The sequence below is a fragment of the Nicotiana tabacum genome, chromosome 18 (genome assembly GCF_000715075.1).
Source record: "Nicotiana tabacum cultivar K326 chromosome 18, ASM71507v2, whole genome shotgun sequence".
In the NCBI taxonomy this organism is placed as follows: Eukaryota; Viridiplantae; Streptophyta; class Magnoliopsida; order Solanales; family Solanaceae; genus Nicotiana; species Nicotiana tabacum.
In genome coordinates this window covers 141,759,061-141,831,149 of record NC_134097.1, presented here as the reverse complement: position 1 = coordinate 141,831,149, position 72,089 = coordinate 141,759,061, and the positions used below count along the sequence as shown (strand labels likewise).

General features: G+C 37.0%; 1 protein-coding gene and 1 long non-coding RNA gene across 2 annotated transcripts; one reads left to right on the top strand and one right to left on the bottom strand.

Moving 5' to 3' along the window:
- Positions 1 to 30,821: 30,821 nt before the first annotated feature.
- Positions 30,822 to 39,728, top strand: LOC107826841 (L-ascorbate oxidase). Its single transcript, NM_001326172.1, is given in 5 exon segments — positions 30,822 to 31,187; positions 32,172 to 32,264; positions 33,815 to 34,027; positions 37,375 to 37,569; positions 38,530 to 39,728. Coding segments are annotated over 5 exon segments (1,737 nt in total). The 5' UTR covers positions 30,822 to 30,908; the 3' UTR covers positions 39,487 to 39,728.
- Positions 39,729 to 46,595: 6,867 nt separating this feature from the next.
- On the bottom strand, positions 46,596 to 53,357 carry LOC107826855 (uncharacterized). The gene is made up of 4 exons (XR_001657371.2): positions 53,288 to 53,357; positions 52,878 to 52,944; positions 52,298 to 52,507; positions 46,596 to 47,558 (listed from the first exon to the last, which is right to left on the bottom strand). It is a non-coding gene; the product is annotated as an uncharacterized LOC107826855 (long non-coding RNA).
- Positions 53,358 to 72,089: the final 18,732 nt, after the last annotated feature.

Sequence of the window (72,089 nt, the reverse complement as noted above, 5' to 3'; positions counted from 1 at the left end):
TTTTCCGTGACATGTGTTGTTAGTCATTTGTGGGTCTGTCCATTTTTTATTTAATCATTATCAAGCAAAATACAAAAAAAAGAGGTATGCATTTCTAGGTTGTAATTTAACCATTCAAAAAGTTTTATATATATGTGTGTGAACAATTGTGTTAAATATTGATTAATGGGTATTTTAAATTCATTTTTTAATTTAGTTGTATTTCAAAAAAATTAAAAAACAAAATAAACCCCAAGAAATCGGATTGGGCCTATGACATTTCAAAATTTTGAAGGCCCAAAACCCAGTCCAAATCAGGCTGCCCCAACAGGAACCCAAACGACATCGTATCAATACCCCTGTTAGAACCGTTGATCTGACTCAAACGAACGGTCCTGATCAGGCCACTCATTCGACCCCAAACGACGTCGTCTTAGGAAATTGATCCGAGCCGTCCAACCCCTTGATCCAACGGACCTAGGCCATTCCCCTTAAACCCGTCAAACCTTGACCCGATCCAGCATCACCCGGTCTCACCCACTGTCAAACCCAAAACGACACCGTCTTCCCTAAGTGAATAGATCCTGGCCATAGATCTCATTTGATCCAACGGCCAGGATCTAAACCCTAGATCGTATATAAGCTTTCTATCGTACCCCACGCCCCCTATTCGAACCCCCCTCCACTCATCGTCTTCACCAAACACTGAAACCCCCCCCGAACCCTAGCAGCCGCCCTAGTCTCCCTCGCCATTAAAGCCGGCGGCATGAACGCCGGTGACCACCTCCTGAACACCCTAAGACCCCCTCACTCTCCTGAACATGGATCTGTCACCCCATAGTCTCGAATCACCTTCCTTCGTCTCGAATCTTCATTTGAAGATTCGAGTCGAACCCGGACCTATACCAAACTACCCCATCTTCATACCAGACACTCCCCTGACCCTCCTCGTGACCAAACCAAGCTTGGTTTGGTCCGAATCTACACACAACTTCTAAAAAACCAGATCTGAAAATCCAGACCTCAGAACACATGTACCTGGGGAATCCGGCCGATCTTGACAGGGGTTTGAGGTCTAATGGACCTTAACCAAGGTGTTCTCGTGTGAGAACACCCTGATTAAAGTTTGTTCGGCCTCAAATGGTCGAAGCTAAGTTGAATTTGGTTCAGTTTAGTTTAAACTTTCTCAGTAAGTTTTCCCTTTTCTTTGTTTTAGTTTTTGATTGAGTTGTTAGCATGCTTTGTGGTGACTGTGTGTTATTGTATGATGTTTTTCTTAATTTCTTCCGTCTCTGTCAAAGACCTTTTATTTGGTCGTTTGATTTTCTATGTGTGTTCTGAATGTACTCTGTGATATACATGCTCGTCAATTAGATTAATCGTCAAATAAGTTAACTCATATAGGTTCCCAGTAATTGAACAAAGATATTTGAAGTCATTCGGGACCCTGTATGTGTAGTTTATATGAGCGATTGATTATTACCTATTATAATTAGTATAGTCGACTTGATAAATGTCGTCGATTAACTCCCTACGACTGAATGTTCAAATATTCTAATATGTACAACCTCACTTGACCGAATGGACCTGTATTGTGATTTGAATGTTGGACATTACCTATAAATGCTAGTTTGTAACTGCATTGTAAACAATTAAAAGGACCGGGCTAGGGCAGTTCTGAAATGGAACTTTTAGAAGTTCAAAATGTCCTGAGGCTGCAGTGATGCAGGACAGTAATAATCAAGGGCTAACAGGGGTAGTCTGGGGTTTGAAAAGAACAAAAATGATTAGTTTAAATGAGCTGACAAGTAGGGTACTAATTAAGATTAAACTAATACCAATGGGGAACAAGACACAAGAGTATGGGGTTAAAATGAATACTTAAATGAGCCCATAACTCTTGATTAAAGAATGAGCCAGGCGTGGGGAACAAAGGGCTGGCATCAAAAAGATGCTTAGGCATGGGATTTAAAGGGTATGGGCAGTCTGCAAATGGCAGAATCCAGGCAGCTTGACTGCACTGGTCGTTTGGCTTATAAATAGGCCATTTCAGAACTTAAAAGGGGCTGGAAAATTTTTAGTCTGAGGAGAGGTCTTGTGAGTTTAAAGAAAAAGACTGAAAACATAAGTTAATTTCCAGTAAACACTGTAACCAAACACTGTCTGAAAAGTTGTATAAGAGTTCATATTGGTCAAGCTGTCTCGGCCAAGTTCTGTGGTTTGCATTGACTGAGCTGCTTGTGATTGTTGAACTGTTGGTGTTGCTGCATTGAATACTCTGGTATTGCTGTTGTTTCATCACTCTTTCCTGGGATTGCTCATTTGGTGCTCGACTATTTGCTGGTTTTCTTTGTTCTGGGAAATATTGCTGGTTGTCTGTGGGCTGTGGAAAACATTTGTGGTTGTTGGATTGTTGCTGTGTTATTGCTGTTTATCTGCTGTTGCTGTATTTGCCGCATACCCCTCAGCTGACAATTCTCCTTCTTCTTCTGCTTTGCTATACCAGGTACACGATTAATAGTGCCAATGTAACTTGAGAGTTTAAGCATGAATATAAAAGAGAAGAGCTAAGTTGTTTATTTCGTACATAGACTGTTATATTGAACCTCATTTAATGTATAATAGTTTACATTCTTGTTTAGATACTGAAGGTAGCCTGTGTGCCCAGTAGATATAAATATATGGTGATTGAATGTTAGTTTGTATATGTAGGCTGATAGATAAAAGGGTCCCCAATGCAGTAGGTCGTATCTTAGGTTTTATAAGGTTAGCATGTCCTTAAATACATAGAACTATCCATGTTAGTTAATTTTGTGTCCTTTTGATAAATTGTCCCCCTATAATTGGCAAACCATTGCCTTAAAATAAATGGCGCAAGCCTGCACTTCTCAACCTCACGAAGGTCGATCCCGGATCAAACGAACCCAGCAGGCTTTCATCAGAAAGGCATCGGCCCAGGTCCAGCCGATACTGTGTGGGCTGGGTTTGGGCCCACAATGCTCGATTAGCTGCCCATGTGCATGGCCATGTTTTCTTACTCTGCAAAGGCACTCGGAATTCCGTTATAATAACCTGCAAGCATGTAATTGAGTAGGGTCATTTTTTATTCTCAACTAATGGAGACAAATGCGACAAGAAACGTAGTTGCTATAGGATATCCTTTTAAAATAAAAACGAGATGAGCCTCGACAAATAAAAACGCACAAGCTACGGGGCCCTCGCTAAATGTATATTATCGAAGCATTCAGTTTTCCAGGACGGGTCGTTTAGCAAACCTCACGGCCCTCCCAGAATAATAACGCGATAGCCTCTTTAAGCGCGTATTTAATAATTTTACCTTCTTAAAATCGGGTGCGCATTTATGTGACCCAAATCCAAATCTCGACGGATTCGAAATGTATTTCTAATCACGGGTACATTGATTGTGACGTGGTTCGAGATGCATGTCCATGACGTCGCAAATTCCTTTTAAAAGTAGAATGAGACGAGCCTCGTCAAACAAAAATGTACACAGCTGCGGGGCCCTCTAACTGTATATATATTAAAACACTTAGAATTCGGGACAGGCCGTTTAGCGAATTTTTCGGCCTTCCCCAAAACAACAATACGCTAGTTGCTTTAGGCGCGTCTTAATAATTTATTCTCCTTAATTCGGGTGCACATTTATGTGACCCAAATCCAAATCTCAACCGAGTCGAGATATGTCAACAACCACGGGTGTATTGATGTAACATGGTTCGAGATATGTTTTCACGACGTTGCAAGTCTTATAAAATAACAGTAAATGATAAAAGCGGTTAAAAGTTAAATTTTGCACATAAGTTCACACTTGTATAAAATCAGACAATCAAGCCGAATGTAACAGTTGAGCGACCGTGCTAGAACCACGGAACTCGGGAATGCCTAACACCTTCTCCCGGGTTAACAGAATTCCTTATCCGGATTTCTGGTACGCGGACTGTAATATAGAGTCATTGTTTTCCTCGATTCGGGATTAAAATTGGTGACTTGGGACACCCTAAATCTCCCAAGTGGCGACTCTGAAATAATTAAACCAATCCCGTTTCGATTGTCCTTTAATTGGAAAAAACTCCCCTGCACCCCCGCGGGTGCGGAAAAAGGAGGTGTGACAGCTAGCTTCCTCTAACTGTTCATAAAAATATTTTGCATCATCATTAGGAGTTTGTTCAACATTTTCATTGGGCTCACCCCCTAAGTGCATCCCAAAAGCATCCGCAACCATATCATGAATTCTAGAATCACGATTTGTATTCTCTACCGACCTACTACTTTCACCCACAACCATGTTATGAAATATCCCATGGCTACCATCGATCTCTCCATGATTAGTCCACACAAAGCAATTTTCTATAAACCCCTTCCTATAAAGATGATGCTTAACTTCCGCCGGTTTTCCAAACTTCATACAGTCACACCTAACACAAGGGCACCTAATTACTCCTTCACTTAGGTATGGTGGAAGTGACATTGCATGTCTAATAAAGTCATCCACCCCTTCTACAAAATCCTCCAGCAATCCCTGCCGATTAGGATAATTCCTATTGTACATCCAAGTACGATGTTCCATCTATACAAATAAAACAAGAACAAATTAATTTAGTTAATTCATATCCTAATCTTTTTATAGTTAATTAATTTCATATCCTGAAATTTCAATTCATATCCTAAACTTTCAATTTACAAACTAAAAGTTCAATTTATAAACTAAAAGTTCAATTCATAAACTAAAAGTTCAATTCATATCCAAAAAGTTCAATTCATACACTAAAATTTCAATTCATATCCAAAAGGTTCAATTCATAAACTAAAAGTCCAATTCATATCTTAAAATACTAATTCATATCTTAAAATACTCAATTTATAAACTAAAAGTTTAATTCATATCCTAAAAGTTCAATTCATAAACTAAAAGTTCAATTCATATCCAAAAAGTTCAATTCATAAATTAAAAATTCAAATCATATCCTAAAATTACAATGTATAAACTACAAGTCCAATTCATAAATTAAAATTCCAATACATAAACTAAAAGTCAAATTCATATCCTAAAAGTTCAATTCATATCCTAAAATTTCAATTTGTAAACTAAAAGTTCAATTCATATCCAAAAAGTTCAAATCATGTCCTAAAATTACAATTTATAAACTAAAAGTCCAATTCATAAACTAAAAGTCCAATTCATATCCTAAACCCTAGATTCTAACTAAACTATCAAGACAATACAAAGTATAATCCAAATCTAACTAAACTAAATTCAACACTAATTAAACTAATTAGTTAATAAAATTAATTAACAAAACTAATTAAAACAAGACCTAAACCCTAATCCTCAATAAAATACAATGTTCAAAGAATTGAAACACTAATTGAAACAATAAACTACAATACATCAAATATTGTAACACACACACTAGAAATAACAAAGATTGAATGTTATAATTATAATTCTAATCTCGATTTTTTTTAGGTGGAGAAGGAGAGAGAGAGGAGCGGCAGTGGTGGTGGTCAGCGAGCAGCGGACGGCGAGGCGGCGGCGAGCAAGGGGGCAGTGGTGGCGCGGGGTGGGGGATGAGATTTGGGTGAGTGAAATAGAGAAGGGAGGGAAAGAGAGAGTTGGGGAAATATTGGGGAAAGAAATAAGAGAAATGGAGGAGAAACCCGTTTTTGTCTCTAGAATTAGGAAAAGCGACCAACTTTGGTCACTATTTTTGGTTTGTAAATAAGTTTTGACCGTTTGACCAAAAATAGCGACAAACATTGGTCTCTATTTAAAAAAACAATTAAATTGAAAATAGCGACCAAATATTATAAGCTATAAAAAAATTATTTTTAGCTATAAATATTTATTTTATTTAACTACAATTATTATAAATAATTATTAACTATGTAATTACTTTTAATAGATTATAATAGCATCTATGTAAAGTAATTTTTTAAGTTATATTTAAGTATATGAGTAATTTCATACACACGCATAAACTATATTGTAATTGATGATCAATCTTATACATTACTACGTACGAATAATTAATGAATTAATAAACCAATATAATATTATTCTATTAATTGATATAATAGTATTCATTATTTGTATTATATCAGAGTTAATGAATTACATTCATTCATCACTAGGTTATAAGTCGATGAATCAATTATAACATATTAATTGATATAAGTCGAGACGTTTTGTTTTTAATATTCAATGATACATCTGAGTAGGTTGTAAGTCGATGAATCAATTTACAAGTGTCGCACCTCCTTTTTCCGCCCCCGCGAGGGTGCAAGGGAGTTTTCTCCAATTAAAGGACAGTCGAAACGGGATTTGTTTGTTTGTTTCAGAGTCGCCACCTGGGAATTTTAAGGCGTCCCAAGTCACCGGTTTTAATCCCTGAATCGAGGAGAATATGACTCTGTCTATTTAACAGTCTGCGCACCAGAAATCCGGATAAGGAATTCTGTTAACCCGGGAGAAGGTGTTAGGCATTCCCGAGTTCCGTGGTTCTAGCACGGTCGCTCAACTGTTATATTCGGCTTGATTATTTTGATTTGTAAAATACATTTTTATTGCATGATTTTATTGTTACCGCTTCTATTTATATTTAAAGACCCTTCTTTGAATCGAATCACGCGTACGTATATTCGTGTTATAAATTATATATTTTTTTAAAAAACATGCGGAGTTGTGTCACGCGCACGTGTACACGATAATATAGATAATATATTTATTAAAACAATTATTTTCGAAATTGTGCTTAAATAAAATCAAAAACATTCGCCCTTTTTGTATAATTAAGTAGTGAACATCACATCTCGAGTTTTTATGAAATTAATAATGATATTCTCTGAGAAATCTCTTTTTAATAAAAATTTTCTCGAAGTTCGCGAACGCATAATCCGAATCGCCTTTAGAAGTATAATCAAGTCACGCGAACGCATCCTTAATTATGCAAATATTCTTGACAGTAATATAAATTCTCTACAAATGTTTATTGCATCCATCTATTTTTAAATGTAAGAGTCATGAGAAATCACTATTTGAGATGCCTCTAAATTCCTTGAAAAGAATTCACAATTCATTAAGTGTTGACCGCAAATTATATTTTTACGTGTGAATTATATTCCTCAAAAACCATGAGTTTAAAGAGTAAAATAAAAATAAAATAAAAATAAACAACGTGTGATTAATACTACCATTTTTATGGTAAATACAATATTTATCTACCCAAAAAGCGAATTGCGTATAAAACTTAGGCAAACAATTGATTTAATAAATGAAGTAATATTTTTTTTGAAGAATTTTCATTGTTATATTTGGAGCAAACGCTATTTACACATTTTTTGACTTAAAATGTTATAATCTATAAATCCCATCCTTCTTTTACACCACTTGTTTTTAGTCCGAGGTTATAATTGTTTGGTTAATTTTGCTTACGAAGATTGGGTTTGAGATAAATAAACCAATTCTTATATTCTGCCTATGCGAATATTTGCAAACACTAACTCTATATTTTGTAAAAAAACATTGACATTATTTCATATATTAAAAGAAATGAGTTGATCGCATTCCTAAAATAACTAAGCCATTTGTTATTAAGAAAGAGAACTAATCTACCAATTGATTTAATACTATATTAACCAACTAAAACAAAACTGAAACTTAAACTAATAAAATTTAAATGAGTAGAAGACATCCTTATAATTCCAAACTTCATTTACTTGTCATGTTGAAGCTTTTCATGACATGAATTTATAGATATGTACCTGATATTGGAAGCAAAAGAAAATGAAGATGAGAATCAGCAGCAGTAATAACAGTACAACAGCAGCAACTGCCCAGCAACAGTAACAAACCAGTAACAGACCGGTGGAGTAGTAATCCCAAAAACAAAAGCTTTAAGCTTTAAATGAAACAACAACCATTAATACTAATTTCAAACAAAGAAAGAAAGCAGTAGATTTTTTAGCTTTTATTTTTATTTTGAAAGCTTAAATATTTTTTCGGAATTTTTCTTTCTCTTAATGTTCAGCCTTTTTTTTCTCTCTATCTGTATCTGTGTATTTTTCTCTATCTCTATTTTCTATTTCTGTATGTCTTGTGTTCAAGACTTCTTCTTATAACCCATCCCATAAACCTTTCAATTAATTAAAATCCATACTTTTTCTCTACCCAACCCATTATCTTTCCACTCATCCTCATTACATTAAATAAACATATCACACCACCCCATTATATTTTGTCCCCCATGCTTCATTTAAAATAATGCAAGATTCCCCCTTTAAATTAAATCTTGTCCCCCCTTTATATTAAACAACTATATCACAACCCACCCCATTTCATTTTGTCCCCCATGCTTCAAATAAACAATTTCAAAATGTACAATTCCTAAACTACCCCTCACGACCTTACTGAAATTACCAAACTACCCCTGAACGTACTACAAATTACCAAACTACCCATCAGCTATAACACATCATTTAATCAAACATAACCAAAATATAGACAATATGATTAATTTCTAACAATGTTCAAACAACAAATTTCATGAACATGATTTCTTCAACATTTCAACAACAAAGCACATGAACATGATTTCAACAACATTTCAACAACAAATCACATGAACACAAATTGAACAACAAAAAACAACTAAAATTTGATTGAACAATATTTTAGCAACAAACAATCCTATTTTCGGATTCAACAACAACAACAAACAAGTATATTTATATTTCTAAATTCAATAATATTGAACTTAAAATCAACTACTCTAACAACATTACAACAAACAATTCCTACAAACAAGATTATGAGACAAATTCAAGAAATAATCATAAATGATAAACAAAAAATCAAACTATACACATTTCGGATTCAAGATCAAACAAACATAATATGAACATGAATTAAATCTAAAAATAAAAACGATGGATTCAAATGATTAAAACCAACATACTTCCCTTATTACAACTAAATTCTTTTAGGCAAATGACAAAACAAAAACCTAAGAAGAAACAATTATGAACTTAAGCTTGAACTTAACAATATTAACAATTTCCGGAAAATACATAAAATACATGAAACAAATTGAAGAAATAATTAATTAAACTTCAATTTGTATCTAACTAATATTAAACTAACAAATATTCATTTAAACAATAATACAAACATGAAATAAACATGAAAACAACTAATTAAACTTCTATTTTGAAATCTGAAAATTAATTTTAACAAAGCACATGAACATGAACAAACTAGAAAAATGATTTCAACGATAAACAACGAACAAAACAAGAATCAAATATTTAACGATTTTAACTTTTAGAAATATAAAAACGAAATATGGACAAAAAAAAACTCAAAAACAACTAACCGGAGATGAATCAACGAAGAACTTTGATTGTAAACAAATCTGTCCGGGTTTCGACTCAAATAAAAAATAAACCTTCGAACTTTGACGAGCCGAAGAAGATGAAGCAACGTGAAGCAGAAACACGAAGCAACTGCTGCGACAAGCAGCAGCAACAGTCCATCGAGTGAGGAAGAAGAAGCAGCATGAAGCAGTAGGGGAGGTCGACAGACAACGAACCAAAATCAGCAGCTGGACGCAGCTGAAACAACCTGCGAATGGAGATGCATCAACGTTTTTTGGAGCAGCCATGGCTGCTCGTAGCAGCTGGACGCGACAAAGAAAATTGAAGCAATAGCAGCTGCTTAGCAGCAGTAGCAGCTGCGTGAGCGGACAGCAACCATGGTGGAAACAGTGAAGGCGATGAGCATCATGACGAGGAAGATGAAGCGGAATGAAGCAGTGGCGACCATGGATGTCGAGCTCGAGCTTGAGCTCGACGAAGAGGACGAAGGCAGACACGGAGACAAGCAGCTGAAGCAGAAACGTGACCAGCAGCAGCAATGGTGAAGCTGAAGACGCAGCGACGCAGCAGCACGACGGAGCTGAAGCGAGCTTCGCGTTGGGTTGTTCATAGTTTTTGAGGTCGTTCATGGGAGGTCAGCTTGGAGGTGTTTGGTGAGTGTGTGTGTGAGTGTGATGTGGGGATGAAGGGAATGGGAGAGGGGCAGCCATGGTTGGAAGGGATGTGAGCTTGAGGAAGAAGAAGAAGAATGGGAGAGGGGGGGGGGGGGATGGTTTAGATTTTTAGGATTTTCTTCTCTTATTTTTGTTTTGTTTTGTTTTTGTTTTGTAAAAAATGAAAGACAAAGGGGGTTTGGGTCTTTTGGGTTATGGACTGGGTCGACCCAGTTCGAAATGGACTGGGTCGTAGGGAAGATTGGGCCATTTTTGGGCCTGTGGCTTGAAATTGAAGAAGATGCCCAATTCCGACTTTCTTTATATTTTCGCTCTCTTTTCTTCTTTTATTTCTCTAAAACTAAATTATAAAAATACTTAACTTATTATTAAGAACTAAATTAAGTTATAAAAGCACAAATTAACTCCCAATAACAATTAACGCACAATTAAGTAATAATTAAGCATAAAATTGTATATTTGGATATTAAATGTTAAAAATGCAAAAGATGTCTATTTTTGTAATTTTTAATTTTTGTAAACAAATTTAATTACTAACAATTATAGAATTAAATCCTACATGCAAAATGCGACATATTTTTTTGTATTTTTTATTAATTTAGCAAATAAACATGCACAGGCAAATACAAACAATTATTCAAAATATCACAAAATTGCACACCAAAGAAAAACCATTTTATTTTTGAATTTTTTTTGGGAGTAATTCTCATATAGGGCAAAAATCACGTGCTTACAGCTGCCCCTCTTTGCCCGAAGACACGAAGGATTTTCGTGCAAAGATAAAGCGAGCGATTTTTGCCCATCCGAGTACTCCGTGTGAAGCATTTTTTGAAAAAGATTTGACCGAACCTTTGCTTCAAAGGTTTCCTACATATCCTGGGCTAAACAGGAATCAGGTCAATGTAGTTCGGGAAAATTTTGGTAGCTGGGACTACCGTGGGACTGCATTGTTACTGTTGTTGCATGCTATTACTACTGCTTACCGATCTCCTTGTTACACCATGCTTAAAAGAAAACAAGAAGCTAGGCTAGAGTACAATTTGTTTTTGTTGTCTTGCTTCCTTGTCTGCTTGCATTTCTTCCGGTGCTTTTCTTCTTTTGACACATGTACTTGAGTTTGTACTGTGACCTCTTGTTGCAACCTTCTGCTTCCCGGTGCTGGGGATTTTTATTGTTTCCTGCTGGGGATTCCTATTGTAACCCTCTGTTTTATTGTCCTCTGACTTGATCTTGAAATGTATGCCTCTGTTATCTGGGCGGGCTCCCAACTTCGACGCTTGAAATATAAAGACTGAAATGTATGCCTCTGTTATCTGGGCGGGCTCCCAACTTCAATGCTTGAAATGTAAAGACTGAATGTATGCCTCTGTTCTATGGGCGGGCTCCCAACTTCAACAACCAAAATGTAAAATGAAATGTATGCCTCTGTTATATGGGCAGGCTCCCAACATCAACAACAATTTTAAAAATAAGCGTCATTCCTCTCTTCAGGCGGGCTCCTGACTTCAAGTACACAACTTTTAAAATAAACGCCTTTCCTCTCTTCAGGCGGGCTCCTGACTTCAACAACAACTTTGAAAATAATCGTCATTCCTCTCTTCAGGCGGGCTCCTGACTTTAACCGATACATCGTCATTCCTTTCTTTAGGTTGGCAAGATTTCAACAACTTTTAAAAACTCCTTTCTTATCTTCAGACGGGCTCCTGACTTCAACAACAACTTTGAAAATAATCGCCATTCCATTCTTCATGGGGGCTCCTGACTTCAACCGATAAATCGCCATTCTATTCTTCAGGGGGGCTCCTGACTTCAACAACTTTAAAATAAAATCCTATTCGAGGGCGGATGAACCCAAAATATCCTATTCGAGGGCGGATGAACCCAACAATATCCTATTCGAGGGCGGATGAACCCAAAATATCCTATTCGAGGGCGGATGAACCCAAAATATCCTATTCGAGGGCGGATGAACCCAACAATATCCTATTCGAGGGCGGATGAACCCAAAATATCCTATTCGAGGGCGGATGAACCCAAAATATCCTATTCGAGGGCGGATGAACCCAAAATATCCTATTCGAGGGCGGATGAACCCAAAATATCCTATTCGAGGGCGGATGAACCCAAAATATCCTATTCGAGGGCGGATGAACCCAAAATATCCTATTCGAGGGCGGATGAACCCAAAATATCCTATTCGAGGGCGGATGAACCCAAAAGATCCTATTCGAGGGCGGATGAACCCAAAATATCCTATTCGAGGGCGGATGAACCCAAAATATCCTATTCGAGGGCGGATGAACCCAAAATATCCTATTCGAGGGCGGATGAACCCAAAATATCCTATTCGAGGGCGGATGAACCCAAAATATCCTATTCGAGGGCGGATGAACCCAAAAATATCCTATTCGAGGGCGGATGAACCCAAAAATATCCTATTCGAGGGCGGATGAACCCAAAATATCCTATTCGAGGGCGGATGAACCCAAAATATCCTATTCGAGGGCGGATGAACCCAAAATATCCTATTCGAGGGCGGATGAACCCAAAATATCCTATTCGATGGCGGATGAACCCAAAATATCCTATTCGAGGGCGGATGAACCCAAAATATCCTATTCGAGGGCGGATGAACCCAAAATATCCTATTCGAGGGCGGATGAACCCAAAATATCCTATTCGAGGGCGGATGAACCCAAAATATCCTATTCGAGGGCGAATGAACCCAAAATATCCTATTCGAGGGCGGATGAACCCAAAATATCCTATTCGAGGGCGGACGAACCCAAAATATCCTATTCGAGGGCGGACGAACCCAAAATATCCTATTCGAGGGCGGATGAACCCAAAATATCCTATTCGAGGGCGGATGAACCCAAAAGATCCTATTCGAGGGCGGATGAACCCAAAATATCCTATTCGAGGGCGGATGAACCCAAAAGATCCTATTCGAGGGCGGACGAACCCAAAATATCCTATTCGAGGGCGGATGAACCCAAAATATCCTATTCGAGGGCGGATGAACCCAAAATATCCTATTCGAGGGCGGATGAACCCAAAAGATCCTATTCGAGGGCGGATGAACCCAAAAGATCCTATTCGAGGGCGGATGAACCCAAAAGATCCTATTCGAGGGCGGATGAACCCAAAAGATCCTATTCGAGGGCGGATGAACCCAAAAGATCCTATTCGAGGGCGGATGAACCCAAAATATCCTATTCGAGGGCGGATGAACCCAAAATATCCTATTCGAGGGCGGATGAACCCAAAATATCCTATTCGAGGGCGGATGAACCCAAAATAAAATCCTTAAGACTTGAAAATGTCTTACCTCGAATACTTGCTGGGGATTGGGATGAATTTTCCCTTTCTACCTTCCCCATTTTTTTATTTTTTTATTTATTATTATTCTTTTTTTATTTATTTTTTTATTTTTATTAGCTTCTTCCTTTGAAGACTAGTCTTGCCTTAACCCTGAAAGGAAACGCTGAGGATACCGATTTTCACCAAACTTGTGTTGGACTCCTCAAACCTGCTAGGGATAGCACTGTTGGGGAATTATTTACTTACCTGTTTGGGGTAAAATGTTATCAGCGGGGGATAACGCTGTCGAGGATAACACTGCTGGGGGATTCTGATTCCTTCAGAACTAGTGCTTCACTGAGCTCAAGTTTCGTCCCTTTGTTGTCCGCTGGGGAACAACTTCCTCCATTGGAACTTATTATGTTGGGGGCAACACTGGTTCAAAGACCACTTCCCTTGAGATTTGTGTTATCTTTATCCTTCCCCAAATGGGTATCTAACTTTCAGAAAATTTTCTAAATGAAAAGAAAATTTTCTGCCCCAGTTTGACAATATCCCTTGCGGATTTCTGGCATCAATGCCATTTCCTTTACCTGTTTGAAATCAAACAAAATTTGTTAGTTTAAAACATGGTGGTTGGTTGTGATACTTCTGCTGGGATGACTTTTCCCTTTCTCCTTCCTTGTTCTGTGCTCCGCCACTGGTTGGGGATGATGCTATTTGCTGGGGATAATCCTTTTCTGCTGGGGATATCCCTCTTCTTCTGTGGCATAGCTCGGAAACTAGCATTTCCCTGACCTTTTAGTCTAGTATGAATTTCCCACACCATGTCCATTTCTCTCCTTGATTTGTCCACGGGCCTCGACCTTGAGGTTTATAACCTTTGATTTCGGCAAGGGTATCCCTCTTGACACTTGTCAATCCTTTTGTCGATTCCCTTTTGCTGGGGATATCTTTTGACACTGGCCTCGCGTTTGTTCCTTGCTGACTATACCATTTGGATGTACTAGTCAGATCTCATCTGGCATAATTGGAAAGCTGATGGCATATTTTGAAGTCAATTCACAGTTGATCTGACCAAACAGACTCTATTGGGGATTTTTCTATGAAAGGAAAAGATAAAAGGGAATAGAATAAAAAGACAAAGGGAAAAAAATGACTCTTTAACAAAAGGAACTATAAATAAAACCTATCAAACGCAGACACCGACTCTAATGGTCATGACATGCACATGTGGCCTATCCTCTACCGTCAATCATCTTTCAAGATCTTCATTGGCAATTCCCCATCTGATTCTCAATCTTATTCGACTTGTAGTGCCCGAAGGGTTTTCACCATCAAGCCTCTCTCATTTTGGTTTTTCTCTCAGCTTTCATCACCTTATGGTGCCTGTGAAGGTTTTCACCAATAAGACTCTCTCATTTGTATCACTTTTCAGCTGGGGTTTTGGAGTGTTGCCGGTATGACTCTTTCTGTTGGAGATTAGAGTCCTTTCTGCTGTGGAACAGAATGTTATGCTCACCGGTGAGACTCTCATTTGTCTGACTTGGCATCTTTTGAAGACTGATCAGAAGGTCTTTCTTTGGACCGTAATGTGGGTTTTGGATAGGGCTAGAAAAAAAAAGGTATTAAAGGCTCAAAAATGCATTAATTTTTGGGTTATTAGTTACAACCTTCGGAATTAGATTTATTTACAACAAATGCAACATTTGCCCCAGTTTCTTGCTTGGGGATATTTTAATTGATTGATTTTTTTTCATTTTTTTCAAAACTATGACCGAGCCGTGAAGCGCCTACGTATCCTCTTTGAGGAATCAGGTCAAACGTAGTTCCCAATTCTTCTTTTTCATTTGACTTTCTTTTGTTTTTGTTTTTTTGTTATCATTTTTCTCTTTTTTTTTCTTTTCTCTTTTTTCGTTTTGTTGTTATTCTTTTCTTTCTTTTCCATGTTTTGCGTCTTTACTTGTTGTTACCGATTCCGAATGAGGGGTATGAAAGAAAATAAACAAGGCTCAAAAGGGGTAACGAGGGATAAAGTGTTTAGGTAGCAGAACAAAATGCCTTCGTCATTAAAGTCTTCAAAACATGCCAAGTGCAAACAACACAATTGATCATAGATTTATAGTCTCTTCCGATGGTGCTGGACTTGACAATCATATTCATATTTGCTTTTTCATTTGTCAATTCTAAAACACCGTTGGGCGACACTCTTATTATCATGAATGACCCTCATGCCAATTTGGCGAATCTTGCTTTTAACGGTTTTATTTGTGTTTTACTTGCCCTAGTTCCACATGACTCGGGCTTCAAATAATCTTGAACCGTTCTTACTCCCTTTAAACGCTTTGATCACCTTCCTAGGGGTTTATGATTAACTTTTAAGATTAGGCCCAAACTGGGTGCGCATGTCATGTCACTAGAATCGGCATTGAATAAAAATGATAAAAGGACTAAACAAAAGAAAACTGGAAATAATAGAAGACCGGATTTTGCATTTAGATTACCGGTGAAATGGTTTGAAAAGACAAAAACAAACCGGAATAAAATCCTAAACAACCTGGGCAAAACTTAAACAAACCGCTATGACAAAAAATGGAAAGATAAGCGGAAAAATATTGACACAAAACAAAATCCGAATTACAATCCTAATAATCCGAACAAACAGAAAGGACAACAAAATAAGCCACCACAAGCTTCTCTCTTGTTAACCAAAGAACGGAGCGTCCTCCCACTTTATCAAAACTGGCATCTTAGCCACTAAGCTTCGCATCAATACTGCCAAGACCATTATCAGCTTCAGTATCATCCATCTTCGTCAACAAGTTCCCAATAGGATTCAAGTGCTTCTGTTATCAGGCCTGATCCCCGTAGAGTGTGTATCATGGGGTGCAAGTAAAGGAATCTGAGTGTCATCGTCCGGCTTACCACAAACCAACCAGCTTAACTTTCTTTGCAAAACAAACAGGTTAGAATGGACTAAGTCGGTCCTCATTATTAACAACATCTTTTTTCTTTTTCTCTTTTTTTCGATGTTTTTTTTTCCTTCTTTTTTTTTCATTTTTTCTGTCTCTTTTTTCGATTTTTTCGATTTTTTTTTTCATTTTTCCTTTTTGATTTTTTTCATTTTTTTTTGTTGTGGTCGAATCTTATGGAGATTGCCTACGTATCATGACCCCGCATGAATCAGACCTTGCGTAGTTCGGACCAATAAAAGATAAACAATACTAATCATTTTTTCAATTTTCATATTAAAATAAATTGGGTTTCAAAGGTATGAAGAAGACCTACAAACTCGAATATCAAACAACCCACATATTTTAATCAAAAGATTTACAAACTCCAAAAATAAATGGCCAACTTCCTTTCTCCGTTTGACAAATGCAACCGAACGGTTATTTTTTGCAAATGTGGCCCCTTCCAAATTTTGAGGCCGGAGAGGATTATTTTACGACACATTACAAACTTGTTCATTCTTTTACGAAAATAGCCTTTCGACAATTGAAAGATACTATAGGGCTATTTCGGCAAGAACGGTTTAAGACGTGGTCAAAGCTGGCTCGGCTTATTTTGACCAAAAATCCAAACGGTATTCACTTAACCGTTGACTCTTTTTTTTTTCAAATTACAATAAAAACGGGGTGTTGCAAACACGGCCCTTCAGCGCCTCGGGGACGAAGATTTTTTAAGGCTGTGTGGGTCAACTGGACAAAAATCCTAAACATGACCCAAAAGGTGGTTGTTTATGCAAAGTCAGCCTTCCGGCGTCCTTTTCGGGAACATTCGGCTATGTCTTGACAAAACAGCGTCACCCGACTTCTTTATGACAAAATTAAAATTTGACATATTTTTTTTATATATTTTTTTTTAGCAAAAAGGGGAGGCTGGACACCGCCCGACTTATTTATGACAAAATTAAAATTTTGACATGTTTTTATTTATTTATTGGTTTTTGGCTATTTTAGCAAAAAGGGGGGTTGGACCCGATGAGGGTTGCCTACGTATCTCACATCCGATGAGAATCAAACCAGCGTAGTTCGGGCTGATCAAGAATAAGTAAATGAACTAACTTTTTTTTTTTTGAATTTGTGAAAAAAACTACTTTAAAAGAAGAAAGGAAGTTTTTTTTTATTTTCTTTTAAAAAGAAAAGACTTCTAAGATATTTTTCTGAATTTTCATTTGTTTTTTTTATTCTAAAGAGAAAAGAAAATATATTTTTTTCTGAATTTTACCTTTAATAAAAGAAATGCTTTCTAAAAAAAATATTTCTTGAATTTTGAATTTTCTTTTCAATTTTTAAAGAAGAAGGAAAATATTTTCGAATTTGTTTTATTTTATAATATATATTTTTTTAATAATTAAAAAGACTTTCTAAAGAAGTCAATAATGTAAAATATTTTTTAATTTTTTGTTTTGAAAATTGAGAGTCCAAAAAAAACTTTTCCAGACTTTTTGGCCGGACAAATATTTTTGCAACAAATAAAGATATATATACATTTTTGGAAATAAAGAAAAACTTTTGGATTTATATATATATATATATATATTTATATATATATATATATATATATTTGCAACAAATAATAAAATCACTTTCAACGCGACTCTTTTTATTTTATTATTTTTATTTTTATTTTGGTATCTAAACAAAAATAATAAAATAAAAACTCATTTTAAAAACAAGACTCTTTTTCATTTTCATTTTCATGGCAAGACAAACTATTTTTTTTCTAATTTGTTTTTTTTAAAAACAAGACAGAACAACGACTCTTTTTTTTCTATTTTTCCTTTGCTTTTAATAAAACAAACTAATAAAACATTTTTTTTTCATTTTCTCAAAATTTCGGCAGAGTTTTGACAGTTATTTGGGCATTGGTTTTTTTTTTCCAAAAATAAACAATCAATTCCCTAACCGCTATTTTTTTTCAATTTTAAAATATTATTCCTGATATTCAAAAGTCAATCAGCACACAAGTACGAATCAAATAAATGCGCAAGTAGGAGCAAGTAAGATGCATCAGGATGGTCATTTTCATTTTTTGGTACACCTGTCCTAGACAGACCCAACCCCTGTATTGAGTCTCCAAAGTCAAATGCACGTGATGCAAACAAACGCTCCTACTAGGGATCCGGCATGAAGCTGAGTTATTCTAAGTGAAAAAACCTGAGGCATATTGATCTAGCCCTGGCTTACCCAAACGGACAGTTTGAGCCGAAGTGGGGGCAACGTACCGGGAGCACGAAAGTCTACCCGGTCTAGTTACTTGTCCCAACTTCGTCTTATTTGGTATGACTTTAACAGAAAGGTGGGCCACGCGCACGTGTGCACCATAAATTTAGAAGACTCAGAAAGAAGGGGGTTTCGTAGCAGTTGTATATATTCATAATTCAAACAATATTAAAGCGGTAAAAGTGTCATTTAGCACATTGGGCATATATCATGTGAAAAAAATCAGATAATAAATAAAGCCAACTATAACAATTATTTTAAGCTCGAAATCTTGAACCCTGAACCAGAGGTTCTGGGTAAATTCCCCAGCAGAGTCGCCAGAGCTGTCGCACCTCCTTTTTCCGCCCCCGCGAGGGTGCAAGGGAGTTTTCTCCAATTAAAGGACAGTCGAAACGGGATTTGTTTGTTTGTTTCAGAGTCGCCACCTGGGAATTTTAAGGCGTCCCAAGTCACCGGTTTTAATCCCTGAATCGAGGAGAATATGACTCTGTCTATTTAACAGTCTGCGCACCAGAAATCCGGATAAGGAATTCTGTTAACCCGGGAGAAGGTGTTAGGCATTCCCGAGTTCCGTGGTTCTAGCACGGTCGCTCAACTGTTATATTCGGCTTGATTATTTTGATTTGTAAAATACATTTTTATTGCATGATTTTATTGTTACCGCTTCTATTTATATTTAAAGACCCTTCTTTGAATCGAATCACGCGTACGTATATTCGTGTTATAAATTATATATTTTTTTAAAAAACATGCGGAGTTGTGTCACGCGCACGTGTACACGATAATATAGATAATATATTTATTAAAACAATTATTTTCGAAATTGTGCTTAAATAAAATCAAAAACATTCGCCCTTTTTGTATAATTAAGTAGTGAACATCACATCTCGAGTTTTTATGAAATTAATAATGATATTCTCTGAGAAATCTCTTTTTAATAAAAATTTTCTCGAAGTTCGCGAACGCATCCTTAATTATGCAAATATTCTTGACAGTAATATAAATTCTCTACAAATGTTTATTGCATCCATCTATTTTTAAATGTAAGAGTCATGAGAAATCACTATTTGAGATGCCTCTAAATTCCTTGAAAAGAATTCACAATTCATTAAGTGTTGACCGCAAATTATATTTTTACGTGTGAATTATATTCCTCAAAAACCATGAGTTTAAAGAGTAAAATAAAAATAAAATAAAAATAAACAACGTGTGATTAATACTACCATTTTTATGGTAAATACAATATTTATCTACCCAAAAAGCGAATTGCGTATAAAACTTAGGCAAACAATTGATTTAATAAATGAAGTAATATTTTTTTTTGAAGAATTTTCATTGTTATATTTGGAGCAAACGCTATTTACACATTTTTTGACTTAAAATGTTATAATCTATAAATCCCATCCTTCTTTTACACCACTTGTTTTTAGTCCGAGGTTATAATTGTTTGGTTAATTTTGCTTACGAAGATTGGGTTTGAGATAAATAAACCAATTCTTATATTCTGCCTATGCGAATATTTGCAAACACTAACTCTATATTTTGTAAAAAAACATTGACATTATTTCATATATTAAAAGAAATGAGTTGATCGCATTCCTAAAATAACTAAGCCATTTGTTATTAAGAAAGAGAACTAATCTACCAATTGATTTAATACTATATTAACCAACTAAAACAAAACTGAAACTTAAACTAATAAAATTTAAATGAGTAGAAGACATCCTTATAATTCCAAACTTCATTTACTTGTCATGTTGAAGCTTTTCATGACATGAATTTACAGATATGTACCTGATATTGGAAGCAAAAGAAAATGAAGATGAGAATCAGCAGCAGTAATAACAGTACAACAGCAGCAACTGCCCAGCAACAGTAACAAACCAGTAACAGACCGGTGGAGTAGTAATCCCAAAAACAAAAGCTTTAAGCTTTAAATGAAACAACAACCATTAATACTAATTTCAAACAAAGAAAGAAAGCAGTAGATTTTTTAGCTTTTATTTTTATTTTGAAAGCTTAAATATTTTTTCGGAATTTTTCTTTCTCTTAAATGTTCAGCCTTTTTTTTTCTCTCTATCTGTATCTGTGTATTTTTCTCTATCTCTATTTTCTATTTCTGTATGTCTTGTGTTCAAGACTTCTTCTTATAACCCATCCCATAAACCTTTCAATTAATTAAAATCCATACTTTTTCTCTACCCAACCCATTATCTTTCCACTCATCCCCATTACATTAAATAAACATATCACACCACCCCATTATATTTTGTCCCCCATGCTTCATTTAAAATAATGCAAGATTCCCCCTTTAAATTAAATCTTGTCCCCCTTTATATTAAACAACTATATCACAACCCACTCCATTTCATTTTGTCCCCCATGCTTCAAATAAACAATTTCAAAATGTACAATTCCTAAACTACCCCTCACGACCTTACTGAAATTACCAAACTACCCCTGAACGTACTACAAATTTACCAAACTACCCATCAGCTATAACACATCATTTAATCAAACATAACCAAAATATAGACAATATGATTAATTTCTAACAATGTTCAAACAACAAATTTCATGAACATGATTTCTTCAACATTTCAACAACAAAGCACATGAACATGATTTCAACAACATTTCAACAACAAATCACATGAACACAAATTGAACAACAAAGAACAACTAAAATTTGATTGAACAATATTTTAGCAACAAACAATCCTATTTTCGGATTCAACAACAACAACAAACAAGTATATTTATATTTCTAAATTCAATAATATTGAACTTAAAATCAACTACTCTAACAACATTACAACAAACAATTCCTACAAACAAGATTATGAGACAAATTCAAGAAATAATCATAAATGATAAACAAAAAATCAAACTATACACATTTCGGATTCAAGATCAAACAAACATAATATGAACATGAATTAAATCTAAAAATAAAAACGATGGATTCAAATGATTAAAACCAACATACTTCCCTTATTACAACTAAATTCTTTTAGGCAAATGACAAAACAAAAACCTAAAAAGAAACAATTATGAACTTAAGCTTGAACTTAACAATATTAACAATTTCCGGAAAATACATAAAATACATGAAACAAATTGAAGAAATAATTAATTAAACTTCAATTTGTATCTAACTAATATTAAACTAACAAATATTCATTTAAACAATAATACAAACATGAAATAAACATGAAAACAACTAATTAAACTTCTATTTTGAAATCTGAAAATTAATTTTAACAAAGCACATGAACATGAACAAACTAGAAAAATGATTTCAACGATAAACAACGAACAAAACAAGAATCAAATATTTAACGATTTTAACTTTTAGAAATATAAAAACGAAATATGGACAAAATAAAACTCAAAAACAACTAACCGGAGATGAATCAACGAAGAACTTTGATTGTAAACAAATCTGTCCGGGTTTCGACTCAAATAAAAAATAAACCTTCGAACTTTGACGAGCCGAAGAAGATGAAGCAACGTGAAGCAGAAACACGAAGCAACTGCTGCGACGAGCAGCAACAACAGTCCATCGAGTGAGGAAGAAGAAGCAGCATGAAGCAGTAGGGGAGGTCGACGGACAACGAACCAAAATCAGCAGCTGGACGCAGCTGAAACAACCTGCGAATGGAGATGCATCAACGTTTTTTTGGAGCAGTCATGGCTGCTCGTAGCAGCTGGACGCGACAAAGAAAATTGAAGCAATAGCAGCTGCTTAGCAGCAGTAGCAGCTGCGTGAGCGGACAGCAACCATGGTGGAAACAGTGAAGGCGATGAGCATCATGACGAGGAAGATGAAGCGGAATGAAGCAGTGGCGACCATGGATGTCGAGCTCGAGCTTGAGCTCGACGAAGAGGACAAAGGCAGACACGGCGACAAGCAGCTGAAGCAGAAACGTGACCAGCAGCAGTAATGGTGAAGCTGAAGACGCAGCGATGCAGCAGCACGACGGAGCTGAAGCGAGCTTCGCGTTGGGTTGTTCATAGTTTTTGAGGTCGTTCATGGGAGGTCAGCTTGGAGGTGTTTGGTGAGTGTGTGTGTGAGTGTGATGTGGGGATGAAGGGAATGGGAGAGGGGCAGCCATGGTTGGAAGGGATGTGAGCTTGAGGAAGAAGAAGAAGATAGGAGAGGGGGGGGGGATGGTTTAGATTTTTAGGATTTTCTTCTCTTATTTTTGTTTTGTTTTGTTTTTGTTTTGTAAAAAATGAAAGACAAAGGGGGTTTGAGTCTTTTGGGTTATGGGACTGGGTCGACCCAGTTCGAAATGGACTGGGTCGTAGGGAAGATTGGGCCATTTTTGGGCCTGTGGCTTGAAATTGAAGAAGATGCCCAATTCCGACTTTCTTTATATTTTCGCTCTCTTTTCTTCTTTTATTTCTCTAAAACTAAATTATAAAAATACTTAACTTATTATTAAGAACTAAATTAAGTTATAAAAGCGCAAATTAACTCCCAATAACAATTAACGCACAATTAAGTAATAATTAAGCATAAAATTGTATATTTGGATATTAAATGCTAAAAATGCAAAAGATGTCTATTTTTGTAATTTTTAATTTTTGTAAACAAATTTAATTACTAACAATTATAGAATTAAATCCTACATGCAAAATGCGACATATTTTTTTGTATTTTTTATTAATTTAGCAAATAAACATGCACAGGCAAATACAAACAATTATTCAAAATATCACAAAATTGCACACCAAAGAAAAACCATTTTATTTTTGAATTTTTTTTGGGAGTAATTCTCATATAGGGCAAAAATCACGTGCTTACAAATTGAACATTTTTTTAATGGATGGCATGGATAGGCCTTTTCTGAAAGTTAAGTGGCATTTTTAGGCCTTTTCCGTTTTTTTTCCCTTTCCTATTAAAGTTACAGCCAAAAATAAAAATGGGGAGTTAGAGGAATTTACTGGGAAGTCTGAAGAAGAAACTGTGGGAGGAATTGTGGAGAATTTTGATCTTTCAGACATATATAGCATGTTATAGTATATGATACTATATTCAACTATGTTATAATATAAATAATGAATACAATCATATACTATAACATGCTATATATATAGTTAAAGCAGCACGAAGTGTGTGTGTTATATATATACACACACTAACATATACTATAACAAGTTATATATACGTTATAGTATTACAGTGAAGTGTCTGTGTATATATGTCTATATATATATATATACTAGTCTTTGGGCACGCGCATAGCGCGTGTACCCATTATTACATGTATAAACTTTTTAAAACTAAATAAATATTATTAAAAAATTTTTTAGCTATAAAATAAAAATTAAAGGAACAAATTAAAGTTATAGAACCAATAAAGTTGATCCATGATCCATTATGTGTTATACATTATTTATCCTTAGTACATGTATCATCTTGTTTACGAATTTCATTCATCTTACTCGTGTTATATTAATTTCCATGTATATGTTGGCTCGAATTTCTTATACATAGTCAGCAAACAAAAAGATAAAAGAAAAAAATATACATACACATAGAAATATAATGTGTCACTTAAAATAAATCTTTTTGCCAGTATCAAGCGAAGAGACAAAACGTTTGTAAATTATGAATTAAATAGGAAAAATTCTGGAGAGAGAAATCCATATATTATCTAACATATATTGGATTTATATATTCAATTAAATGTAATAAATTTACTTTCACATTAAAAATGATGACTGAATTTAAAAGTTGCTTGTTTATGGTATGTGTTTAGCCTGAACTTGTAAACTAATATGACGATCCGACCATAGGTAGATTTAATATGAGAATTAAGAAGACGAATTACCTTTTTTTTTATTAAACAAAACTTGCAAGTCAAGCTTGTTGATGGCGGAAAAAGTTAGTTGACAGTGAGCCTCTTGACTACCGTTTGGTAATTGGTATATATCATGAGGAATGTTGGTAGATATTGACATCCCTAGAAGGAAAATAGGAATTGGAAGGCAAAAAAGATTTGCATTAAAACAATAAGCACTTCATTTTTCATATATAAGAGACGAAGGAAGCATGAATGTGGCTTTGTAACTGCTACTATTCAACCTAATGATGAGATTAATTGTAATGGTAGTCTCTTCAATTGCTCCAAATTTCAGATTATTTCGACTTAGACTTGTAATTGATCAAAGTTCCTTTACATGTATTTGTTAAATATTTACTTTTTTTGTACAGCAATATTATAGGAACAATGTGTTATTAAAGGGTAAATATGTACTTCAACTTTTAATGGATATTTTAGTAATTCAGGTTTGACATTTGGTATTCCCGCTTATAAAATAGTATGATATACATACAAGAAGCGCTAGTAACACAGGGTCGGGTTATTTTAGGTATTTATACACTTGTAAATTGATTCATCGACTTATAACCTACTCAAATGCATCATTGAATATTAAAAATAAAATGTCTCGACTTATCTCTCTCTCTCTCTCTCTCTCTCACTATATATATATAATACGCTTCGTTGTACAATTTTAACTACATATATAGCATGTAGAGTATATTTTAGTGTATTCATCTCTTGTATTACAAAAGTGTTAACAGATTATATTTATATTATTTAGATAGTAAATATAAAAGTGATTTTTAGTTTTGATCAATGTTGACATGAAAAGAGACCATTATAAATTATATTTATTTATATTTTATAAAAAAAAATTAAATAATAATATAATTATTAAAATTGTATAACTGGGTCCTGATTAGCGACCAAAGTTGGTCTCTATCTACTTCCCCTTTCGTAAGCAACCAACTTTGGTCGCTAATTTTAAATTATATTTATTTATATTTTATAATTTTTTAAATTATAATATAATTATTAAAATTTTATAACTGGGTCCCACTTTAGCGACCAAAGTTGGTTGCTAATTTTAATATTTCTTTGACCAAGCAAGTCTGACCAGTCCGGTCAATATTTTGACCACATTATCGACCAAAAAGCGACCAACCTTGGTCGCTCAAGCAAGTGATGACTTGAGCGTATGTCCGGAATCGAATTCCGAGGTCCCAAGCCCGAGAAATGAATTTTAAAGAAAATTATTTTCTGAAATTGTTTAAAGGAATTTGAAATGAACTTTGATTAAAATATGTTGGTATCGGGCCCGTATTTTAGTTTCGGCGCCCGGTACATGTCTTATATGTGATTTAAGATAACTCTGTGAAGTTTGGTAAGAAACGGATGTCATTTGACGTAATTCGGACGTAAATTGCAAAATTTGATGTTTTAAGAAGTTTAAAATAATTCATTGATTTTGAGGTTTAATTCGATGTTAATGATGTTAATTTGGCGATTTGATCGCACGGATAAGTTCATATGGTGTTTTCGAGTTAGTATGTATGTTTGGTTTGGAGCCCCGCGGGCTCGGATGAGTTTCGGAAGGTTTTAAACTCTTAAAAAGTTGCAAGTCTTCAGCTGTTGGTATTCTGATATTTCCTTCTTCGCGTTCGCGGGAGGACCCTCGCAAACGCGATGTGTTAATTATGCTGAAGGAAATTCCTTCTATGCGAACGCGTAACCCAGGTCGCGAACGCGAGGCGTTGGGGGGTCTTCCCTTCGCGAACGCGGTCCTGGTAACACGAACGCGAAAGCTAATTGAGCCTGGGCAGGGGGTGGGGCATTAAACCTACGCAAACGCAACCACATGGACGCGAACGCGAAGGCTCGAGGGATCATTTCTCCGCGAACGCGAGCCGTCTTCCGCGAATGCAAACGCCTAGCAGGCCTAACCCATCGCGAACGTGATGGACCTGTCGCGAACGCGATGAGTAATTTCGCCCAGTTATTTAAATTCCAAAAATAGAACACATTATCGAATTTTCATTATTTTTCACAAACTTCATCTTCTCCACACCTCTTGGACGATTTTTGAAGAACTTCTTCACCATAACCTTTTGGGTAAGTAATCTTTGACTTGTTTTCTTCTATTTTTTTCAACACCCACTAGATTCTAGGCCTAAAACATATAATTAAGGGTAGAAAATTAGGGATTTGGGTAGAGTTAGGGCTTTTTGATTATTTGGGAATTTGACCTCGTTTTGGGGTCGGATTTGAAAATAAATTATATATTCGGGCTCATGGGTGAATGGGTGATCGGATTTTGGTCCGAACCTCGTATTTTGACCAAGCAGGCTCGAGGTCAATTTTTGAATTTTTGGGAAGAATGATTAGAAAGCTATAATTAAGCATTGGAATTGGATTGTTTAGCGTTTATTGATGTTATGAAGTCAATTATATATAGATACAATTGATTTGGAGCCGAATTCGGAAGGAAAGATGGTGTTTGAGGCTTGTGTTGGCCGTGGAAGTTCGAGGTAAGTGTTCGGTCTAACCTTAGCTTGAGGGATTAGGAGTTGTGTCCTATTTGATATTTGTTTCTTGTTGAGTACAACGTATAGGCATGGTGACGAGTATCTATACGTTGGTGTCTAGCATGACCGTGAGTTTTATATTATGATTTTCATGATTTCGTTGTATTATACATGCCTTGGTGAAGATTTCTATTTGTTGTGTAAAGTTGTGGAAAGAATTGTGACTTATGAACATTGAAGAGTGTTGGCTCCAGTTGTATAACGAATTGTGAAAGTATAAGTGATAATTGAAACTCTAGAGCATTGGCTCGAGTTGTGAAGTGAATTGTGAAGTAAAAGTGAGAAAGAGAAGAAATCATTATGTTTCCCTCTCGCCAGGCTATTGTTGAGTTGTGGTTCTCTTGCATTGTGTTCTTAATTGATATTACGGATGCTTAGGTTGATGATTCATTGTGTTGGGTGAGGATTATGGTCATAGCCGAGGCAGTTAGGTGTTGTAACAAGTTTGGTTATAACTGAGGTAGTTAGGTGTTGTAACTAGTTTGGTTATAGCTGAGGTGGTTAGGTATTGTAACAAGTTTGGGTATTGCTGAGGTAGTTATGTGTTGTAACGAGTTTGGTTATAGCTGATCTAGGTGTTGTAACAAGTTTGGTTATAGTTGAGGTAGTTAGGCGCTGTAACAAGTTTGGTTATATCTGAGGTAGTTAGATGTTGTAATAAGTTTGGTTATAGTTGTTTCTCCCTTGCCAGGATGTAATTACTTATGTTGTCGAATCCCTTGCCGGGATAGCGTAGACCTTATTGATCCCTTGTCGGGACTCTTGTTATGATTGTTGTTAATATTATATGTGGATCGGGTTGCACGCTGCAACAATATTATATATGGATCGGGTTGCACGCCGCAACAATATTATATTTGGATCGAGTTGCACGCCGCAACAATATTATATATGGATCGGGTTGCACGCCACAACAATATTATATATAGATTGGATTGCACGCCGCAACAATATTATATATGGATCGGGTTGCACGCCACAACAATGATATATGTGGATCGGGTTGCACGCCGCAACAATGATAAATGATATGGATCGGGTTGCACACCGCAACAATGTTGTTATATATTGGGATTGGGTTGTGCGCCGCAACAATTATTGGTACAAGTGTGTTTAGTTTGGATATTAGCTTTCTTTTGTTTTGCTGTAAATTCTAAGCTGCCCTTAGCCTGTTACTCTGGATTTACTGTTAATACTGTTATACCCCCGCAACATGTTTCCCCCTCCCATCTTTACTTGATTATTCCTTCCGCTGTATATTATATAATTGCGCAGGTTTATTTGGTAGTCTGGTCCTAGCCTCGTCACTATTTCGCCGAGGTTAGGCTAGACACTTATCAACACATGGGGTCGGTTGTGATGATACTACACCCTGCACTCTTTTGTGCAGACCCCGGTGTTGTAGACTCCGGACCGCAGTGGAATTGCTGATTCTTGTTCATCAAGAGGCCCGAGGTAGTCCTGTAGGCGTCCGCAGGCTCTGGCGTCTCCCTCTATCCTTATTTCTTGTTTCATTTTCCCTTTTATTCAGAAACAATGTACTGTTATTTCTTCAGACTTTGTATGTAGCAATCTTAGACCGTCTGTGACACTGTGACACCAGGTTTTGGGTGAAGGCTTAAGTATTTGTAATAGATACAAATTTTATATATTTTATTGTTGTCTTCCGCTTAAATTTGGATTTTCGCTGTTATCATGTTACCGCCTTATATTTGTTCAAAAGAAATAATTGGATAAAGAAGTAAGTAGTTAAAGGATTGGCTTTCCTAGCTCTCATTAGTGGGCGCCATCACGACTCCCGATGATGAAAAATCCGGGTCGTGACACCTATAACTGACAGGTTCGAGCTATGAAATCAAAAACTGATGCTTGTATTACAGTATTAGGCTACCTACATCACGGGCCTTTCCTGGAAGCTGCGTGAATGCGAGACGCGTCGTGCACCAGACTATATCAAAAGAGATGATTCCAGAAGGTTTTATTTTTTTCATTTTTTTATATATGTGAAAATAAGATAAAAAATCAAAGATACTTTATTGACAAAAGTTTTTTCAAAATCTTGATGAAGTTTCCTTCTTGTTTCTTTTCTTTTGTTGTTTTTCTCTTGGATATAGTCCATTATATCATAGTGTGAGCTGGATTTTTTCAGTGGTCAAGTGGTACAATTGATTCTATTTTTCAGTCAATTATTATGTGATGTTTTTTCCTTAAAAAAAAGAAAATAACAAAGGGAATAATGAATTCTTTTGTTCTTTACACCAAAAAAGATGTTTATGGCTCATGAATAATGAATATGTTGGCATAAAATTCTATTTATATGACCAACGTGGTAATATATTTGTTCTTTTTTAAGCGTTACACTAAAGCTAACATGATAGCCACAATTATTTAAAAAAAAAAAAAGGAAGAAAGAGAGGAAAAGAAAAAAAAACGACGAAAGATAAAGAAAAAGAAGAAAATGATTAAAGTCAACCAATATAATATGAAATGTATGAGAGGAATATGTGCCCTTATTTTATACACCTGAAATACATACATTGTACCGGTAGATATTTGCCATCACCATTACAGCTAATTAAATAATTAACTTTAATAATAAGTAAGTCAATGTAATCATTTAACCATGGTTAAGCGTTAAAAAATAAATGCATACATAAGACATATATCTTACGTTTATTAGATTGATGTAGCACTTAAATTTTTCGCTATAAAGCTAGTATCAAAAGAAGTAATGTGTCACCTTTCTTTGACTAGTTTTACCATTTTTTTTTCCTCATGTTTGTATTTATCTCTCATTTTCACATAAAATTTCGCAGAAAAATAAATAATCCCTATTAATTTCTCACTATTTCTGACTAGCTTTACCATTTATCTCTTTCCCCAGGTTTTTGCATTATCTCTCATTTTCACATAAAAATTAAACAGAAAAATAAATATACCCTGTTAATTTCTATATTATTTCTTTAAAATTCAAGTATTCCATATTAAACGGGTCCTTTCATTAAATTGAAATGTTTTTCACAAATCCTTTCAGTCAAAGAATTTTATGTAGGATATTAACAGAATCGTAAAGAGATGATATATAGAACCATGAAGAATGTTTGATTACTATTTTCTTTTATTTGAAAAAACACGTTAAATAATTTTGTTTGATACTTATTTTGTTGACAATTGTCTCCACGTGACCTATAGGTCATGAGTTCAAGCCGCGGAATCAGCTACTGATCCTTATATTATGATAGACTATCTACATCACACTCTCTTAAGGTACAGATGAATGAGCTCAACATGCTTCGTGCACCGGACTACCATTTTTTCATTAATTATTTTATTTGGGAAAAAACTTTTGTACCGGCAAGTCGAGATCTTTGAAATATAAAATCACACACAGACAAACACTCTATTGCGTACAGGAAACCCCTAGATTTAAAACTCATTGGTATCTCCCCTTTATAAATTTATTAATATTTTTTTTTTCAAAATACATTTAAGAAGTAGTATGACTTTGCTTACCCCTTCAACTTACAAATTAAAAAAATTAAAACTTGTATTACCACCTTACACTAGAGGTGGAGTCAGAATTTGAAGTTTATGGTTCAGGATATTCTAGTCCGTTTAAATTACTATGTTCTAAATTAATAATATGTATATAGTTAATAGATTTTTAAGACAAATATAAAATTTGAATTAATAAAGCTACTATATTCGACAGAACTCATAAAATATATTCTAGCTCGGCCCTGCCCTACTCATATATTTCCCTCTAAACCCTCACCCACCCCCTTATATATATATGCTCTAATGTTACAACATTTTCCACAAATGAAGTACAAAGCTCCATTAGTGTGAGCTTTGTATAAAACTCCTCTTTCTTTTCTTCTATTCTATTTGTTATTAATTAAAGAAACAATGGCTTCCTTAGGCTTCTTGTTCTTCTTCTTGTTGCCATTGATTTTGCTTGAGTTATCTTCATCTAGGTCAGTAATGGCAGCAAAAACACGGCATTTTAAATGGGACGTGGAATATATTCATTGGTCACCAGATGGTGAAGAAAGTGTAGTAATGGGAATCAATGGACAGTTTCCTGGTCCAACTATTAGGGCAAAAGCTGGTGATACTGTTGCTGTTCATCTTACTAACAAGCTACATACTGAAGGTGTTGTCATTCATTGGCATGGAATCCGACAGGTACTGATAGTATAAATATTATTTTACTTTATATGTCTCCTTGTTATCTATAGTTTACTTGTTATCTATAGTTTACGAGTTCGAATCGTAAAATTGGTTACTGATACTTGTATCAGGTAGACTGCCTATGGCACATTGTTTTGGGGTCTCCAAACCCTGCGTTACCTTATTTTACTTTATAGGTCCCGTCCCTCCTTAATTAGGAAAAAGAGAATAGCATGGATCTAAGTTAATTTATTTTAAAGTTTTTTAACGTAGTTTAACACATTATAACAGGTAACTTTATTTATTTTGATATCAATTAATACTAATTGGATTTAAGTTATGTACGATGATAGAGTAATTTTTTCTATATGGTTAGTGTAGTTAACTTATTATAGCAGGTTATTTATATTTTTATGCCTACTTTATTATTTGGTTTGCTATAACCAATTACTTGCTATTATAGGTCGTAACTTAGCCTGTAAAAATGGTACATTCTTTAGTCAAACTTTTTTCTTCTCCTTCTTGGTGTTCCCTTTTTTAAAAAAGAAAAAATTAAATAAAATTTGAACTCTCTTCACCATTGAGCTGGACACTTTCCTTCCTTGTTGGTGTTCAATCCACCTAAATAACTTTTTGAACTTGTAGTAGTATAGAAATAGTGACATCTCTATTATTTATGCACAGAGATAAATAAAGTTGAGTATAAATCTGCGTGGAACGCGTTTTTGATTTTTGATTTTTTTATTGTTTTAGAGCTATACTTAGTATTAGGGTTAGGTTCAATGGTTCTTATGTTTTTTACAGTAAAAGGTGAAACAATTATTTGAGGATTTCTTTTCCTTAAAGAATTTGAAAAACGATACATATAGAAGCACAGTGTGTCTTATTATTCGGTATATTTGTTTATTTATTATCCTTTTATTTTTTTATTTTTTTATTTGACTGGCATTTCTCCTCTTTTCTTTTTCTATTTACCTTTAAATAAAATTTTAATTATAGATCGGAACACCATGGGCTGATGGAACTGCAGCAATTTCCCAATGCGCCATTAACCCTGGAGAGACATTTCTCTATAGGTTTAAAGTTGATAAGGTACATTCTTCTTTTTCTCCTCTTTCTCATTTCTCACACTAACACACAACAACAACATTACTAGTATAATTTTACATAGGGTCCGGGATGGTAGGTACCCTTGCCTCGGGAAGGTAAATGGTGTTCTTGATAGATCCTCGACTCAAGTAAAGCAGAAATATAAAAGTGGAGAAGCCATGGAAAAATAAAAATAAAAGATGACTCCAAATATACGCTATTAGAATGAGATGACTCCTATTAGCTCTCTCTCCCCCCAAGAATCACACGCAGAGAGGACCTACACTATAAGTTGAGGGGTCACGGGCACCCGAAAATTTCGGCAAAAACTCCATATATACTTACAAATGTCTTTAAAAATAGTCAAATATTAGTATAGGTCCCCGTACCAATTTTTATGAGCAGTTATAAATTTATATTGAATATCATAGTGTCACGGTCAAGTCCTAGATCCTGCTCTGATCACACGTGCGAGTTTTCGCATACGGCTCAAGAGCTTCGCTGTAGCAAAGCTTACTGCTAGCCAAAGTTACTGTGTGCTGATTATTCTGCTGGTCTACTTAGAAAGACGAATAATATTTTAAATTATAAATAGACAAAGCATAAGATCCTCTCAATGAAGTAATTAATTACTTTATTTTGGACTCATAATGCTACTAAGCTAGTGGAGATATTAGTATAATACCTCAATTTTATTTAATTAAGAATAGGTCCAAATATCTAAAAGTTTCACCAGCTATATCTTTGTTATTAAGTGGTACTTTTATTTTTATTGTACTTATTTCTCACCTTTTTGCCAACTTGCATTGGAATATTGCAAAAGTCGTCAGATTTGGTCTGACGTGGGATAATGTTGTTTTATAGTAGTACTTCAAAAGACAAAAGTGATAAAAAGATTAAAAAGTTCAAACAATAAAAGTGCTTTTGTTCTTCAACTTTGTTTAACTTAAGTTGGGTTAAAATTAAAAAGACAGATTATTATTTCAATCTTACAGATTATTATCTCAAGATACTTTTAAAAGTAAAATACGAGCTATGAAATGTTATCTCATCTGTCAGGTATTAATTTCGTACTTTTTTCTTTTTACCAGGCGAGCAAACATCCAATAATTTTTATTTGCATTTAACTGGTTTGACTAATAAGATGGAAAAAACGTTAGAATTATATTTTCGGTTATGTTGCTCGGACACTTCAAAAGTACTATCACAAAAATAGTAATTTTTGAAGGATCCGACATACACAACAGTAAATAGGCAGCCCGATGCACGAATCTTTCCATATTCACACAAGAGCAAGGGCTACACTCCAAGGGATGTGATGTAGACAACCTACCCTAATGCTTCATTAGTGGCTGCTTCTACGGTTCTAACCCGTTACATATAGGTCACACGGAAACAACTTTACCGTTGCTCCAAGGTTCCCCTTCCGACATATACAATAGTATTTTTAAAAAATCCGAACAACATATCTTTGTCGTGGTTCCTTGCCATGCACTTTCAATGGTTGCAATGCATGTTGGATTAATTAGTGTGTGTGTGTGTGAAATTAACAGGCAGGGACATACTTCTACCATGGACACTATGGAATGCAAAGATCAGCAGGGCTATATGGTTCACTAATAGTGGAAGTTGGAGAAGGTGAAAAAGAACCATTCCATTATGATGGAGAATTCAATTTATTGCTTAGTGACTGGTGGCACAAAGGTTCCCATGAACAAGAAGTTGACCTCTCTTCCAATCCTCTTCGTTGGATTGGTGAACCCCAGGTATACATCTATATAATTTTTTGTTTTCTCATTCGATGTTCAGTATTCGTAATAGAGCCCGAGCAAATTTGGATCTGCACCGGAAACTTTTTCTCTACAACACCATACGTACCCAGTGTATTCTCAGTACAGATGGGGTCTGGGGGGTGGGGCAGTAGCGGAGCGAAAATTTTCGTCAAGGGGTGTCAAAAGGCTGAATACATACGGAGACACTTAAAGTTGGCCCGATCTTTCATTTAGACACCTGAACTTAAGAAAGTTTCCTATTGAGCACGTACGTTAGATGAACTTTGTTCCAATTAAACACTTCTTGTTGAGTTGGCACATAGAGTGAGTTTCACCCAATATGGGCGCGTGAAAAGCCCAAAAAATAGATTTTTTTTTTTATTTTTTTATTTCCTTCTTCTTCTTTATGTCCACCACCATTTCTACCATTGTCTCCTCCACTTTCCGTCATCTTCTCCGACTCATTTTCCTCTTCTTCTTTCGAATCCCATACCAGATTCAAATTCAGCCGAAAACGAAAAGTTCAATACAATAGTACTTTCTTCAAAATTGTCATATAAAGTACAGTAGTACTTAGAAGCACAATGAATGGAAATAGCAGAGATTCTTATTGGAAAGGAATATGACAGTGCTGAAGCACAATGACTTTTGTTTGTTTGTTATCAAGTCCTTATTTGTTTGCCAAGGAAAAGTTCTTGGCAAAGATTCTTGGCTATTTCCATTCCTTTCAGAACTGAAATGAAGAAGAAGAAGCAGAGAACTGAGACTAAAACGAAGAAGAAGAAGAAGAAGAAGCAAAATGAATGAAAATAGCTTGAGCTTTTCCAGTGAAAGCCAAGAATGTCATTGTGCTTCAGCAGACCCAAAATGAACCAATCTCACTCAAATCTTCACCAAATGATTTAAAACTTGAAATGAAAACTCTAAACAATATCAATACCAAGCCCCAGTGATCAATTCGAACAAACAACTGCAAAATCAAAAGACCTAAGTTCGTCTTCTTCGTCGAACAATCAGTTCAAGTTTCGAACCCAAAACCCTAGAAAAGCAGTTCAAATCAAAGCTCAAATCTTCAGACCTCACCTCGTATCAGCGTTTACAACCAAAAACTCGAACACCCAGCCAACTTCGAACCCTAATTTTTAGATTTTCAAAAAATCCAAGTACGAACTTTTCCGGTGAAATCTAAGAATTTTGCAAAATTTTGCATTTGTTCTGTTCGATTTGGAAACCTGAAACTCCATTTCCGGCAATGTGGCCTAGAATTAAGCCAAGTCATGGTTATGGGAGTACTTTGTTTTGCAGATGAAGATGGAAAAGAAGGGGGTTGGGGGTCGTTGGGGAAGATGACGGAGGGGAGGGGTGGGTTGGGATTCTTGTTTTTCTTTTATTCTTTTTCATTTTTCTAAAGTCTTTTTTTAATTGTTAATAAATCCATGTGTCTCCATCTTATTGGTTACCCTGGTGTGTGAATTTCACGCATCTATTACGTATGGATGCCTAAAAATTTTGTGTCTAAATGACACAGTAAATACATGGTTAAAATGTAAGATGAAGTGTCTAAATGAAAGATCGTGCCAACTTTAAGTGTCTCCGTATGTATTCGGCCCTGTCAAAATACATAAAAGTATACATACCAGGAAATTAAGGGGAGTCAATACATAGTATATATACATTTAGTTTATTTTTTTACCTACCTACACAATGTATTTTTCCCACAAAGGTGTGTTATTTGACACTCTTCCTATAAGGTGGCTCCACCACTGAGGTGGGGGAGGGGGAGGAGGTCTTGTCTATGCAGACCTTACCCTATCATGTGAAGGTAGAGAGACTATTTGCGAAAAGTCCCTCATTGCGAAGTGGAATACTCCCTAAAGACGACTCCATACGCATAGCTGAAACCCGAAATTTCTAATTTAGGATGAATACTTACTGCTCCACCATACAACCGTTATTGGTATATAAAAAAAATATAGTCATATCATGATTGACAAATAAATTTGTTGTAGAATAGACAAAATAAAATTATTTTATAGTACAAATAAGGCAATTTAATTGTTATAATTATTAATGAAAATATCTTGAAAATTTTGAAATTATTCACACTATCATTTTTTTGTGTTTATATTTTATTTTTTCTTCTTTTCCTTATGTTTTGTTTTTGTTTTTGCTTTTTGACAAAGTCCTTCTCTTCGTTTGTTTGTCTCCCATCTTTTTCGTGCACGCTTTGATCATTCAGAGTTTCAAATCACGCTTCCAAAAAGTTTTGTTTCTTTTTTCCATAGTCAAATCACCCTCACAAAAAAGAAAAAAAAAATCATGAAATTGGAGTAAACACTACGTTTGAAAAATAGTGATTTGAATGAACTTTTGGTCCCTATGTCTTTTTAATGATGATGTCTTTCTCGTCCCATATTTTAAGCCAAAATCTAAATTAAACTCTTGGAATTCTCGATTTTTTATTCGGCATTGTTTTAAAGTTCCGACTAATCTTGATTTGTATAGCATAAGATCCTATAAAGTCGAGGCATTCTCTACTATATATAATTTTTTTTATTTCCAAGATAGAGGATTCTTGTTTATCCCATCACAACCTAAATGGTTAAAGTCTATTTCTCTCTATTACAGATAAAAGTCTAATACTTGTAATTTTAAAAGCACCATTTCTCTTAAATTTTCTTATTCTTATTATACAATTTAAATTTAATCTCCTTTTCCTGTATAAATATTTAATAAAAAAAAAAACCTAATTTTGCCTAAGTTTTAGTCCATCTTCTATATCAAATACAGATACATATAGTTCGGTAATATTACAGATTATACTTACAATTAGGAAATAACTATAAAAAAAACATAGTTATTGGTTCTGCCTAGAGAATGAATTTTATCATAAACTAATCTAATATAGTAGTATTTCTTTTCTCTTACCTTTACTCTTAAGTTAGGAAAAAATCACGCAACATGATAATATTTATTCGTTTTTTAATTTATCCAAATCTTTATGTTCTTTTCCTTAGACTTAAATAAACAAAATTTCTTATATCTTGACTTTTTGAAGACCGTGTTTGCCAGTAATCTTTTTGAAGTTTTTTTTATTAATAAACTTCGACAGCATCTGATTGTCTTTTTCAAGTGAGATAAATAAAATTAAAAAGATATATATATATATAAAATTATTACATAATTATGGTAAACTTATGTCGTTTGTAAGTTCTTGTTTCTGAATTTCTTTGTGGTATTAGTACATTATTATTTTTTAATTTCCTATTTTATTTAAGATGTTCTAATTGGAAAAAAAGTATGTTTAATCAATTTTTTATTTCTTATGGTGTGAAAAACAGACATTGTTGCTAAATGGGAGAGGTCAATACAATTGTTCACTTGCGGCGCGGTTTAGCAAACCACCACTTCCACAGTGCAAGTTAAGAGGGGGTGAACAGTACGCACCCCAGATTCTGCGCGTGCGTCCCAACAAGATTTACAGGCTTAGGGTGGCCAGTACTACTGCATTGGCTTCACTCAGCTTGGCCATTGGGGTAAATATATAAAACTTGTTTATTTATTTATTAATTAATTATTTTTTTTAGTAAACGTACAAAAGTAAACCTTATCTTTTTTCTATATTATGTTCTTTCCACTTTCCAAAAAAGATATGGTACTGTATAATTTTGCTATTGGATGATAGTATGATGACTCTTAGATTCTCTATTTCTCTTACTTTGAGGCATTTTGAGGTGGAGCTATGGGGTAGGCTATATGGTTGGAATATATTGATGGATAGTGGGGGAGTTAATTTTTTCACTAAGAAAATTAAAATATATAAAAAAATATATGAAAAAATCAATGAGATTTAACATATAGTATATTCATATAAAAACTTGTTACCAATCTATATAATTTTTTAGTAAGGAGATATTAATTGACTGCCCTTGGACAAGCGTAGGTCCGCCTCTTAGTAGTGCACCAAACAATAGATTTGCAGGTTTGACATAATTAATAGTTCAAATCGATCGAACTCTATATATATGTGCAACAAACAAATATAGATAGAATTAGATATTCATTTCATCTAGTACTCCATTATGTATTTATTTCAATCTTGACTATTTAATCGGGCAAAACTACAATATGTAGTCTAAGAAATGATTTTCACATAAGTCCACTTAGATTCAAATATGAAGATTATATATATAACAAAGAGGGTGATCCTTGCAATATTTCTCCATGTCCTATACTTGTAATGTTGTTTTTCTCTTCAAAAATATTGCTAGGTATGTGTCAGATCCTCCAAAAGTAGTGTATTTCTGGAGGATTCGACATGAGTGTGGCAACATCTTCAAAGAGTCTGAGCAATATAGCTTGCAATCGACCAAACATAGTGCAATTATTTTTACGCGTTCTTCCATATTGAATAATTTCAATAGCTATATTTCCCCTTTCAATTTATCTTTTTAAAGAAAATGAATTCTTACATATATATTTGTGTTTATATATAGGGTCACAAGATGGTGGTAGTAGAAGCAGATGGAAACTATGTTCAACCATTTTCAGTACAAGACATGGACATTTATTCAGGTGAAAGCTATTCAATTCTTTTCAAAACAGATCAAGATCCTACCAAAAATTATTGGATTTCAATAAATGTAAGAGGAAGAGAACCAAAAACACCTCAAGGCCTCACCTTATTAAACTATCTTCCAAATTCTGCATCCAAATTTCCAACTTTACCACCACCTATAGCACCCCTTTGGAATGATTATAACCATAGTAAGTCATTTTCTAACAAAATTTTTGCCTTAATGGGATCACCTAAGCCACCACCTCAGAACCATCGTCGTATCATCCTGCTCAATACTCAGAACAAAATCGATGGTTACACGAAATGGGCTATAAATAACGTGTCGTTGGTCTTGCCAACGACACCTTATTTAGGCTCGATTAGATATGGCATAAACGCGTTTGACACGAAACCTCCACCGGACAACTTCCCTAAGGACTATGATGTCCTAAAACAAGCACCAAATTCTAATTCTACATATGGTAATGGTGTGTATATGCTAAAGTTCAATACTACAATTGACATTATCCTACAAAATGCAAATGCCTTAGCTAAAGATGTTAGTGAAATTCATCCTTGGCATTTGCATGGACATGATTTTTGGGTATTGGGATATGGAGAAGGGAAATTTAGTGAAAAAGATGTCAAGAAGTTCAATTTAAAGAATCCACCATTGAGAAATACTGCTGTGATTTTTCCCTTTGGTTGGACTGCACTAAGATTTGTGACAGATAATCCTGGAGTTTGGGCTTTTCATTGTCATATTGAGCCACATTTACATATGGGAATGGGAGTTATATTTGCTGAAGGTGTTCATCTTGTCAAGAAAATACCTAAAGAAGCTTTGGCTTGTGGTTTGACAGGGAAAATGTTGATGAGTAACAAGCATAATTAATTCTTGTTAAAATAAAGGTTTATGATGAAGTTTAGATAAGAGGGATTTTTTTTCTTTGGTGATGATTTTTGTAATTTAATTTTGGCTGTTGAAGGTGAGAAGAAATGTGTAGAAAGTGGTGTGATGTGGTTATTTATTTGTAAGTGTGACTATGCTACTAAAATGTCAAGGGCCTCAAGGCTGTTTGGAAAAATGTATTTCACTTGTGTATCTTGGCCATTATTCTAAGTTTCTTTTGGATTAAGATTATGCATTTGTGTATACTTTAGAGTTTAGACAGACATTATTTCTCTCTTTGAACCTTGCAAGGAGACAAATTAAGCAAAGGAAAAGCATGAAGTGAAATAAAGCACACTATTTCATGATATTAAGCACATAGAAGACCATATAAGAAAAAACAACAACAACAATATACCCAGCATTATCCCACACCGTGAAATCTGGGGAGAATAGTGTGTACGTAGACCTTACCCCTACATTGAAGACCATATAAGAAACAAAACTAATTAATCAAAGGGGTTTTAATTTGGATCTATCTAATCTTACAAGTATAATTCCTCTATATTGAGAATCTTGTGAGAATAAAATTAATACTATGATATCAAGTCAAAAAAAGAACAAAACTAATGCAGTATCTTTATGCATGAGCAATTATTATTCCAAAGGTGGAAAAAACCTCCAACAAAAACTACTACGTCTCATTCCCAAACATTGAGTAACTACAAAAACGATATAAAGGGTGATGTTTAGACGCACTTCTTAAAAGAAGGGCAGCCTGGTGCACTAAGCTTCCGCTATGCGCGGGGTTCGGGGAAGGGCCGAACCACAAGGGTCTATTAGACGCGCTTCTTAACATAAGCAAAAATAGCCAGAAGAGCTTGATGGCACATTGAGCACATGTTATCGGACGTGCTTGTAGCAGAGATAGATGCTGCATCAAAAAACATTGGAATGGACAATGGTAGAACTACTCAAGAATCTACATAATTTAGAGAAAGAACAACAATATTATTGGGAGAGGCAAATTGGTAGATGAAGCTGACCTTACTTGCAGTGTATTGTGAAAGAAACATTGAGACTACACACGCCATCGCCTCTCTTAGTTCCGCGCAAAGTGGAGGAAGATGTTGAAATTTGTGGCTATATTGTTCCAAATTTTCTGCTACAGGGGTAACTTTTTTCATCTAATTGGACATTTATGTACCAATAAGAAATTGATAGGAGGGGAAAGGCTATAAAATCAGTGATGTCAACTAACTTTAAACACACTAACTGCAGTGCAAGATCTGCAAAAAAGCTAGTCTAACTTCAAGCCATCCGCGCAGCATTAAAGAGTTGTTCACAGTAAAGAACAGTAATTGTTTTCTGCAGTAACAAGCAAGTGTATTGTTACGCGGCGCCTTCCTAAGATTCCTTGGAAGGGCGACGTAAGGCTAAGCAATTGATGTCAGTGCAGTTGTTGTCCGCCAACTGAGGTCCCCTCCGTACGCTAGAACTAGATTATCAGTGTCGTACGAGAAAACCAATGTCACGAGCAATTGAGAGAACATGAATGAGAATTGAGAATGAAAGAAAGTTTGATTGCATTAATGAAAGCTATTACAGAAAGACAACGCGGTGTCGAGGGGAGAGACACCAGTACAGAGAATTGTTTGTTTGCTAGAAAATTTGATTGCTTCATCCCCCCTAATAATACTTAAAAAAAATAAACTAAAGCTACAAGACTAGACTTGATTAAACTAGAGAAACATAATGGAAGTATATGGAATAAAACTACTCTATATTTACAATGAAAAAGACTTAGTTTTCTATAAGGCAGAAACATGTTTGTTGCCAGCAGCATAGTCTTTGGCATTAGGGTCTGCGCGCGTGGCGTTGTCTGCGCGCGCGGTGCTGTTGGCATCCGCCTGCGGTTGGGCGCTGGCAAGGGATATCGGTGGGGCGACAGAGGCATATGCACGCTTGTCACTTGGCGTGGCCAAGACCACGGGGCCGTCCGTGGCGCTAGGCATTAGGAGGCTTACTAGGACGTCACGGGGCGCGCCCAAGGAATCATGGGGCACGGCTGGAAAGCCGCCCATGACATTCTCCCCCACCTGAGTTGGCGACGTCCTCGGCTCCTTACTTGCAAGATAATCTTCAATTAGGCCCTTGTAGGCTTTGAGGTTTGTTCCCCTCTCCCAAGTATTCTCCTCTGCATCATAGCCTTTCCATTTCACCAAGAACTCTTGGTGATCTTTCTTTGAGGCATGAATCACTCTATCATCAAGGATAGCTTCAACACGCCTTTTCCTGGCTGAATTGGGCCCTCGAATACTGGGTATTGTGAGCTGGCTCTGTGAAGGATCCTCCGTGTCTTCCCGAAAAGGTTTTAGGAGGCTGACATGGAAGACAGGATGAATTTTCTACCAAGCTGGTGTATCCACCCGGTATGCAACTTTCCCAATGCTCCTTTCAATGGACAAAGGTCCAATGTATTTTTGCAATATGCGAGGGTCATGGACCCCCGCAAATAAGTAACGCTTTGGAATTTTGACCATCACTTTATCTCCTACTTGGTATTCAACAAAGCGACGATTCTGATCAGCATGCCTCTTCATCCGCTTTTGAGCCTTGACAAGATAGCTCCGCACTATCTCCAAATTTCGCTTCCACTTTTTTGAGAAGCTAGCAGCTCGAGGAGATTTAGACATATTTGGTGCATTGACTGTGTGTGGGAGTAGCGGTTGCTGTCCGGTAACAATTTCAAAAGCGTTTTTGTTTGTACTAGAGCTCTTTTGTGAATTGAAACACAGTTGAGCAGCATCCAGAAGCTTCACCCAATTCTTCTGCGATCCGGTTACAAAATGACGGAGATATTCCTCCAACATACCATTGAACCGCTCCGTCTGGCCATCAGATTGCGGATGAAAACTTGAGCTGTGACTCAGATTCGATCCAAGGCACTTAAAGAGTTGGGTCCAAAAGTTACTAGTGAAGCGTGAGTCACGATCACTAACAATGTCTTTGGGCAGGCCCCAATATTTGACGACATGAGAGAAGAAGAGTCGAGCTGTATCTTCTGCTGATATATATTATGGGGCAACAATAAAGGCAGCATACTTGGAAAACCGATCTACCACAACCAAGATAGTTGTTAGATCTCCGACTTTGGGCAATCTGGTGATGAAATCCAGGGAAACACTTTCCTAAGGTCTCTTTGGGACAGCTAGTGGTTCTAAGAGTCCCGCTTGTGTTAAGCGGTCTGACTTGTCCTTCTGGCTTACTAGAAAAGTCTTCACATACTGAGCAACGTCATCGGCCATTTGAGGCCAATAATATGCACGACGAAGTAACTCCATGGTGTGTTCTTTACCGGGATGGCTGACCCACAGAGTATCATGACATTCAGCCAGAAGAGTCCTTCGCAGATCTCCTCCTTTAGGAACATAAAGTCGGTTCCCTTTCACTTTCAGAAAACCATCTTCCATGTAGAACTAGCGAGTCTTGCCCTGTCCTACCAAATCAACCAAATACTGTGCAGCAAGATCCTTGATGAGTAAATCATGTATCTGGTCCTTGATGGAGGTGGCTACTTCTCTCCCCCTTAGGGTGGCGAGTAGGCACACCGATGCTAGATCAGCTCTCCGACTAAGCGCATCAGCAACATGATTGGTCTTCCCACTTCGGTACTCCAGGTTGAAGTGGAATTCAGCTAGGAGTTCCTACCACCTGGCCTGTCGACCATTCAACTTCGGCTGGGTCATGAAATGGCTAACAGCTGTGTTGTCTGTCTTGACCACGAACGGGGTCCCCAGCAGATAGTGCCTCCAGAGGCGCAAGCAATGGACGACAACCAAATATTCTTTCTCATGGGCGGCATAGTGTCGCTCTGCATCTTTCAGCTTCCGACTCTCGTACGCTACAAGATGCCCTTCTTGTAGCAAGACTCCACCGAGGGCATAGTCAGATGCATCTGTTTGTACTTCGAATGGCTTGGCTAGATCAGAAAGGGCCAAGACGGGGCTACTAGACATAGCCGCTTTTACTGCGTTGAAGGCCTCCGCTCGCTTGGGTCCCCATTCCCAAGGCGTAACCTTCTCGAGGAGTTCTATCAATGGTACTGCAATGAGGGAGTAGTTTTTCCCAAATCGCCGATAGAAATTGCATTGACCAAGGAACGCCCTCAAGGCGTGGATATCCTTAGGCGGTGACCACTCTATGATTGCCTGAATCTTCTGCTGGTCCATCTTGATCCGCCCTTCCTCGATGACATGTCCGAGGAAGTCAATTTTCTTTTGAGCAAAGGAGCACTTAGATAGCTTCGCATATAGTTCATGCTCCCGCAATCGATCTAGGATCTTCCGCAAGTGCATCAGGTGTTCCTCCAATGTTTGGCTATATACCACAATGTCATCCAAGTAGACCACCACGAATTCATCAATGTACTCTCGGAAGACTTGGTTCATCAAAGTGCAAAACGTAGCTGGGGCATTAGTCAAGCCGAATGGCATAACCAGGAAATCGTACGACCCATATCTCGTCACACAGGTCGTCTTGTGCTCATCACCCTCTGCAATCTGAACTTGCCAATAACCTATTTTCAGGTCTATTTTGGTGAACACCGTCGCACCACCCAGTCTATCGAACAAGTCTGCCATTAGCGGAATATGGTACGTGTTCTTCACAGTAATTTTGTTTAGAGCCCGATAGTCCACACAGAGTCGTAGACTACCATCATGTTTCTTTTGGAATAGCACAGGGGACCCATATGGGGATTTGGAGGGCACAATAATCCTTGTGTCTAGCATTTCCGTCAATTGTCTCTGAAGCTCGGTGAATTCGGATTGTGACATTCTGTAAGGCGCTCGGGCAGGTGGCTTCGCGCCCGGCACCAGCTCAATTTCATGGTCCACAGTGCGCCTAGGCGGTAGTCGCTTTGGCATGTCTTGTTGCATGACATCTTCAAACTCTAGTAGTATCTCCTTCACGGGCTCAGGAATGGGACCCGAGGAGCGTTCTACATCTTCAATGCAGAGGGTTGCCAGGAACGTCGGTTCATGTCTTTTGACCCCCTTCTTCAACTGCAAGGCCGAGATGTTTTCAACGACCATCTTCATGGGCATGCACGTGATAATGCAGGGCTTGGTCCCGTTTGCTCCCATTATCAGTAACATGTCAGCATACAGTACATGCATGGTGTTGGTTTGCCTCAGGAATTCCAATCCAACTATCAACTCGAAGTCATCTATGATCACCACGCGCAGGTTGAATTTTCCTTCGTAAGGGCCAAGCTTCACTGGTACTTCTTTGGATATTCCACCCACTGGTTGGGGAGGTGAGTTGATAGCCTTAACACAACCTCTACCTTTCCCTACAACTAGACCAAGGCGCTCCACCTGAGTCGAGGCTAAGTAGTTGTGGGTGTGCTGTGTCCACCATGGCCCGAATGGGCTTGCCATTCACCTTCATCTCAACGAACATTAAGGTCCTCTCGTGCATAAGAGGAGTCTCCTCATCCGCCTTCTTTTTCCCTTTCTTGGTGACTGGACATGGGTCCTTCTTATTACAGATACCAGCACTAGTCTCTGCTAATGCCTCAGAAATGGAGCCAACAATTGCATTAAAGGCACCTACTGGTTCAGTCTGATCCGCATCATTTGAGTCTTCATCAGTCCCATCATCAAAAGTCTGATGGGCGTTCATCTGTGCATGTGGGCACTCATTGTTCCAATGTGGTCCGCCGCAATGACGACATCCTGAAGGAGGCTTCCTCCCCCGATCATTGTTGTTAGACGCAACACTGTTGCTGCTTGTGGAGGGAGCCTTAGGTTTGGTTGAGCCCCGATCTCCCCCACTTCTGCTAGGGCCACCATTGCTAGACTGGCCCCCTTTAAATCCCGCTCAGGAAGGAGGCTGAGGCCTATCCTTCCGAGCTTCCATTTGATAGTCCCCAAGGCATTCAGCTGTTTGGATCGCCTTGGGAAGGGTATCTACCCGTTGTCTTTGTAGATCCATACGGGCATAAGGTTTTAGCCCTTCTAGGAAAGTGAAGAGCTTGTCTTTGTCCCCTATGTCGCGTATGCTTAGCATGGGCTCGGAGAATTCCCGCACGTAGTCCCGCACGGATTTGGTCTGGCGGAGCTCCCGTAGCTTTCTCCTTGAATTGTATTCAACATTTTCGGGGAATAATTGTAGGCGTATGGATGCCTTCAGTTCTGCCCATGTCTCGAGAGCATCTTCACCGGCCTTGATGGCTTCGCATTTCACCCGCCACCAGAGTTTAGCATCACCCTGAAGATACATGGCAGCAGTTGCTACCTTCTTAGCTTCTTCTAGGCCCCCAACAACATCGAAATATTGTTCGACGCCAAAGATGAACTTCCCCACTTCCTTGGAATTCCTAGCTCCACTGTATGGCTTTGGCTCAAGAATTTTCAATTTTAGTGTCGCAGAAGTGGGGTTTGCAGCGCCCCAATCTGGTTTCCACTGCCTCACAACAAGCCCTGTAAAGCAGCATTGACGACATTGAGCTTGTTTGTCAAGTCGTCAATAGTTTGTTGTATGGCAGTCACTCTGTCTGCCTCTTGTGCCCTGTAAGCTAAATCGTCGGCACTCTCCTGTTGGAGTCCCTCGAATTTGCAAAAGAATTTGGCTGCCTCTATGGCTACCGTTTGCCGGTCTCCCTCGGAGTCACGACTGATGTTTTCTATGTCAACTTCGTCCTGGAGCACCCTGCGGTCCAGGTTGTCCAACCTTTTCCCTAGGCTGGTTCTTAGTTCAGGCACCGTATCCATGATGGGCAGTAATCCGTCGACCGTCTGTTCAAGGGCCGCAATGCGGTCCCCATGATTCACCATGGTCAGAAATGGTGGTAATGGCAATGCGTTCCCTCGTCCGATGTCAAGCCTAGGATCTGATATAAACTGTTACGCGGCGCCTTCCTAAGATTCCTTGAAGGGCGACGTAAGGCTAAGCAACTGATGTCAGTGCAGTTGTTGTCCGCCAACTGAGGTCCCCTCCGTACGCTAGATTAGATTGTCAGTGTCGTACGGAAAAACCAATATCAAGAACAATTGAGAGAACAAGAATGAGAATTGAGAATGAAAGAAAGCTTGATTGCATTAATGCAAGCTATTACAGAAAGGCAACGCAGTGTCGAGGGGGAGAGATACCAGTACAGAGAATTTTTTGCTTGCTAGAAAGTTTGATTGCTTCATCCCCCCTAATAATACTTAAAAAAAAAATCAAAGCTACAAGACTAGACTTGATTAAGCTAGAGAAACATAATGGAAGTACGTGGAATAAAACTACTCTATATTTACAAAGAAAAAGACTTAGTTTTCTATAAGGCAGAAATAGGTCCGTTGTCAGCAGCATAGTCTTTGGCATCAGGGTTTGCGCGCGCGGTATTGTCTGCGTGCGCGGCGCTGTTGGCATCCGTCTGCGGTTGGGCGTTGGCGAGGGATATCGGTGAGGCGACAGAGGCACATGCACGCTTGTCACTTGGCGCGACCAAGACCACGGGGCCGTCTGTGGCGCTAGGCATTGAAAGGCTTGCTAGGACGCCACGGGGCGTGCCCAAGGGGTCATGGGGCACGGCTGGAAAGCCGCCCATGACAGTATGCTTGATTTGCATTGATCCCGTCATATTTTCTTGAGCTGATATTGCCACCCCTACTCGGGAGTTAGAGCAAACGAATCCCAGTACCTCTTGACCATTGAACACAACTCAGGAACATGTTAGGCTTCAATCAAGTCAGCTTTTATAGGCAGGCAATTCAACCAAAGCTGGAATAACCTACCAAAGGACTCAGAAAAAGAATTATGCAGAAAATATATTGGAGGAATATTGACATCAGAATGTTTGATCGAACAATAATACAGTAGCAGCGGTTTCAATGAATTGGTTAAAAGTTAGCATCTTCTTCAGGTGATACAAGGGATTTCAATTCCATCTCCTGTCGAGGCAAAAGATATGTCAATGCTGATTCCATAATGGCTGGTGGAAATGTTTGCTGAAGATGGCTCAATACACTAATCACACGATTTGCAGTTTCTTCTGTAGCAAGATCCTTTTCAATGCATAGAACCTACAGAAGTATTAGGCAATTACTGAATGTGTACATATACGTTAAATTTAGTTTAGTAAAAGGCCGCATTCCACAAAAGAATTAGTCGTGTCAGCTGATCCATCAGATATGTCCATGAAATTTAAAGCAAAAAGGGAAAGAATCTGCATCATAAAATCTCATAAGGTTTTAATGCTTTTCTTGTAAGAATAAATAAAATAAACACAAAGGCAAAATCTTTATATCTATCACAAATGAACAACTCAATCTAGGATCTAATGGTTAATCTCATACTAACCTCTACAAAACTGAAACAACTTTTGGAAGGTACTGATGGTCTTGGGACCCTTGCAAGTGAGAAATTTGGTAACCTTCTCACCTGTGGCTAAGATGGTCACAGTGAGATCCATTGTTGCACTTGCTGCTTCTATGAACTGGCTGATCTATCAGATAGATGTGCATAATGCATTTTGAATGGTGATCTTCTAGAAGAGGTCTACATGCATATCCCTCGGGGGGTTTTCTAGACAGGGGGAGAATATGAAGGTCTGCAAACTCCATAAATCACTATATGGCCTCAAACATGCCCCTAGACAATGGAACAAAAAGTTGGCAGAAGCCTTGGTTCAAATGGGTGTTTACCAAGAAAACCAATGGTGACATAACAGTGGTATTAGTCTATGTAGATGATCTACTGATTACACGTAATAGTCAGCATTTCTACAACAAACAAGAGATGAGCTGCAAACCAAATTCAAAATGAAAACTTGGGAGAGTTGAAGTTCTTTCCTGGGATTGAGTTTGCAAGGCCAAAGAAGGGTATTGTGATGTGTCAAAGGAAGTATGCTCTAGAACTGATAGCTGAGGCTGGACTAGGTGGAGCCAAACCAGCTGTTACTCCTCTAGAACTGAATCAAAAGCTAACCTCTCAAGAGTATGTCAAGCACACACAAAGCAGTAGCAAGGATGAAAGTCTCAAGGATGCAGGTCCCTATCAGAGATTCGTGGGGAGGATGTTATATCTCACCATGACCAGACCTGACCTGCCCTTTACAGTCCTGAGTCAGTACATGCATAGTCCAAAGACTTCTCATAGGGAAATTTCCTTTAGAGTGGTTAAGTACATAAAGGAAGCACCTGGACTAGGACTGTTCATGCCTGCACAGAACTCTGATCAACTACTAACCTACTGTGACTCAGACTGGGGAGCTTGTCTTCAAACTAGAAGATCAGTGACAGGTTACTTAGTGAAGTTTGGAGATGCATTAGTCTCATGGAAGTCAAGGAAACAAGAAACAGTGTCAAGAAGTTCAGCTGAAGCAGACTTTAGAAGCATGGCCACATGCACAGCAGAAATCACTTGGCTTATTGGATTGTTCGAAGAACTTGGAGTCAGTATTGAGCTACCTATACAATTAAGGTATGATAGCAAAGCTGCAATTCAGATTGCTGCCAATCCTATATTTCATGAGAGAACAAAACATATTGACATAGACTGTTACTTTGTAAGGGAAAGGATACTACAGGGTATGGTGTAAACAGATCATGTGTCTACCAAGGAGCAACTTGCATACGTTCTTACAAAAACCCTTGCAAAAACACGACATGATCATCTGTTGTACAAGCTCGGAGTGAAGGATCTATATTTGACTATCAGCTTGAGAGGGAGTGTTGACTATGGTTAAGCTTAGCAAGCTGATTATACTAGAGTTAAGTTAAGGAATAGAGTTAGTTATTAGAAAGCTAGTTAGTTAAATGTTAGTTAAGAAGTTAGGTAACATTGTAGCTGTATAAATACTGTGTATATTCATTGAAATGAGAAGTAGGATTCATTCTCTCAGTTTTACAGAGTTAGTTGCTTCATTCCTCTAACATCTCTCTTTCTTTCTCTCCTAAAAGCACACAGCTTCTCGTCTGCGACTGAGCTCTAACCGCCATTGCCATGGCTGCTAACAGATGTACTACAGATAATGCTGAGCAAAGTACCGGAAAAGGGAATTTGTGACAGAAACAAGAGAAATATGAACTTTTAGTTATGCATTTCTATAGATTGCAGTAAAGAATGTCAAAGACAAAGGATGAAATGTGAAAAGATTTATAAATTAATAAAAAAAAATTACGATACTGACACCCTGCAATAACAACTGGTAGATGAAATAATTCTCCGCATTTAGCCTGTTCAGTTTATAAAAAGTTTCAGTTTCACTATTGCGCTTTGACGCACATCCTAAGAAAACCAAAGGCCTTATTAAAAGATTGTCCTATTAAAGGCTGGCCACTTGAACTCATGTGAATGTTTCCCTTTCTTTGCATTTTACCACTTTTTTTTTTTTTTGTTAACTTTAATAAATTATTTCCTTTTTGTTATCTTTACAGAATGAATGGCAAAATAGTCACCAATACTACAACTCTTTAATTACCCAATTCTGTTACAACTCTTCGACTAATTTTGAGACAATATTGTTTGAAAATGAAAGAGTCTTCAAAACATTAATGAATAGACGTAATAATAATTATTGGAAGATGAAAGTAATTCCAATTTCAAGAAAGTGAATAAGTGCTTGGCAGATACATGGAACTTTCAAGCCAAAGACTTCCCATTTAATTGATATATTTATTATTTATTGGAAGGTAAATTTACTATTTAGTACAAATTTATTATATGAGTAGTATTTAGATGAGGGATAAAATTATGTCTAGGTTTTTATGGATATTTTAGTAAATCAACTTCACAACTTAGAGCCTTCCCACTTTAATATAGTGTGGATGATAGATAGATATATAGAGGACAAAGTGGGTGAATCTTGCAATTTTTCTCCATGTCATACACTTGTAATGTTTTTCTTCTCCTCAAAAATGTCGCTAGATATGTGTCAAATTCTCCAAAAGTAGTGTATTTTGGGAGTATTCAACATGAGTGTGATAATATTTTGGAGAATCTGAACAACATAGCCTACAATCGACCAAGCATGATACATTTATCATTACGCGTTCTTCCATATTAAATTTTATGAATAACAGTGTTTTGGATAGCGTGCGACAATAAATAGTGACGAGGGCCCGCTTCAGGAGAGGCAAGCAGTGAATTTTTGATGTGAAGCTACAATTTATATAAAAAAATAAAATACTATATATATAACTAAAAACTCAATAGCAATAATATATTAATAAATATATCAATTCAAAAATTAAAAACTCAATAGATAGTCATAGTTAATTTGTGAAAAATTATCAATTCAAAGTGAAGCTGTGAAAAGTTGAAAAACAAAAAACAGAGCAGAAAAAAGAAAGAAGAAGAGAATAAGAACTGAAGAAGCTCTCTGAGCTGAAGAAAAACCAAAGCTTTTCTCAGACTGTTTCGTTGAGTGCAGCAGTGATAAAAAACAGAGCCAAAAAAAAAAAAAGAGAAGAAGAAGAAGAAAAGGAAGAAAAAACAGAGCAACATAGACTCTATTCTGTTGCAGCAGCAACGATAAAAAACAGAGCCCAAAACAAAAAGAAAGAAGAAGAAGAAGAAGAAGAAGAAGAAGAAGAAGAAGAAGAAGAAGAAGAAGAAGAAGAAGAAGAAGAAGAAAAAGGAAGATAAAACAGAGCAACACAAACTCTGTTCTATTGCAGCATCAGGATAAAAACAGAGCCCAAAACAAAACAAAACAAGAAGAGAAGAAGAAAGAAGAAAGAAAAAAATTAGAGAGAGTAACAGAACAAAAATTCGAAGAAAAAAGAAAGGAGAAGAAGAAAGAAGAAAGAAGAAAGAAGAAAAGAGATGAAGAGAAGCATACCTGATGAAGAAAGAAGAAAGGAAATCGTTGGTGTGCTGTAGGTGTGATGTCAACTTGAAGGAGAAGAGTAAAGAAAGCGCGAGTCCTAATTTTTTGTTTTAATAGATCGCTGCCTTCTTTTTCTTCTTTTCTTTTTTGCAAAAAGCGATGCTACAGCTCGCCTCACGCTACATAGGCAGATAATCCTGAAGTTTGGGCATTTCATTGTCATATTGAGCCACATTTACATATGGGAATGGGAGTTGTATTTGCTGAAGGTGTTCATCTTGTCAAGAAAATACCTAAAGAAGCTTTGGCTTGTGGTTTGACAGGGAAAATGTTGATGAGTAACAAGCATAATTAATTCTTGTTAAAATAAAATTTGGTTTATGATGAAGTTTAGATAAGAGGGATTTTTTTTTTGGTGATGATTTTTGTAATTTAATTTTGGCTGTTGAAGGTGAGAAGAAATGTGTAGAAAATGGTGTGAAGTGGTTATTTATTTTTGTGCTAATTTATTATGTTTTTGGCGGCGAAGCAAAATATTTAATATGTATGTTATAAAGAGGTTAAGGGCCTCAAGGCTGTTTGGAAATGTATTCACTTGTGTATCTGGCCAATGTTCTGAGTTTCTTTTGGATTAAGGTTACGTACTATTTGTGTATACTTTAAAACTATGGAATATATAGTTTGTCCAGATATTTGTTTAACCAGATATTTACATAGAGACCTTGGCCGCAGTGTCTCTCACTAATAAGCTAGCAAAAAACATGATAAACTATGGATTAGTTATGACAAACTGAGTATCATAACTACTCAGTGTATTAAGGAATAGTGAGTGCATATCTTTCATGCAAGCAAAGGACAATTGTTTCACCTATGCAGGCAATTCAACTAAGCTGGAATAACCTACCAAAGGACTCGGAACAAGAACCATGGGGATATTAAATTGGAGGAATGCTGACCATCAAATTGTTTAATCCAACAATAAATACTTACAGTAGTATTGGTATTGTTGAATTGGTTAAAAGTTAGCATCTTTCTTGGGTGATAGAGAATGGATTTCAATTCCGTCTCTTGCCGAGACAAAAGATACGACCATGCTGATTCCCACACGGCTGGTGGAAGCGTTTCCTAAAGATGCCTCAGTACATTAATCATGCGATTTGCAGTTTTCTTTGTAGCAAGAACCTTGTTAGAACATAGAACCTACAAAAGAAATAATAACAGATAATTACTGATATTTTACCTATACATAAAACTTAGCTTTATAAAAGGCCACATTCCACAATATAAAGAGACAGTCATATTGGCTCCATGAAATTCAAATCAAAGGGAAATAAACAGCTAGATAAATTCTTATCTTATATTTATCAGCTAGATATCTGATAGTCAAATTTATACTTTAAAAAACAGAACACAAACGAAAAATACAGACAATTTTAACTCGTACAATGTCAAAACATTTTAATGCTTTTCTTACAAGAATAAATAAAAGAATCATAGTTGAGAAATCTTTATGTCAATCACAAAATGAACAACTCAGTCTAGCATAAAATAGTTTAGATTTCAAACCAACCTCTGCAAAAACTGAAATAATCTTTGGAAGGTACTGATAGTTGGGACCAAGAAGTTCTCTGTCTAACCTGTAATGAGAAAATTTGGAAAATATTGAGGACTACAAAGGCATTAATATATGAGTTTACTTATTAGAATTTGCAAACAATAAACTAAAAGAACTAGATAAATCCTAGTAAACCAACCAAGACGATAACTTTGTCGGGGACTTGATCGCCAATCAGAAAGGCTACAAAGATCATGCACATAATTAATCTAGCTATATGGGGAGGAACTTGTTAATTTGTTTTTAATCTCAAAAGCTCTCACTAAAACATGCACCTCCGAATGTTAATTTATTAAAACAAGTAAAACAAAACTGTTTCGGTTGCACTATCATAAATTTGGGAAACTAGTTGCGCTACAAAGTACCTCAAGCAGTTTGCTTGGCTAACGAATGCATAGTATACCCAAGATGTGAAATTAGTAAATCTTTTTTGGAACATACGCATGCTTGCACTAAAAACACTTGCAATTTATCTATGGAAAACATTTCTGTTAATTTGACTAAGTCTTTCCTAGAATTGTTAATTTGACTAAGTCTTTTCTATAATTAATTTAAAAATTACTTGACTAAGTCTGTAGTATTTGAACAAGTCAAGTAGTCTTAGGAGTAATCTTAAGAGGAACTGATCACGTCCAACTATGCCTTATAAAAGGGACACGCAGTCGTTGCAAATATAATCCGAGTATTTAGCCCAGGGTCGAATCCACAGGGAATTAACCTACCAATTATTTTTGTTGGACTCACTGAATTCTTCGTAATCAACTTCCCAGATATTTTGAATAACAATTGGTGATATTTTTACTAACTATAACTGAATAAATTTAAGTAACTAAAAGCTAACTATGACTGAGTTGTAAACAAATAAGAGAAGGATCTAAGGTTGTGATTTCCCCTATTGATGGAATCCCTTCCTGTTATGTTTCGCATAGACTTGTCTAATCGTCTCTATCAATCATGAACACTCTTACTACCGTAAATCTCTCCCGAGTAATGAAGACAATTTACTAGACACACTCTCCCGAGTTACGCTAGCTGACTTTTCTTACAGCTCACTTAGATCGCATCCAAGGTTTCGTTATCCCTAATCCCACCTTTAAACCCTAGGTTATTGATTTCTCATATACTTTGGAAGTGGTGGTGTTCAACAACTACCTAAATATACATACTCTCTCGAGTAATACATATTAAATAAGCATAGCTAATTGAGGACCCTATCAATTAACTACAACAAGAACGTAGTTAAACAAATAGAGATTAAACTGGGCAAACTATATTAATATAACAAGAAGTTCATCCCTCAACAGGTTCCATCAAAACCCTAGACTAAATAATTAGCTACTCATAGCAAAGTAAGATAAAAACATAGAAGTATTCATAATTCGCAAGTAATGATAACAAGAAGAAGATTGAAAAACTCTAATGGTGGCTTGATCTTCTCACACTTGTTCTTGCCTCCAATTCAGTCTAAAAACAAGCTTTACCTCTGCTTGCGCGAGTTTGTTCGGTTTATAAAGGGTTAGGATAAGTTTCCTCCTATTTACATTTTAGTCCCCAAATTTTTGGGCGATTACACAGTCGGTCGCGGCCGCGGCCGCTGATGCGGCATGACCGCGATGAAATGCATCCATTCTACCTCACTCTTTTGGCCTACCGCATTCCAGCCACGGTCGCGGTGGTCTCAAGTCCAGTCATACTTTGCCTCTTTCTTGCTTATTTTCATTTGGGTTCTTCTTGATTGGCCTTATATTCACATTTTTGACTCCAAAGCACTCCATAGTCTCTTCCTAACTTGGATTAGTTCCTGCAGAGTAAAAGAACACTAATTAGAGTATTTTGTTATTATTTTGCATTTAAAACAACAATAAAGTATAGTTCATTTAGAGTGTAAATAACGTCTATATAGCCTACTATTAGAAACCTTGTATATATACCCCTTCTCAGGGATGTAAACAGTTATAAAAATATATGACAGGCGCTTTTTCTTCTTAAATTCTTCATGGTATCAAAGGCATTGCTGCCTTTAGAGGCGAGTATTTCTCCCTCGTAGCACTGGGTTTCATATTTGTAGCAACAGGTCGAGTTTCCTCCCTCAAAATAGTTTTTTTCGGTCAATAAAACTAAGGTTCCGACGAGGTAGACCTACAGTTCCAGCGAGACAGTGGTTTGGAGTCCAACTTTAACTATGTGGGACACTAAGGGGGTTAATAACACTTGTATGAGAGACGACGACACTTCTCTTTCACAAATAAGTGTCTTAAGATTAGATGGGGCTGATACTTATCTTGTCTGGTCAAGATTTTGTTTGCTTTTTATTAAATGTAGAAAGTTGTTTGGCTATATCACTGGAGAAAATAAAGCACTTGTTGTGACTGATGCTAGTTATAGTCAATAGAATTCTGATAATCCCTTTATTATGACTTGACTATTGAATACTGAGCAACCTCGAATTTATACAAATTTGTTTTTTCAATTTTTACAAAAAGAAAATCTTTAAAAAAATGAAAAAAATGAAAAACAAACATTTTTCAAAACAAATGGCTATAAACTGATTTTTTTTTTTGTAAAAATAGAAAAAAAATATCTTCGTTTTTTAACAAAATATTTTCGTTTTTTAAAAACTAAAAACATTATTTTCAACAAAATATTTTCGTTTTTGAAATTTTTTTTCTTCATTTTTTCAGTTTTTTAAAAGAATTTTGTTTTGTAAAACTGGAAAAACAAATTTGTAAAAACATTAAAAAAAATTTGTTTTTAACAAAATATTTTCGTTTTTTAAAAACTGAAATTTTAAATAAATAAAAAAAACTGGAAAAAATGAAAATAGGGGTCGGGTTGTGGGTTGTGGGTTTTTTTAAAAACGGATCGGGTAAAAAAAAGAAATGGGTCATTTTTAATCTGGCGTTGCCACGTGACACTCCATCCAAAATGGAGATATTTTTGTTTCAAAGTATGACAATAAGGATATTTTTGTTCCAAAGTATGACGGTAGGGGTATGAATAGCCCAATAGTATAACGAAAGGTACAAGTAAACAATATTTGAAAGTAAAGGAGTATATTTAGCCCTTTGCCGATTCAACAAAGCTGGAATAAACTGCCAAAGTACTCGGAGTAAGAATTAAGGGGAAAATACTTGGAGGAATATTGACTATCAGAATGTTTATCCAACAATAATTACAGTAGCAGTGGTTTCATTGAATTGGTTAAAAGTTAACATCTTCTTCAAGTGATAGAATGGATTTTAATTCCATCTCCTGCCTAGGCAAAAGATAAGACCATGCTGATTCCAAGGTAGTTGATGGGAGCGTTTGCTGAAGATGCCTCAATACATTGATCATGCGATTTGTAGTTTTTTCTATAGCAAGATCAATTTCAGAACATATAACCTACAGAAGAAGCAACAGGCAATTACTGAATGTGTACATATACATAACATTTAGTTTGATAAGAGGCCACCATTCCACAATATTATGAGACAGTCATATTGGCACCGGTAGATTGATCGATCAACTTTCTCCATGAAATTTAAATTAAAGGGAAAGAAACACACGAATCTTATTATTATCAGATAAATATATCTTTTTTTTTTTAATTTCTTTTAACCAAAAGAAAAAGCATAAATGAGAAATATAGACAAATATAATTTGTAAAATGTCAAAAGGTTTTAATGCTTTTCTTGCAAGAATAAATAAAATAATCACAGTTCCAAATTTTTTATATTTATCACAAATGAACAACTCAATCTAACATCTAATAGTTTTGATTTCAGACTAACCTCTGCAAAAACTGAAATGATTTTTGGAATGTACTGATAGTTGGGACTAATAAGTTCTCCGTCTAACCTGCACGTGAGAAACTTTGGTAAAACAGTGAGAACCATATAGAAAGGATTTATTATATGAGTTTGTGTATCAGTTCAAAAACTATAATAGAAGTCTATTCAGACCATAATATTATTTAGTTTGATTGACTAATGATTGCTTAGTTTTCCCAAGATGCGATATTAAGAAATATATTTGGAACAAAATGCATGCTAGAACAAAGAACACATAATTTATCTGGGCAAAACATTTCTAATCAAGTACTGATATTGTAAAGTGAAGACCGGAAAAGGATGAAAAGTAGAGCAAACTAATATAGTACCTTTCAACCATTGAACATAGTAGGTCATGAACATATTTGGCTGCAGCCATGTCACACTTTATAGGCAGGCAGTTTAACCAAAGCGGAATAATCTACCAAATAATTTTGGAATTAGAATTATGAAGAAATTATAACAAGATTAAATAGTATTTATGAGTCAACTATAAGATAAACAGAAAGAAAAAATAATAATTCTAACATAAGCATATACGATATGTAGGCTTAAGAATGCGCTAAAGTGTGTAACCATCTCATCTAAAAGCTTAAGTTGTTAAAGAGAATACACTTTTATTTACTTAATTATATCTTTAACACGCCCCCTCATATACGGGCTTGATTCTTTTTTATGAGCCAAGTACGTGAAAATTCTTTTTGATATTGGGTGGCGGTGAGATTCGAACTCAGGACCTATGACTGCTCTGATACCATATTGAAGTGTGTAACCATCTCATTTAAAAGCTTAAGTTGTTAGAGAGAATACACTTTTATTTACTTAATTATATCTTCAACAGAATGCATAAACAAATAAACATTAGAGATTTCGAAAAGGACAAACCTAGGCTGATGAGTCAATATTTTCCCAGTGAAACTGAAAAGTCTTACCAAGAGCATAAACAGCATTATCAAATGCACTTTCATTCTCAGGTTCACGAGCCCGAAAGTGCAATATCACTACATTGATCCTTGAAATAGCCTCTGAATCATTTCATGAGAATTAGTAAGTAAAAATATACTAGAAAGTATCATCACCTTTTGTCATGATATTATACCTTTAACAACAGGTTTGAAATCATAACCACCATATTCGGCATAAAGCACAAGTCCATAAAGAGCACACTGAACACAACGTCAATGGTGTTTGGTTAAATCATATAGTGAAGCCACCACTTGAATAAAGAACTTGTCAGCAACCATTAAGATAACCAAACCTGTCTAACTGCTGGACTTTCGTCATTACTCGCATCCAAAAGCAAAGGAAGAAATTCATCAGAGTACCTAGTTGGACATAGTGAGTAAATTTATCAAAACGGTGGAACATTTAAGGAAAAAACAGATCATACACACTTTAGAGCCACTTCAGGGCACTCCTCCAGAAGATGATCAAAGATAAAAAATGGTGTGCATCTCTCTTGAACTGTCATTTCTTTGCCCTTCATATAAGCAAAGAAATATTGAAAGAAAGAAATGTAAATTAAGATATGTAAATGAATAACAAACTAGAGCTAGAGTTAGGATGACAGTGGTAATCATGTTGTGAACTTACCCACATAGGAATTAAGTATGATGACATGAGCTCGTCAAAGAAAGGCAAGAAAGCAGCCTTGAATGTTTCGATCAACGTAGTTAATACTAGACCAACCTTTTAGAAAAGCTTTACGTTATTTGAGAATAACAATAGAGAATAACTTATGTCTGAACTTTATTCTTAAACATGGAAAATACATGGACCAAAATCTTTCCTTCTTGCTCTTTTTCCTCGCTCAGCAATTCATCTTCCTCAGCATCAAAGTCTTCTGATTTTGCTCTCTCTTTGAGTTTTCTCTTTCTATTTGTACTTTCTGTTCCAACATGCTTTACCTCATCCACTATTTTACGAAGCTGACCTTCACTAAGAAGTGGTTGACATATCTGAAAGAAGAAACAGATAACTGAAAATCTTATTTTGCCATTCTAATTCAGTTTCTGCCACTACTGCTATTTCTCGATCTGATAGTAGTAATGGAACATTTCAAGCAATAGCCAGAAGTTGGATAACAGGGGTTTACCAGAAAGAAGTTTCCCTATGGAGTCGATCTAATACAAAGTTATTAAGCCGTTCGTCGAACTCACTAGTCTTACCTAGTCATGTCAAGAGAACTTTGGTGATTACCCTATCTATTCTAAATTTGATTCCGCGCGTTAAATTTTATTTATTCAATTAAAGTTTAACCATGTCTTTGTAGGTATGAGTTCTGCATACATTCACACATAGTAGGAAATAAATAAGGAGCTCCTACTTTACTTATCCCCGAACATATTAGCATGCAAGTCATTGCTCTTTCTCCCCCTGACTTCCTCTGTATAAGAGATGTACTAAGCTTTCTTTTGCTTCTAGTAGAATATAACTGATATGAGTTTGGACGAGTATTTTGTTTAGTACTCTACTGAAGGAGAAGAAATTGGATGTATTTACTGTGTCGAAATGTACAAGCCAACAGTATGACCAAGTTGGAACATACCACAGAAATAGGAAAAACACTGCAAACTTGATCAGAATATTAAAGAAACTTATAGCGCGTTTGGCCAAGCTGCAAAAATCAGCTTATTTTGAGAAGTGTTTTTTTTTTCAAAAGTGTTTTTCTCAAAAGTACTTTTGGTAAAAAGCAGTTTGTGTTTGACTAATTAGATTGAAAAGCACTTCTGAGCAGCAATTAGTGTTTGGTCAAGCTTTAAAAAACTGCTTCTAAGTGTATTTTTCTCAAAAGTGCTTCTCAAAAAAGTGCTTTTGGAGAGAAGCTATCTGCTTCTCCAAAACTGCTTCTCCTCAAAAACACTTTTTTTCTTTCCAAAAGCTTGGCCAAATACCTGAATTTTTAGCCAAAAGTGCTTTTGGCAAAAAAATAAAAGTACTTTTTGTCAAAAAGAAGCTTGGCCAAACAGTCTATTAAACATAACCAAACCTGCAAGCAATCATCCAATTCACCCAACATGAATGCACATATTTCTGCCGTAGCCTCCTGTGTTAGAGAACAAACAAGCGTCACTTTCTCTTTATCCAAATAGAAACTTAAACATTTCCCGCAACAACAAAAAGAGAACATAAGTACTATTATGGGCTGCTTTTCAGACACGCCCCATGACCCCTTGGCCGCGCCCCATGGCGGCCTAGCAAGCCTCACAATGCCTAGCGCCATGGTCGGCCTCGTGGTTTTGGCTGCGCCAAGTGAAAAGCGCGCATGCGCCTCTGTCGCCCTACCGATGCCTCTCGCCAGCGCCCAAGGGCTGGCCAATGACAACAGCGTCGCGCGCCCTGACAATGCCGCGCGCGCAGATCGTGATGCCTCGCCAACGCCCAGCTGCATGCCCATTCCAGCAGCGCCTCGCGCACAGACCCTGATGCCAAGCACCAGTGCCCAGCCTCAGGCCAACACAGCAAGTGTCGCGCGCGCCCACAGCAACGCGCGCGCAGACCCTGACCCGCAAGACAAAGTTGCTGCCATCGGACTTAGTTCTACCTTGTAATAAACTAAGTCCTTTTTATTGTAATTATAGGCTAGTTTACATCATTTCCATTTCAATGTGCTTCTACAGCTTTATTAGGACTAGTCATGTAATGTTGGTTTATTTTTTTTAAGCATTATTAAGGGAGACCAAACAATCAAATATTTTCAAGCAAGCATTTTTCTGGTGTCTCTCCCCCTCGACACCACATCTTTTGTAATCAGCATTTCAGTCATCAATAAAATCATCATCATCATTCAAAACCCAATTCTCTCTCAGCTTCCGCAATTGCTCGTGACATTGGTTTTCTCGCACGGCACTGACAATCTAGTCCAGCGTGCGGAGGGGACCTCATTGGCGGACAACAACCGCACTGACATCGGTTGCTTAGCCTTACGTTGCCCTTCCAAAGAACATCAGGAAGGCGTTGCGTAACAGTTGGTATCAGAGCCTAGGTTTGACATCGGACGAGGGAACACATTTGCCATCATCACCATTTCTGACCACTCTTGAACTTAAGAGAGGCTTCTTTTCAAGCTGAGTAGAAATATCGTATAAAGAAAATGACAAAAGAAATATCACACGGAGATCAGTGTACCCATATATTGATATGAAATCTCATTCTCATATATCATATATATAAACACTGATGCTCGAATCATCTCCGATCCGATTTAGCAAAGCGAAAGCCAATAGCTTCGCTATAGCGACTACGTTCCAGCTTGGATTTGGAAATCGAATCTCTCAGTCGGCGGGGGAATTCGGGACCCAGAGTTCTGTTCGCCTTCAACCCCGAAAAGGTCGGATTCGTGCAAAAAAGTAACATCCGAGATTTGTGAACAGACCGGCTTGGGACAGAGAAATCCGGATGAATACCACAAGGGGGGGGTTCTGTGCCGATAGTGTTCTCTCGTCTTTCAAATGGTGAATCACCGAAGCCAAATCCATCTTGCGCAGACGGGAGACGATGATCGAAGTCAGACTTGAGTATGGGACGAGAACTCGCTCATTTTGATCCCCTTGTTGACCAAGCAAGGTCGCACTGAGACTGAGAACACCAACGGAACACTCTCTTACCCCCACTGACCAGCTAGTGTGCAATGACGACCGGCCCGCAAGCTACTCGATTTTTTTTCTTAGCTGCTCTGGATTCTATTCTAGATGCTACTTACTTACATATGATGTTTTATTTCACAGGGTAGCCCATCTATATAGCATAGCTGAAAGCGGACAAAAAAGGCTGTTCCCATAGCGTTACGTAGGCTTAGCCCCTCTCTCTAACTAAGGATTCAATCCAGGGACGCTTGGGACTGGATTGAATCTTCCGCTTTTTTATATCAGCGAGCTAGACCCCTAAAATGCTCGGTACTTTAAGGTGGGGAAACCAATCCTCCTTGCTCGTTCCTAGGTCTTTTCTTTTTTTTTTTATCGCCTTATTTCATTCACTGATTTCTTTAATTCATTTCTCTTTTATGAATAGTTGGTTGTGTTGGATGATTGATGGGTAGTTTGAAGGACGAATGCTGGAGGGCAGCTTTTTAGAGCGGGCGCTCTGTGCGGTATTTTTGATGTTTATGTCTGTATTTGTTCTGTAGTTGGATCAGCCGTTTTCCTTAGTATGTCGAGGGTGGATTAATGAATGACTGCTTTAGCTCTGTCGATAGAGCTAACTTCTTGACCTTGCTCTAGGCCCTCTGGGTCTTTATTTCCTTCTTCTTGTTGCTCCTCGTCATTTGATTTGCATGGTTACCTGCTGCTTGTGGCGCCGCTGATGAAGCCACATCCGGTTTAGAAGGCGCTTTCCGATCTACGGTCCCTCGGAGCGAAGGGTTAGGCAGGTAGTATGGGCCCCATCTTTGAAAAGAGAAGAAAGATATGCAGCTTGCTTGCGGCTTTTAAAGGGATCTTTCCTTCCTTCTCTACCTACTTCTCAATACCCTCTGCCCCTTGGAAAAGAGCCCGAGGCACCTCTTTACTGATAAAAAGAATAGATAGAAAGAATGGGTTGGCTTAATACATGATTTGGCACCAGATATCCGGAGGTGTGGAAAGAGCAGCTGTGAGAAGCGGAAAAACCATCAAAAAACGACGATTGTTCGTGGAGGTTTCTACAGAAAGACCCCTTGGTTCTGGCAAACGGATCACAATTACATAACCAGGCCTAAGCGTGAACCTATCCAATTTCAGTGCCATATGAGTCAAGAGCTAGAGCAATAAAGTAGGGATTTTAGGAAAGCGGATTATCTTCTCGGGGAAGCGGTGCTCTCTTTCGCATAAGCCCTTTGTTAAGTAAGGTGATGGTGCTCTTTATCTGCTGCTTTCCCTCCTGGCAAGTGACTTAAAGAAAACAAGTGAAGCCGTCTTCAACTCTTCTTTCTTTACTCCTTTCCGCATCGGGGCTGATAATTGGATAGAATCTCCTTAAATAAAGAAAGGGGGCGTATTTGGTATAGTTTCAAAGTTTTAAGCTGGAGCCTCACGTCACGGAACGAATGTTTTGTTTTCAAATCAGCTTCGAAGAATGGCCGGGAATCGTCTTTATGGCTCGGCTCCGATAACGCAATTCCGGGAGGAGTCGGTAGTTGGGCACTGGATCCCTTCGGACCTGGAGAATGTGTGACGCTGGGTCGGGGTGTGATTCATCCTAAGTAGCTAACCGAAAAGGAACTGACTGAAAGGACTGATAAGAGAAGAGGCTCTAACTGTTTAAAGGTAAAGGAAAGGAAGCCAGGTGAAATCTTCGTCTCATCTTTTCTTCTTCTGAGTGTCTTATCCACGATCAGCGCACGGGAAGGATCGTTGGCCGGTTGGGAAAGCTTTATTATACGGATATTCTTCTCTACATTCCTTCAAGCTAATAAGCTACTTAAGAAAGAAACTAAAGAAAGAAAAGAATTGAAAAGACAGAAAGGAAAGAGTACAAAGAGAGATACGGAAAGGTCTTTTGTAGGTGCTGAAAAGGTGTAGTTAATTCACTACAAATAGACTGAACACCGTAGTAGGAGCTACATCTCTCAAAGATCGACTCGAAGGTAGCCATACTTACCTTCTGCGACGGAATGGAAGAAAAGTAATGAAACCTGCGATGGCTACTGAATAACCTCCTTTTACTTTCTCAATAATAAAGCCTTTGACCTTTGTATTCGTTCGCCAAATCTTGTTCAGTTCCATCCAAGCTCGGTCAAGATCGAGTTTGACTTGCTCAATGAACTCGATCTCCTTTCTGTCTTTCTCTACCGGGCCCCATTCGGGGTTTTTGTCTAGCGCGTCTCGCTTCTCGGAAAAGAAATCCAGAAAGTCCTCGGTAGCAACCATAATCCAAGCGGGCCCAATGAGAAGAGACCCGCCCTCCCACTCTCTCTCATTTATTCAGCGAAAAAAACTACATAACGGGGGCCCTTCCGTTCAGAGGTAGCGAATCGACTTTCTTATGTCTTCTAACGACTGAACTCGTTGGTTCCGCGCTCTATTCGGTCGTAACCCGGTTCGAGAACCTTCTCTCATAGATTCCCTTCACCAAGTCATCGCCAGCAATCAGCTCTTATCCCTTGGTGTCAAAGGGCGAGTTCCTTTCTTGTCTTGCCCAAAAACTTTCTTTATTCTCATTGGAGAAAGACTCTCCCGCGGCAAGGTTTTACACATAGGGCCAGCTGCTTTCTTTATCTCGCTTGCCCTTAGTCCGTCTAGCGCCTTTCGGTTGGGTTCCGCCCTGGGGGTTAGGTTAGACCGCTTGGGTTTTTTTTTCTAGTATCGAAGGCAGTCAACGTGTCAGCCATTCTTCCCCCATTAGACTTGTCAATCTTTTGCTCTTTTTCCTTACACCCAAAAACTATACGGAGCCCTTCCGAATGACCTAGAATATAGTCTACTAGACTAGCCAAGAAAGAGTCTAGTAGACTATATTCGCCCGTGGAGGTGAGTGGAGGAAGCTGTGAAGCTTCTAACTCTAATTACTATTAAGAACTAAATTAAGTTATAAAAGCGCAAATTAACTCCCAATAACAACTAACGCACAATTAAGTAATAATTAAGCATAAAATTGTTCATTTGGACATTAAATGCTAAAAATGCAAAAAATGCCTATTTTTGTAATTTTTTAATTTTTGTAAAACTAATTTAATTACTAACAATTATAGAATCAAATCCTACATGCAAATGCGACATATTTTTGTATTTTTTTATTAATTTAACAAATAAGCAAACACAGACAAATACAAATAATTATCCAAAAATATCACAAAATCTCACAAAATTGCACACCGAGGAAAATCATTTTATTTTGAATTTTTTTGGGAGTATTTCTCATATAGGGCAAAAATCACGTGCTTACAGCTGCCCCTCTTTGCCCGAAGACACGAAGGGTTTTCGTGCAAAGATAAAGCGAGCGATTTTTGTCTATCCGAGTACTCCGTGTGAAGCATTTTTTGAAAAGATTTAACCGAACCTTTGCTTCAAAGGTTTCCTACATATCCCTGGCTAAAGGGGAATCAGGTTAATGTAGTTCGGGAAGTTTTGGTAGCTGGGACTACCGTGGGATTGCAATGTTACTGCTGTTGCATGCTGTTATCACTGCTTACCGATCTCCTTATTACACCGTGCTTAAAATAAAAACAAGAAGCTAGGCTAGACTGAAATTTGTTCTTGTTGCCTGGCTTTCTCGTCGGCTTGTGTTTCCTCCGGTGCTTTTCTTCCGATGCTTTTCTTCCTTTTGACCCACGCTCTTGAGTTTGTGCTGGGACCTCTTGTTGCAACCTTTCTGTTTCCCGGTGTTGGGGATTTTATTGTTTCCTGCTGGGGATACTTGTTGTAACCCTCTGTTTTATTGTCTTCTGACTTGATCTTGAAACGTATGCCTCTGTTGTATGGGCGGGCTCCCAACTTCAGTACTTGAAAATTAATGCTGAATGTATTCCTCTGTTATCTGGGCGGGCTCCCAACTTCAACGCTTGAAATATATAGACTGAATGTATGCCTCTGTTATTATGGGCGGGCTCCCAACTTCAATGCTTGAAAATAAAGACTGGAATGTATGCCTCTATTATCTGGGCGGGCTCCCAACTTCAACACTTGAAAAGTAAAGACTGGAATGTATGCCTCTGTTATCTGGGCGGGCTCCCAACTCCAACGCTTGAAATATAAAGACTGAATGTATGCCTCTGTTATCTGGGCGGGCTCCTAACTTCAACACTTGAAAAGTAAAGACTGAATGTATGCCTCTGTTATCTGGGCGGGCTCCCAACTTCAACACTTGAAAATAAAGACTGAAATGTATTCCACTCGTTATGTAGGTGGACGCCTGACATGAAATTTAAAGACTGAAATGTATTCCACTCTTTATGTAGGTGGGCTCCTGATTTCAACAACAACTTTTAAAATAAACGCCACTCCTCTCTTCAGGCGGGCTCCTGATTTCAACAACAACTTAGGAGGAAATGCCTCTCCTATGGGTAAAAACTAAACTTAGGAGGAAATGCGTCTCCTATGGGTAAAATAGACTTAGGAGGAAATGCGTCTCCTATGGCTAAAACTAAACTTAGGAGGAAATGCGTCTCCTATGGGTAGAACTCTAAAATTAACTTAGGAGGAAATGCATCTCCTATGGGTAAAAACTAACTTAGGAGGAAATGTGTCTCCTATGGGTAAAATAGACTTAGGAGGAAATGCGTCTCCTATGGGTAAAATAGACTTAGGAGGAAATGCGTCTCCTATGGGCGGAACTAAAACAAACTTAGGAGGAAATGCGTCTCCTATGGATAAAACTAAACTTAGGAAGTGCGTCTCCAATTGGTAGACTAGACTTAGGAAGTGCGTCTCCTATTGGAAAAGACGTGAAATGTATTCCCTTGTTATACAGGTGGGCGCCTAATGGTAAAGACACAAAATGTATTCCCTTGTTATACAGGTGGGCGCCTAAAATGTGAAATGAACAGACAAAAAGTATTCCTCTCGTTATTCAGGTGGGCGCCTGTCTAAACTAAGACTGGAAAGTATTCCTCTCGTTATTCAGGTGGGCGCCTGGTTAAAGACATTAAAAATGATATGCCCGCATTATACTGGTGGGTGACCTAGAACAGAACTGAAAAGACAGAAATGTATTCCTCTCGTTATTCAGGTGGGCGCCTGTCTTTAACAACTTTGAAAATAAAATCCTATTCGAGGGCGGATGAACCCAAAATATCCTATTCGAGGGCGGATGAACCCAAAATATCCTATTCGAGGGCGGATAAACCCAAAATATCCTGTTCGAGGGCGGATGAACCCAAAAGATCCTATTCGAGGGCGGATGAACCCAAAATATCCTATTCGAGGGCGGATGAACCCAAAACACCCTTAAGACTTGAAAATGTCTTACCTCGAATACATGCTGGGGATTGGGATGAATTTTCCCTTTCTACCTTCCCCATTTTATTTTTTATTTTTTATTTTTTATTATTATTCTTTTTTATTATTATTATTATTATTATTAGCTTCTTCCTTCGAAGACTAACCGCTGAGGATACCGATTTTCACCAAACTTGTGTTGGACTCCTCGAAACTGCTAGGGATAACACTATTGGGGAATTATTTACTTACCTGTTGGGGGGTAAAATGTTATCAGCCGGGGATAACGCTGTCGAGGATAACACTGCTGGGGGATTCTGATTCCTTCAGAACTAGTGCTTACTGAGCTCAAGTTTCATCCCTTTGTTGTCCGCTGCGGAACAACTTCCTCCATTGAAACTTATTATGTTGGGGGCAACGCTGGTTCAAAGACCACTTCCCTTGAGTTTTGTGTTATCATTAACCTTCCCCAAATGGGTATCTGACTTCCAGAAAATTTTCTAAATGGAAGGAAAATTTTCTGCCCCAGTTTGATAATATCCCTGTGCATGCATTTCTGGCATCAATGCCGTTTCCTTTACCTGTTTCAAATCAAACAAAATTTGTTAGTTTAAAACGTGGTGGTTGGTTGTGATACTCCTACTGGGATGACTTTTCCCTTTCTCCTTCCCTGCTCTGCGTTGCCCAACTTGTTAGGGACGATTTTATTTGCTGGGTACAATCCCTTTCTGCTGGGGATATCCCTCTTCTTTTGTGGCATAGCTCAGAAACTGGCATTTCCACGACCTTTTAGTCTAGTATGAATTTACAAAATCATGCTCATTGCTCTCCTTTATTTGCCCACGGGCCTTGGCCTTGAGGTTTATAACCTTTGACTTTGGCAAGGGTATCCCTCTTGACATTTGTCAATCTTTTTGTCAATTTTGCTGGGGATATCTTTTGACACTGACCCCGCGCTTGTTCCTTGCTGACAATACCACTTGGATGTACTAGTCAGATCTCATCTTGCATATTTGGAAAGTTGATGGCATATTTTGAAGTCAATTCACTTGTTCTGACCAGACAGACTCTATTGGGGATTTTTCTATGAAAGGAAAAAGATAAAAGGGAACAGAATAAAAAGACAAAGGGAAAAAGATGACTCTTTAACAAAAGAAATTATAAATAAAAACCTATCAAATGCAGATACCGACTCTAATGGCCATGACATGCGTATGTGGCCTATCCTCTACCGTCATTCATCTTTCAAGATCTTCAATTGGCGATTCCCCATCTGATTCTCAATCTTATTCGACTTGTAGTGACCGAAGGGTTTTCACTATCAAGTCTCTCTCATTTCAGTTTTTCTCTCAACTTTCCTCGCCTTATGGTGCCTGTGAAGGTTTTCACCGATAAGACTCTCTCATTTGCATCACTTTCCGGCTGGGTATTTGGAGTGTTGCCAGTATGATTCTCTCTGCTGGAGACTAGAGTCATTTCTGTTGTGGAACAGAATGTTATGTTCGCCGGTAAGACTCTCATTTGTCTGACTTGGCATCTTTTGAAGACTGGTCAGAAGGTCTTTTTTTGGACCGTAATGTGGGTTTTGGATAGGGCTAGAAAGAAAGGGTATAAAAGGCTCAAAAATACATTAATTTTGGGTTATTAGTTACAACCTTCGGAATTAGATTTATTTACAACAAACACAACCTTTGCCTCAGTTTCTTGCTTGGGGATATCTTAATTGATTTTTTTTTCATTTTTCAAAACTATGACCGAGCCGTGAAGCGCCTACGTATCCTCTTTGAGGAATCAGGTCAAACGTAGTTCCCAATTCCTCTTTTTTCGTTTGACTTTTTTTTTTTTTTTTGGTTATCATTTTTCTTTTCTTTTCTCTTCTCTTTTTTTAGATTTGTTGTTTTCTTTTTTTTTATATATGCCATGCTTGCGTTTTCTAGTCGTTTTTACTGATTCCGAACGAGGGGTACGAAAGAAAAACAATAAGGCTCAAAAGGGGTTAACGAAAAATAAAGTGTTTAGGTAGCAGAACAAAATGCCTTCGTCATTCCAGTCTTCAAATATGCCAAGTGCAAACAACACAATTTAAACAATAGATTTATAGTCTCTTCCGATGGTGTTGGACTTGACAATTATATTCAACATTTGCTTTTTCATTGGTCCTTTCTAAAGAACCGTTGGGCGACACTCTCATTATCATGAACGACCCTCATGCCAATTTGGCGAATCTTGCTTTTAACGGTTTTTCTTCATATTTTACTTGCCCTAGTTCCATATGACTCGAGCTCTGAATAATCTCAACCGTCCTTATTTCCTTTAAATGGTCTGATCACCTTTTCGGGGTTTTATGATTAACTTTTAAGATTAGGCCCAAAGTGTGTGCGCATGTCATGTCACTAGCATCGGCGTTGAATAAAAATGATAAAAGGACTAAACAAAAGAAAACTGGAAATAATAGAAGACCGGATTTTGCATTAGATTACCGGTGAAATGGTTTGAAAAAACAAAACAAACCGGAATAAAATCCTAAACAACCTGGACAAAACTTAAACAAACCGCTTTGACAAAACGGAAAGATAAGAAGGTTTGACACAGGGCAAAATCCAAGTTACAACCTTAATAATCCGGACAACAGAAATGACAACAAAATAAGCCACCAAATGCTTCTTTCTTGTTAACCAAGGAACGGAGCGTCCTCCCACTTTAGCGAAACTGGCGTCTTAGCCGCTGAGCTTTGCATCGATATTGCCAGACCATTGCCAACTTCAATATTATCACCCTTAGTCAACAAGTTCCCAATAGGACTCGAATGCTTCTGTCATCACGCCTGATCCCCGCAAAGCGTGCTTTTGGATCTTGTATTCACGGCTTACCACAAACCAACCACCTTCTTTCTTTGTGATTCAAACAAAACAGGTTAGAATGGACTCAGTCGGTCCTCAGTATTGACAACATCTCTTTTTTTCTTTCTTTTTTCTTTCTTTTCGATTTTTCATTTTTTTTTCTATTTTTTCATTTTTCACTTTTTCATTTTTCACTTTTTCATTTCGTTTTTTTCATTCTCTTTTTTCATTCTCTTTTTTTTTGCGTTTTTTTTGTTGTGGTCGAATCTTATGGAGATTGCCTACGTATCATGACCCCGCATGAATCAGACCTTGCGTAGTTCGGACCAATAAGAGATAAACAATAACAAACAATTTTTTTTCAATTTTCATATTAAAACAAACTGGGTTTCAAAGGTTTGAAGATGACCTACAAACTCGAAAATCAAATAACCCATATATTAATCAAGAGATTTATAAACTCAAAAACAAAAGGCTAACTCCCTTTCTCTGTTCGACAAATGCAACCAAATGGTTATTTTTGCAAATGTGGCCCCTTCCGAATTTCACATGAATTTTGAGGCCGGGGAGGATTATTTTATGACACTTTTACAAACTTGTCCGTTCTTTTACGAAAATAACCTTTCGACAACTGACAGATACTCTAAGGCTATTTCGGCAAGAACGGTTTAAGACGCGGCCGAAGCTGGCTCGGCTTATTATGACAAAATTTGAACGGTATTCACCTGACCGCCGACTCTTTTTTTCAAATTACAATAAAAACTTGGTGTTGCAAACACGGCCCTTCAGCTCCTCGGGGACGAAGATTTATAGGGCTTAAACATGACCCAAAAAGTGGCTGTTTATGCAAAGTCAGCCTTCCGGCGTCCCTTTCGGGAACATTCGGCTATTTATGACAAATCAGCATCACCTGACTTATTTATAACTTTTTTTTATCGTTTTTCAAATTAGAAAAGTCAATATTGCAAACACGGCCTTTCAACGTCTCGGGGACGAAGATTTTTAAGGCTGTGTGGGTCAACTGGACCAAATCTTAAAAATGACCCGAAGGTGGCTGTTTATACAAAGTCAGCCTGTCGGCGACCCTTTCGGGAACATTCGGCTATTTATGACAAAACAGCATCACCCGACTTCTTTATGACAAAATTAAAATTTGACGTATTATTTGTTTTTTGTTTTTTATTATTATTTATTTGTTTTTGGCTTTTTTAGCAAAGGTGGGGTTGGACCCGATGAGGGTTGCCTATCTCACATCCAGTGAGAATCAAACCCGCGTAGTTCGGGCAACTAAACTATTTTTGAGAAGACCGTTTTCCATTTTCTATTCTTTTTTTCTTTTTTTTATATAACAAACAAACAAACTATTATTTTACATTCATAACAAACAAACTAACTAACGTAAAACCTAAAACATTCCTTCTTTTTCATTTGTTTTTCTTATTCTAAAGAAAATATTTTTTTTTTTTGGAATTTTTACCTTTAATAAAAGAAATGCTTAAAAAAAATTATTTTGAATTTTCTTTTGAATTTTTTTGGATTATATATATATATTTATTTTGGAACAAATAATAAAATCACGTTCAACGTCCGACTCTTTTATTTTTTATTTTTGGCATTTTCATAGACAAATGAAATAAAATAAAATAAAAACATTTTAAAAACCAGACTCTTTTTCATTTCCATTTAATGGCAAAACAAACTATTTTCTTTTCTATATTTTCTAAAAAAACAAGACAGAACAATGATGATTTTTTTTTCTATTTTTCCTTTGCTTTTAATATAACAAACCAATAAGACATTTCTTTTCATTTTCTCAAAATTTTGGTAGAGTTTCAATACTACTTGGACATTGGTTTTTTCCTTCTAAAAATAAATAGTTATATCTCTACACTGTCATTTTCTCATCTTTTCACGATTTTCTAATTTGTGGAAAATGATGACAACATACAAAATCTTTTGAATTTTCATGCTTTGTTTTTATATGTATTTTTTATTTTTTATATTTATTATTATTTTCAAAAATGTGGCATGGGAAACATAAGGATTTCCAAGGCATCTTGGATTTCGCAAATGTTCCTCATGCGCTTTTCCCAACATGTGAAGCATGAGGGACATAGGGAATTCCAAGATTTCTTGGATTCCACAAATGTTCCCCATGTGTTTTTCCCAAAAATGAAGCATGGGGGACATAGGGAATTCCAAGATTTCTTGGACTCCACAATTGTTCCCCATGCTTTTGATTAAAATAACATCATGCTGGAAAAACATGCAACCTTCTTATTAAACGTGGTCAACATAACAAAGTGTGTCATTTGTCCGCAACTATCATTGGTCCGCCAAATGACTTATTCACCCTTGAATAAATACAACATGTAACACATAGGATGCCAAAGATGGTCTATTATTTTCAGGTTGCTTGTCCTAGACGGACCCAACCCCTGTGTTGAGTCCCCTAAGTCAGATGCACATGATGCAAATAAACGTTCCTACTAGGGATCCGGCATGAAGCTGAGTTATTCTAAGTTCATAACCTGGGTATTTGTTCTAGACAGTGTACCCGAGCGGACAACTCGAGCTGAGGAAGGAGCTCCTTTCCGGGAACCAAAAGGCCAGCCGGCTTAGAAACTTTCCGAGCCTCTTTTATTCAGGGTATGACACTAACAG